The sequence below is a fragment of the Oncorhynchus nerka genome, unplaced genomic scaffold, assembly GCF_034236695.1.
Source record: "Oncorhynchus nerka isolate Pitt River unplaced genomic scaffold, Oner_Uvic_2.0 unplaced_scaffold_720, whole genome shotgun sequence".
NCBI classification, from domain to species: domain Eukaryota; kingdom Metazoa; phylum Chordata; class Actinopteri; order Salmoniformes; family Salmonidae; genus Oncorhynchus; species Oncorhynchus nerka.
Window position 1 is genome coordinate 249,898 of NW_027040464.1, and position 56,949 is coordinate 306,846.

Consider the following 56,949-nt stretch of genomic DNA (forward strand, 5'->3'; position numbering starts at 1 on the left):
TAAGAAGTTACGTATTGCTCATGTACACATTACCTCAACTAACCTGTACCCTTCACCCCTACCTACATGTACATATTACCTCAACTAACCTTTGTACCCTTCACCCCTACCTACATGTACCCCTTCAACCTCTCTACACATGTACCCTTCACCCCTACCTACCTGAACACATTACTCAACTAACCTGTACCTTCACCCCTACCTACATGTACCTCTTCAATTTCACCACATGCACACCTTCACCCCTACCTACATGTACCCTTCAATTCTCTACCTACATGTACCCTACCCTACCTACATGCAACACATTACCTTCAACTAACCTGAACCCTTCACTCTACTCTACATGTACACATTACTCAACTAACCTGTACTCCTTCACCCCTACCTACATGTACACATTAATTTCAACTAACCTGTACCCTTCACCCATACCACATTACATGTACCCTTCACCCCTACATGAACATATTACCTCAACTAATGTACCCTTCACCCCTACCTACATGTACCCTTCACCCTACATACATGTACCCTTCACTCCCTACCTATGTACCACTTCAATTTAACCTGTACATGTCTTCATCCCTACCTACATGTACACATTACCTCAATTAACCTGTACCCTTCTACCTACATGTACCCTTCACCTTTACCTACATGTAATTTCTTCACTCCCTACCTACATGTACACATTACCTCAACTAACCTACCCTTCACCCCTACCTACATGTACCCTTTCACATGTACCCTTCACCCCTACCTAACATGTACCCTTCACCCCTACCTACATGTACACATTACTCCCTACACATGTACCTCTTCATTCCTACCCATGTACACATTATTCAACTAACCTCTGAAACCCTTCAATTCCTACCTACATGTAATACTTCACCTACTACCCTTCAATTCCCAACTACCTGTCATGTACTTCAATTTCAACTAACCTGTACCCTTCACCCCTACCTACATGTACCCTTCAATTCCCTACCTACCTACATGTACCTGTACCTTCACTCCTACCTACATGTACACATTACCTCAACTAACCTGTACCCTTCACTTTACCTACATGTAATTTCCCTACCTACATGTACACATTACTCACTAACTTGAACCCACCCTACCTACATGTAACTCCACTCTTCACCCTACCTACATGTACCCTTCAATTTCTACCATGTACTTACCTACATTACCTTCAACTAACCTGTAACGTTTTCAATTCCTTCATACCTACATGTACACATTACCTCAACTAACCTGTACCCTTCACCCTACCTACATGTACACATTACCTCGACTAACCTTCTACCTACATGTACACATTACCTCAACTAACCTTACCTACATGTACACATTACCTCAACTAACATGTACCCTTCACCCCTACCTACATGTACCTTACCTCAACTAACCTGTACCCTTCACCCCTACCTACCTGTACACATTACTCAACTAACCTGTACCCTTCACTCCCTACCTACATGTACACCTTCACATGTACACATTACCTCAACTAACCTGTACCTTCACCCCTACCTACATGTACCCTTACCACTCCCTACCCTACATGTACACATTACCTCAACTAACCTGTACCTTCACCCCTACCTACATGTACCCTTCACTCCCATTACTCAACTAACATGTACCCTTCACCCCTACCTACATGAACCCTTCACCCAACTACCTACATGGGATACACATTACCTCAACTAACCTGTACCTTCTTACCTATCCTTCACCCTCTACCTACATATACCCTTCACCCTACCTACATGTCCATTACCTCAACTAACCTGTACTCTTCACCCCTACATACATGTACTTCACCTACCTACATGTACACATTACCTCAACTAACCTGTACCCTTCACTCCCTACCTACATGTACACATTACCTCAACTAACCTGTACCCTTCACCTACCTACATGTACACATTACTCAACTCAACCTGTACCCTTCACCTCTACCTACATAAAACCCTTCACCCTACATACATGTACACATTACCTCAACTAACCTGTACCTTCACCCCTACCTACATGTACACATTACTAACCAATGTAACCTTGTACTACCTTCACCCCTACTTACATGTACACCTTACCAACTAACCTGTACCTTTCACCACCTACCTACATGTACTTCACCTACTACATGTCACATTCAACTAACCTGTACCCTTCACCCCTACCTACATGTACCCTTCACCCCTACCTACATGTACACATTCACCTCAACTAACCTACATACACACATTACCTCACCTAACATGTACCCTTCACCCCTACCTACATGTCCACATTACCTAACTAACCTGTACCCTTCACTCCTACCTACATGTACACATTACCTCAACTAACCTGTACCCTTCACCCTACCTACATCAAATCAAATCAAATTTATTTATATAGCCCTTCTACATCACTGATATCTCAAAGTGCTGTACAGAAACACCTAGACTCCCTAACATGTACCCTTCACTCCCTACCTACATGTACCCTTCACCTACCTACATGTACACATTACCTCAACTAACCTGTACCCTTCACCCCTACCTACATGTACCCTTCACCCTACCTACATGAACACATTACCTCAACTAACCTGTACCCTTCACCCCTACCTACATGTACACATTACCTCAACTAACCTGTACCCTTCACTCCTACCTACATGTACACATTACCTCAACTAACCTGTACCCTACCTACATGTACCCTTCACCCCTACCTACCTACATGTACACATTACCTCAACTAACCTGTACCTTCACCCCTACCTACATGTACCTTCATCCTACCTACATGTACACATTAACTCAACTAACCTGTCTTCACCTTTACCTACATGTACACATTACCTCAACTAACCTGTACCCTTCACTCCCTACCTACATGTACACATTACCTCAACTAATGTACCCTTCACTCCCTACCTACATGTACACATTACCTCAACTAACCTGTACCCTTCACTCCCTACCTACATGTACACATTACCTCAACTAACCTGTACCTTCACTCCTACCTACATGTACACATTACCTCAACTAACCTGTACCCTTCACCCTACCTACATGTACATATTACCTCAACTAACCTGTACCTTTCACTCCCTACCTACATGTACTTCAACTAACCTACATGTACCCTTCAATACCTCTACCTACATGTACCCTTCACCCTTACATGTACCCTTCAATTCTACCTACATGTACACATTACCTCAACTAACCTGTACCTTCACCCTACCTACATGTACCCTTCACCACTACCTACATGTACCCTTCACCCTACCTACATGTACCCTTCACCCCTACCTACATGTACTTCACCCCTACCTACATGTACCCTTCACCCCTACCTACATGTACACATTACCTCAACTAACCTGAACCCTTCACCCCTACCTACATGTACACTTCACCCCTACCTACATGCACACATTACCTCAACTAACCTGTACCCTTCACCCCTACCTACATGTACACATTACTCGACTAACCTGTACCCTTCACTCCCTACCTACATGTACACATTACCTCAACTAACCTGTACCCTTCACCCCTACCTACATGTACACATTACTCGACTAACCTGTACCCTTCATCCCTACCTACATGTACACATTACCTCAACTAACCTGTACCCTTTCACCCCTACCTACATGTACCCTTCACCCCTACCTACATGTACACATTACCTCGACTAACCTGTACCCTTCACCCTACCTACATGTACACATTACCTCAACTAACCTGTACCCTTCACCCCTACCTACATGTACCCTTCACCCCTACATACATGTACCCTTCACCCCTACCTACATGTACCCTTCACCCCTACCTACATGTACACATTACCTCGACTAACCTGTACCCTTCATCCCTACCTACATGTACACATTACCTCAACTAACCTGTACCCTTCACCCCTACCTACATGTACACATTACCCTCACTAACTGTACCTTCATCCCTACATACATGTACACATTACCTCAACAACCTGTACCCTTCACTCCCTACCTACATGTACACATTACCTCAACTAACCTGTACCTTCACCCTACATACATGTACACATTACTCAACTAACCTGTACCCTTCCCCTACCTACATGTACACATTACCTCAACTAACCTGTACCTTCACCCCTACCTACATGTACCCTTCACCCCTACATACATGTACACATTACCTCAACTAACCTGTACCCTTCACCCCTACCTACATGTACCCTTCATTTCTAAATACATGTACACATTACCTCAACTAACCTGTACCCTTACCCCCTACCTACATGAACCCTTCACCCTACCTACATATACACATTACCTCAACTAACCTGTACCCTTCACCCCTACCTACATGTACCCTTCACCCCTACCTACATGAACCCTTCACCCCTACCTACATATACACATTACCTCAACTAACCTGTACCCTTCAATTTCCCTACCTACATGTACCTTCACCCCTACCTACATGTACCTCTTCATCCCTACCTACATGTCCACATAACCTCAACTAACCTGAACTCTTCACCCCTACATACATGTACCCTTCACCCCTACCTACATGTACACATTACCTCAACTAACCTGTACCCTTCACCCCTACCTACATGTACACATTACCTCAACTAACCTGTACCCTTCACCCCTACCTACATGTACACATTACCTCAACTAACCTGTACCCTTCACCCCTACCTACATGTACCCTTCACCCCTACATACATGTACACATTACCTCAACTAACCTGTACCCTTCACCCCTACCTACATGTACACATTACCTCAACTAACCTGTACCCTTCACCCCTACCTACATGTACCCTTCACCCCTACCTACATGTACACATTACCTCAACTAACCTGTACCCTTCACCCCTACCTACATGTACCCTTCACCCCTACCTACATGTACACATTACCTCAACTAACCTGTACCCTTCACCCCTACCTACATGAACCCTTCACCCCTACCTACATATACACATTACCTCAACTAACCTGTACCCTTCACCCCTACCTACATGTACCCTTCACCCCTACCTACATGAACCCTTCACCCCTACCTACATACACACATTACCTCAACTAACCTGTACCCTTCACCCCTACCTACATGTCCACATTACCTCAACTAACCTGTACCCTTCACCCCTACCTACATGTACACATTACCTCAACTAACCTGTACCCTTCACCCCTACCTACATCAAATCAAATCAAATTTATTTATATAGCCCTTCGTACATCAGCTGATATCTCAAAGTGCTGTACAGAAACCCAGCCTAAAACCCCAAACAGCAAACAATGCAGGTGTAAAAGCACGGTGGCTAGGAAAAACTCCCTAGACTCCCTCCCTACATGTACCCTTCACCCCTACCTACATGTACCCTTCACCCCTACCTACATGTACACATTACCTCAACTAACCTGTACCCTTCACCCCTACCTACATGTACCCTTCACCCCTACCTACATGTACACATTACCTCAACTAACCTGTACCCTTCACCCCTACCTACATGTACACATTACCTCAACCAACCTGTACCCTTCACCCCTACCTACATGTACACATTACCTCAACTAACCTGTACTCTTCACCCCTACCTACATGTACCCTTCACCCCTACCTACATGTACACATTACCTCAACTAACCTGTACCCTTCACCCCTACCTACATGTACCCTTCACCCCTACCTACATGTACACATTACCTCAACTAACCTGTACCCTTCACCCCTACCTACATGTACACATTACCTCGACTAACCTGTACCCTTCACCCCTACCTACATGTACACATTACCTCAACTAACCTGTACCCTTCACCCTACCTACATGTACACATTACCTCAACTAACCTGTACCCTTCACCCCTACCTACATGTACACATTACCTCAACTAACCTGTACCCTTCACCCCTACCTACATGTACACATTACCTCAACTAACCTGTACCCTTCACCCCTACCTACATGTACACATTACCTCAACTAACCTGTACCCTTCACCCCTACCTACATGTACCCTTCACCCCTACCTACATGTACCCTTCACCCCTACCTACATGTACCCTTCACCCCTACCTACATGTACCCTTCACCCCTACCTACATGTACACATTACCTCAACTAACCTGTACCCTTCACCCCTACCTACATGTACCCTTCACCCCTACCTACATGTACCCTTCACCCCCCTACATGTACCCTTACCCTACCTACATGTACCCTTCACCCCTACCTACATGTACCCTTCACCCCTACCTACATGTACACATTACCTCAACTAACCTGAACCCTTCACCCCTACCTACATGTACACTTCACCCCTACCTACATGTACACATTACCTCAACTAACCTGTACCCTTCACCCCTACCTACATGTACACATTACCTCAACTAACCTGTACCCTTCACCCCTACCTACATGTACACATTACCTCAACTAACCTGTACCCTTCACCCCTACCTACATGTACCCTTCACCCCTACATACATGTACACATTACCTCAACTAACCTGTACCCTTCACCCCTACCTACATGTACACATTACCTCAACTAACCTGTACCCTTCACCCCTACCTACATGTACCCTTCACCCCTACCTACATGTACACATTACCTCAACTAACCTGTACCCTTCACCCCTACCTACATGTACCCTTCACCCCTACCTACATGTACACATTACCTCAACTAACCTGTACCCTTCACCCCTACCTACATGAACCCTTCACCCCTACCTACATATACACATTACCTCAACTAACCTGTACCCTTCACCCCTACCTACATGTACCCTTCACCCCTACCTACATGAACCCTTCACCCATACCTACATATACACATTACCTCAACTAACCTGTACCCTTCACCCCTACCTACATGTACACATTACCTCAACTAACCTGTACCTTCTAACATGTAACATTACCTCAACTAACCTGTACCCTTCACCCCTACCTACATCAAATCAAATCAAATTTATTTATATAGCCCTTCGTACATCAGCTGATATCTCAAAGTGCTGTACAGAAACCCAGCCTAAACCCCAAACAGCAAACAATGCAGGTGTAAAAGCACGGTGGCTAGGAAAAACTCCCTAGACTCCCTCCCTACATGTACCCTTCACCCCTACCTACATGTACCCTTCACCCCTACCTACATGTACACATTACCTCAACTAACCTGTACCCTTCACCCCTACCTACATGTACCCTTCACCCCTACCTACATGTACACATTACCTCAACTAACCTGTACCCTTCACCCCTACCTACATGTACACATTACCTCAACTAACCTGTACCCTTCACCCCTACCTACATGTACACATTACCTCAACTAACCTGTACTCTTCACCCCTACCTACATGTACCCTTCACCCCTACCTACATGTACACATTACCTCAACTAACCTGTACCCTTCACCCCTACCTACATGTACACATTACCTCAACTAACCTGTACCCTTCACCCCTACCTACATGTACACATTACCTCAACTAACCTGTACCCTTCACCCCTACCTACATGTACACATTACCTCAACTAACCTGTACCCTTCAATTTCTACCTACATGTACCTCAACTAACCTGTACCCTTCACCCCTACCTACATGTACACATTACCTCAACTAACCTGTACCCTTCACCCCTACCTACATGTACACATTACCTCAACTAACCTGTACCCTTCACTCCCTACCTACATGTACACATTACCTCAACTAACCTGTACCCTTACCCCTACCTACATGTACCCTTCACCCCTACCTACATGTACCCTTCACCCCTACCTACATGTACCCTTCACCCCTAACATGTACCCTTCACCCCTACCTACATGTACACATTACCTCAACTAACCTGTACCCTTCACCCCTACCTACATGTACCCTTCACCACTACCTACATGTACCCTTCACCCCTACCACATTACCTCACCCCTACCTACATGTACCCTTACCCCTACCTACATGTACCCTTCACCCCTACCTACATGTACACATTACCTCAACTAACCTGAACCCTTCACCCCTACCTACATGTACACTTCACTTCTACCTACATGCACACATTACCTCAACTAACCTGTACCCTTCACCCCTACCTACATGTACACATTACCCTCGACTAACCTGTACCCCTTCACCCCTACCTACATGTACACCCTCAACTAACCTGTACCCTTCTAATTCCCTACCTACATGTACACATTACCTCGACTAACCTGTACCCTTCACCCCTACCTACATGTACACATTACCTCAACTAACCTGTACCCTTCATCCCTACCTACATGTACACATTACTCGACTAACCTGTACCCTTCACTCCCTACCTACATGTACACATTACCTCAACTAACCTGTACCCTTCACCCCTACCTACATGTACCCTTCACCCCTACCTACATGTACACCTCGACTAACCTGTACCCTTCACTCCCTACCTACATGTACACATTACCTCAACTAACCTGTACCCTTCACCCCTACCTACATGTACCCTTCACCCCTACATACATGTACCCTTCACCCTACCTACATGTACCCTTCACTCCCTACCTACATGTACACATTACCTCAACTAACCTGTACCCTTCATCCCTACCTACATGTACACATTACCTCAACTAACCTGTACCCTTCACCCCTACCTACATGTACACATTACCTCAACTAACCTGTACCCTTCACCCCTACATACATGTACACATTACCTCAACTAACCTGTACCCTTCACTCCCTACCTACATGTACACATTACCTCAACTAACCTGTACCCTTCACCCCTACCTACATGTACCCTTCACCCCTACATACATGTACACATTACCTCAACTAACCTGTACCTTCACCCCTACCTACATGTACCCTTCACCCTAAATACATGTACACATTACCTCAACTAACCTGTACCCTTCACCCCTACCTACATATACACATTACCTCAACTAACCTGTACCCTTACCCTACCTACATGTACCCTTCACCCCTACCTACATGAACCCTTCACCCCTACCTACATATACACATTACCCTCAACTAACCTGTACCCTTCACCCCTACCTACATGTACCCTTCACCCCTACATACATGTACACATTACCTCAACTAACCTGTACCCTTCACCCCTACCTACATGTACCCTTCACCCCTAAATACATGTACACATTACCTCAACTAACCTGTACCCTTCACCCCTACCTACATATACACATTACCTCAACTAACCTGTACCTTCACCCCTACCTACATGTACCCTTCACCCCTACCTACATGAACCCTTCACCCTACCTACATATACACATTACCTCAACTAACCTGTACCCTTCACCCCTACCTACATGTACCCTTCACCCCTACCTACATGTACCCTTCACCCCTACCTACATGTACACATTACCTCAACTAACCTGAACCCTTCACCCCTACCTACATGTACACTTCACCCCTACCTACATGCACACATTACCTCAACTAACCTGTACCCTTCACCCCTACCTACATGTACACATTACCTCGACTAACCTGTACCCTTCACCCCTACCTACATGTACACATTACCTCAACTAACCTGTACCCTTCACCCCTACCTACATGTACACATTACCTCGACTAACCTGTACCCTTCACCCCTACCTACATGTACACATTACCTCAACTAACCTGTACCCTTCACCCCTACCTACATGTACCCTTCACCCCTACCTACATGTACACATTAATCGACTAACCTGTACCCTTCACCCTACCTACATGTACACATTACCTCAACTAACCTGTACCCTTCACCCCTACCTACATGTACCCTTCAATTCCTACATACATGTACCCTTCACCCCTACCTACATGTACCCTTCACCCTACCTACATGTACACATTACCTCGACTAACCTGTACCCTTCATCCCTACCTACATGTACACATTACCTCAACTAACCTGTACCCTTCACCCCTACCTACATGTACACATTACCTCGACTAACCTGTACCCTTCATCCCTACATACATGTACACATTACCTCAACTAACCTGTACCCTTCACCCCTACCTACATGTACACATTACCTCAACTAACCTGTACCCTTCACCCCTACATACATGTACACATTACCTCAACTAACCTGTACCCTTCACCTACCTACATGTACACATTACCTCAACTAACCTGTACCCTTCACCCCTACATACATGTACACATTACCTCAACTAACCTGTACCCTTCACCCCTACCTACATGTACACATTACCTCAACTAACCTGTACCCTTCACCCCTACCTACATGTACCCTTCACCCCTACATACATGTACACATTACCTCAACTAACCTGTACCCTTCACCCCTACCTACATGTACCCTTCACCCCTAAATACATGTACACATTACCTCAACTAACCTGTACCCTTCACCCCTACCTACATATACACATTACCTCAACTAACCTGTACCCTTCACCCCTACCTACATGTACCCTTCACCCCTACCTACATGAACCCTTCACCCCTACCTACATATACACATTACCTCAACTAACCTGTACCCTTCACCCCTACCTACATGTACCCTTCACCCCTACCTACATGTACCCTTCACCCCTACCTACATGTACACATTACCTCAACTAACCTGAACCCTTCACCCCTACCTACATGTACACTTCACCCCTACCTACATGCACACATTACCTCAACTAACCTGTACCCTTCACCCCTACCTACATGTACACATTACCTCGACTAACCTGTACCCTTCACCCCTACCTACATGTACACATTACCTCAACTAACCTGTACCCTTCACCCCTACCTACATGTACACATTACCTCGACTAACCTGTACCCTTCACCCCTACCTACATGTACACATTACCTCAACTAACCTGTACCCTTCACCCCTACCTACATGTACCCTTCACCCCTACCTACATGTACACATTACCTCGACTAACCTGTACCCTTCACCCCTACCTACATGTACACATTACCTCAACTAACCTGTACCCTTCACCCCTACCTACATGTACCCTTCACCCCTACATACATGTACCCTTCACCCCTACCTACATGTACCCTTCACCCCTACCTACATGTACACATTACCTCGACTAACCTGTACCCTTCATCCCTACCTACATGTACACATTACCTCAACTAACCTGTACCCTTCACCCCTACCTACATGTACACATTACCTCGACTAACCTGTACCCTTCATCCCTACATACATGTACACATTACCTCAACTAACCTGTACCCTTCACCCCTACCTACATGTACACATTACCTCAACTAACCTGTACCCTTCACCCCTACATACATGTACACATTACCTCAACTAACCTGTACCCTTCACCCCTACCTACATGTACACATTACCTCAACTAACCTGTACCCTTCACCCCTACCTACATGTACCCTTCACCCCTACATACATGTACACATTACCTCAACTAACCTGTACCCTTCACCCCTACCTACATGTACCCTTCACCCCTAAATACATGTACACATTACCTCAACTAACCTGTACCCTTCACCCCTACCTACATATACACATTACCTCAACTAACCTGTACCCTTCACCCCTACCTACATGTACCCTTCACCCCTACCTACATGAACCCTTCACCCCTACCTACATATACACATTACCTCAACTAACCTGTACCCTTCACCCCTACCTACATGTACCCTTCACCCCTACCTACATGTACCCTTCACCCCTACCTACATGTCCACATAACCTCAACTAACCTGAACTCTTCACCCTACATACATGTACCCTTCACCCCTACCTACATGTACACATTACCTCAACTAACCTGTACCCTTCACCCCTACCTACATGTACACATTACCTCAACTAACCTGTACCCTTCACCCCTACCTACATGTACACATTACCTCAACTAACCTGTACCCTTCACCCCTACCTACATGTACCCTTCACCCCTACATACATGTACACATTACCTCAACTAACCTGTACCCTTCACCCCTACCTACATGTACACATTATCTCAACTAACCTGTACCCTTCACCCCTACCTACATGTACCCTTCACCCCTACCTACATGTACACATTACCTCAACTAACCTGTACCCTTCACCCCTACCTACATGAACCCTTCACCCCTACCTACATATACACATTACCTCAACTAACCTGTACCCTTCACCCCTACCTACATGTACCCTTCACCCCTACCTACATGAACCCTTCACCCCTACCTACATACACACATTACCTCAACTAACCTGTACCCTTCACCCCTACCTACATGTACCCTTCACCCCTACCTACATGTCCACATTACCTCAACTAACCTGTACCCTTCACCCCTACCTACATGTACACATTACCTCAACTAACCTGTACCCTTCACCCCTACCTACATCAAATCAAATCAAATTTATTTATATAGCCCTTCGTACATCAGCTGATATCTCAAAGTGCTGTACAGAAACCCAGCCTAAAACCCCAAACAGCAAACAATGCAGGTGTAAAAGCACGGTGGCTAGGAAAAACTCCCTAGAAAGGCCAAAACCTAGGAAGAAACCTAGAGAGGAACCAGGCTATGTGGGGTGGCCAGTCCTCTTCTGGCTGTGTCGGGTAGAGATTATAACAGAACATGACCAAGATGTTCAACTAACCTGTACCCTTCACCCCTACCTACATGTACACATTACCTCAACTAACCTGTACTCTTCACCCCTACCTACATGTACACATTACCTCAACTAACCTGTACCCTTCACCCCTACCTACATGTACCCTTCACCCCTACCTACATGTACACATTACCTCAACTAACCTGTACCCTTCACCCCTACCTACATGTACACATTACCTCGACTAACCTGTACCCTTCACCCCTACCGACATGTACACATTACCTCAACTAACCTGTACCCTTCACCCCTACCGACATGTACACATTACCTCAACTAACCTGTACCCTTCACCCCTACCTACATGTACACATTACCTCAACTAACCTGTACCCTTCATTCCTACCTACATGTACCCATTACCTCAACTAACCTGTACCCTTCACCCCTACCTACATGTACACATTACCTCAACTAACCTGTACTATTCACCCCTACCTACATGTACCCTTCACCCTACCTACATGTACCCTTCACCCCTACCTACATGTACCCTTCACCCCTACCTACATGTACACATTACCTCAAGTAACCTGTACCCTTCACCCCTACCTACATGTACACATTACCTCAACTAACCTGTACCCTTCACCCCTACCTACATGTACACATTACCTCAACTAACCTGTACCCTTCACCCCTACCTACATGTACACATTACCTCAACTAACCTGTACCCTTCACCCCTACCTACATGTACCCTTCACCCCTACCTACATGTACCCTTCACCCCTACCTACATGTACACATTACCTCAACTAACATGTACCCTTCACCCCTACCTACATGTACCCTTCACCCCTACCTACATGTACCCTTCACCCCTACCTACATGTACCCTTCACCCCTACCTACATGTACCCTTCACCCCTACCTACATGTACCCTTCACCCCTACCTACATGTACACATTACCTCAACTAACCTGTACCCTTCACCCCTACCTACATGTACCCTTCACCCCTACCTACATGTACCCTTCACCCCTACCTACATGTACCCTTCACCCCTACCTACATGTACACATTACCTCAACTAACCTGTACCCTTCACCCCTACCTACATGTACACATTACCTCAACTAACCTGTACCCTTCACCCCTACCTACATGTACACATTACCTCAACTAACCTGTACCCTTCACCCCTACCTACATGTACACATTACCTCAACTAACCTGTACCCTTCACCCCTACCTACATGTACCCTTCACCCCTACCTACATGTACCCTTCACCCCTACCTACATGTACACATTACCTCAACTAACCTGTACCCTTCACCCCTACCTACATGTACCCTTCACCCCTACCTACATGTACCCTTCACCCCTACCTACATGTACCCTTCACCCCTACCTACATGTACCCTTCACCCCTACCTACATGTACCCTTCACCCCTACCTACATGTACCCTTCACCCCTACCTACATGTACACATTACCTCAACTAACCTGAACCCTTCACCCCTACCTACATGTACACTTCACCCCTACCTACATGCACACATTACCTCAACTAACCTGTACCCTTCACCCCTACCTACATGTACACATTACCTCGACTAACCTGTACCCTTCACCCCTACCTACATGTACACATTACCTCAACTAACCTGTACCCTTCACCCCTACCTACATGTACACATTACCTCGACTAACCTGTACCCTTCACCCCTACCTACATGTACACATTACCTCAACTAACCTGTACCCTTCACCCCTACCTACATGTACCCTTCACCCCTACATACATGTACCCTTCACCCCTACCTACATGTACCCTTCACCCCTACCTACATGTACACATTACCTCGACTAACCTGTACCCTTCATCCCTACCTACATGTACACATTACCTCAACTAACCTGTACCCTTCACCCCTACCTACATGTACACATTACCTCGACTAACCTGTACCCTTCATCCCTACATACATGTACACATTACCTCAACTAACCTGTACCCTTCACCCCTACCTACATGTACACATTACCTCAACTAACCTGTACCCTTCACCCCTACATACATGTACACATTACCTCAACTAACCTGTACCCTTCACCCCTACCTACATGTACACATTACCTCAACTAACCTGTACCCTTCACCCCTACCTACATGTACCCTTCACCCCTACCTACATGTACACATTACCTCAACTAACCTGTACCCTTCACCCCTACATACATGTACACATTACCTCAACTAACCTGTACCCTTCACCCCTACCTACATGTACACATTACCTCAACTAACCTGTACCCTTCACCCCTACCTACATGTACCCTTCACCCCTACCTACATGAACCCTTCACCCCTACCTACATATACACATTACCTCAACTAACCTGTACCCTTCACCCCTACCTACATGTACCCTTCACCCCTACCTACATGTACCCTTCACCCCTACCTACATGTCCACATAACCTCAACTAACCTGAACTCTTCACCCCTACATACATGTACCCTTCACCCCTACCTACATGTACACATTACCTCAACTAACCTGTACCCTTCACCCCTACCTACATGTACACATTACCTCAACTAACCTGTACCCTTCACCCCTACCTACATGTACACATTACCTCAACTAACCTGTACCCTTCACCCCTACCTACATGTACCCTTCACCCCTACATACATGTACACATTACCTCAACTAACCTGTACCCTTCACCCCTACCTACATGTACACATTATCTCAACTAACCTGTACCCTTCACCCCTACCTACATGTACCCTTCACCCCTACCTACATGTACACATTACCTCAACTAACCTGTACCCTTCACCCCTACCTACATGAACCCTTCACCCCTACCTACATATACACATTACCTCAACTAACCTGTACCCTTCACCCCTACCTACATGTACCCTTCACCCCTACCTACATGAACCCTTCACCCCTACCTACATACACACATTACCTCAACTAACCTGTACCCTTCACCCCTACCTACATGTACCCTTCACCCCTACCTACATGTCCACATTACCTCAACTAACCTGTACCCTTCACCCCTACCTACATGTACACATTACCTCAACTAACCTGTACCCTTCACCCCTACCTACATCAAATCAAATCAAATTTATTTATATAGCCCTTCGTACATCAGCTGATATCTCAAAGTGCTGTACAGAAACCCAGCCTAAAACCCCAAACAGCAAACAATGCAGGTGTAAAAGCACGGTGGCTAGGAAAAACCCCCTAGAAAGGCCAAAACCTAGGAAGAAACCTAGAGAGGAACCAGGCTATGTGGGGTGGCCAGTCCTCTTCTGGCTGTGTCGGGTAGAGATTATAACAGAACATGACCAAGATGTTCAACTAACCTGTACCCTTCACCCCTACCTACATGTACACATTACCTCAACTAACCTGTACTCTTCACCCCTACCTACATGTACACATTACCTCAACTAACCTGTACCCTTCACCCCTACCTACATGTACCCTTCACCCCTACCTACATGTACACATTACCTCAACTAACCTGTACCCTTCACCCCTACCTACATGTACACATTACCTCGACTAACCTGTACCCTTCACCCCTACCGACATGTACACATTACCTCAACTAACCTGTACCCTTCACCCCTACCGACATGTACACATTACCTCAACTAACCTGTACCCTTCACCCCTACCTACATGTACACATTACCTCAACTAACCTGTACCCTTCACCCCTACCTACATGTACCCATTACCTCAACTAACCTGTACCCTTCACCCCTACCTACATGTACACATTACCTCAACTAACCTGTACCCTTCACCCCTACCTACATGTACCCTTCACCCCTACCTACATGTACCCTTCACCCCTACCTACATGTACACATTACCTCAAGTAACCTGTACCCTTCACCCCTACCTACATGTACACATTACCTCAACTAACCTGTACCCTTCACCCCTACCTACATGTACACATTACCTCAACTAACCTGTACCCTTCACCCCTACCTACATGTACCCTTCACCCCTACCTACATGTACCCTTCACCCCTACCTACATGTACACATTACCTCAACTAACATGTACCCTTCACACCCTACCTACATGTACCCTTCACCCCTACCTACATGTACCCTTCACCCCTACCTACATGTACCCTTCACCCCTACCTACATGTACCCTTCACCCCTACCTACATGTACCCTTCACCCCTACCTACATGTACACATTACCTCAACTAACCTGTACCCTTCACCCCTACCTACATGTACCCTTCACCCCTACCTACATGTACCCTTCACCCCTACCTACATGTACCCTTCACCCCTACCTACATGTACACATTACCTCAACTAACCTGTACCCTTCACCCCTACCTACATGTACACATTACCTCAACTAACCTGTACCCTTCACCCCTACCTACATGTACCCTTCACCCCTACCTACATGTACCCTTCACCCCTACCTACATGTACACATTACCTCAACTAACATGTACCCTTCACCCCTACCTACATGTACCCTTCACCCCTACCTACATGTACCCTTCACCCCTACCTACATGTACCCTTCACCCCTACCTACATGTACCCTTCACCCCTACCTACATGTACCCTTCACCCCTACCTACATGTACACATTACCTGTATGTGTGATACGGTGTGTGTCCTGACCAGTGTGTGTGTGTGTCCTGACCAGTGTGTGTGTGATGCGGTGTGTGTCCTGACCAGTGTGTGTGTGTGTCCTGACCAGTGTGTGTGTGTCCTGACCAGTGTGTGTGTGATACGGTGTGTGTCCTGACCAGTGTATGTGTGTGTCCTGACCAGTGTGTGTGTGATACGGTGTGTGATACGGTGTGTGTCCTGACCAGTGTGTGTGTGATACGGTGTGTGTACTGACCAGTGTGTGTGTGTGTCCTGACCAGTGTGTGTGTGATATGGTGTGTGTACTGACCAGTGTGTGTGTGTGTCCTGACCAGTGTGTGTGTGATACGGTGTGTCCTGACCAGTGTGTGTGTGTCCTGACCAGTGTGTGTGTGTGTGTCCTGACCAGTGTGTGTGTGATGCGGTGTGTGTCCTGACCAGTGTGTGTGTGATACGGTGTGTGTACTGACCAGTGTGTGTGTGTGTGTGTGTGTGTGTCCTGACCAGTGTGTGTGTGTCCTGACCAGTGTGTGTGTGATGCGGTGTGTGTCCTGACCAGTGTGTGTGTGTGTACTGACCGGTGTGTGTGTGTGTCCTGACCAGTGTGTGTGTGATACGGTGTGTGTACTGACCAGTGTGTGTGTGTGTGTGTGTGTGTGTGTCCTGACCAGTGTGTGTGTGTACTGACCGGTGTATCTCTGCAGTGTATTTGGGGATGTTGAGCAACAGACTGCTTCTCTCCAACAGCACCAACACCAGCTGGGCCAGCAACCTCTCATCTGATACCTACACACACACACACACACACACACACATATCTAAGCTGTACTTATATACACAAAATACATGTTTTATCTCTGACTTATTCTGGTTGTAGCCTGTGTGTGTGTTACCGTGGTAACTGTGTTGAAGTAGACGTGCAGCAGCACTGGAACACTTTGAGCTGATTGGATGACTCTGGACCAATCAGCTGCCTCCATCAGCAGGTCATGGAGCACACTCAGTCTGTCCATGGTATCACCTGGGGAGAAATACAGTTATATTACAGTATTGGCAGTACAGTAGTGTTATTACAGTAGTGTTAGTAGTGTTATTACAGTAGTGTTAGTAGTGTTATTACAGTAGTGTTAGTAGTGTTATTACAGTAGTGTTATTACAGTAGTGTTAGTAGTGTTATTACAGTAGTGTTATTACAGTAGTGTTATTACAGTAGTGTTATTACAGTAGTGTTAGTAGTGTTATTACAGTAGTGTTATTACAGTAGTGTTAGTAGTGTTATTACAGTAGTGTTATTACAGTAGTGTTATTACAGTAGTGTTAGTAGTGTTATTACAGTAGTGTTATTACAGTAGTGTTAGTAGTGTTATTACAGTAGTGTTATTACAGTAGTGTTATTACAGTAGTGTTATTACAGTAGTGTTAGTAGTGTTATTACAGTAGTGTTATTACAGTAGTGTTAGTAGTGTTATTACAGTAGTGTTATTACAGTAGTGTTAGTAGTGTTATTACAGTAGTGTTATTACAGTAGTGTTATTACAGTAGTGTTAGTAGTGTTATTACAGTAGTGTTATTACAGTAGTGGCAGTACAGTATTGGCATTACAGTAGTGGCAGTACAGTATTGGCATTACAGTAGTGTTATTACAGTAGTGTTAGTAGTGTTATTACAGTAGTGGCAGTACAGTATTGGCATTACAGTATTGGCATTACAGTAGTGTTATTACAGTAGTGTTATTACAGTAGTGTTAGTAGTGGTATTACAGTAGTGATATTACAGTAGTGGCAGTACAGTAGTGTTATTACAGTAGTGGCATTACAGTAGTGGCATTACAGTAGTGGCATTACAGTATTACAGTAGTGTTATTACAGTATTACAGTAGTGTTATTACAGTATTACAGTAGTGTTATTACAGTAGTGGCATTACAGTAGTGGTATTACAGTATTGGCATTACAGTAGTGGCATTACAGTAGTGGCATTACAGTATTGGCATTACAGTAGTGTTATTACAGTAGTGGCATTACAGTATTGGCATTACAGTAGTGGCATTACAGTAGTGGCATTACAGTATTACAGTAGTGGCATTACAGTAGTGGCATTACAGTAGGTGTATTACAGTAGTGGCATTACAGTAGTGTTATTACAGTAGTGGCATTACAGTAGTGGCATTACAGTATTACAGTAGTGGCATTACAGTATTACATTAGTGGCATTACAGTGTGTGTGTGTGTGTGTGTTTTTCCAAGATGGCATAGCAGTTCAGACGTCTTTTGTCCTCGTCTTGTCGTGTCGTGTATATATATATATTTACAACTTTTTTTTCACATACATTTTATTTTTATTTTCCATCAACTCATCTTCAATACACTCTCCTGCAACCTGCCTCACCAATTGATATGTATAAATAAGTATTATTTACCTCAAATCTGCAATCAAATCTGCAATCCTCCAAGAAGCTAGCCAGGAGCTAGCCAGAAGCTAATCAGAAGCTAGTTAGCTTCTTTACTGGCAACTCGTTCGTATTCAGCTAACCACGGTTTGTGGTCATTAGCTATCCTTTAACTCGAAAATCTATCGCCAGTTTTGTACGGCGCAGCGCGGCTCGGAACGGAACATACCGGACCGATTTTTCTCTCCATGTCCCTGGATTTCAACTGCTCTCTGGACATTCACTCCCGGATCTCACAGCTAGCTGGCTGCTATCCGTGTGTCTATCTGCTTTCGCCGATTCCGGAGCAAACATCAATTACTCCGGAGCTAGCGAGCTCCGTCAACCACTCCTGAGCTCCGTCAATCACTCCTGGGCTGCAGTCACCTATCCGGACCCGTTTTACTGCCTACACGGAGCCCCTCCGGGCCTTCACAACTGGACTGCCGACGTTATCTACCCGAAGGAGATCCGGCTGGCTCCTCCGTCGCGACGTTACCTGAATGCCCATCTGCGGCCTGCTAACCGTTAGCTGTCTTACCGGATGCTCTCAGAATAGACAATCGGACAATTTATTTATTTTTATTATTAACATGTTTCTTCTTGGGCCTCTATAACTATATCTATTGTTTTTATTTTTTTGTTGTTGTGTGATTTGGACTAATCCCCTCTACAACACGGAACTCTACTAATCTACTGACGGAACGCAAGAGGTGGCTAACAAACAGACCTCCATCCTATGCTAGCTTGCTACCGATGTCCTGGCTAGCTGTCTAAATCGCCGTGACCCCCAAACCAACCTCTCCACTCCCTGGACCCTTTTTGATCACTCGACTAAGGATGCCTCTCCTTAATGTCAATATGTCTTGTCCATTGCTGTTCTGGTTAGTGTTTATTGGCTTATTTCACTGTAGAGCCTCTAGTCCTGCTCACTATACCTTATCCAACTTATTAGTTCCACCACCCACACATGCAATGACATCTCCTGGTTTCAATGATGTTTCTAGAGACAATATCTCTCTCTTCATCACTCAATACCTAGGTTTACCTCCACTGTACTCACATCCTACCATACCTTTGTCTGTACATTATACCTTGATGCTATTTTATCGCCCCCAGAAACCTCCTTTTACTCTCTGTTCCAGACGTTCTAGACGACCAATTCTTATTGCTTTTAGCCGTACCCTTATTCTTCTCCTCCTATGTTCCTCTGGCGATGTAGAGGTGAATCCAGGCCCTGCAGTGCCTAGCTCCACTCCTATTCCCCAGGCGCTCTCTTTTGATGACTTCTGTAACCGTAATAGCCTTGGTTTCATGCATGTTAACATTAGAAGCCTCCTCCCTAAGTTTGTTCTCACTTTTCACTGCTTTAGCACACTCTGCCAACCCGGATGTTCTAGCTGTGTCTGAATCCTGGCTTAGGAAGACCACCAAAAATTCAGAAATTTTAATTCCAAACTACAACATTTTCAGACAAGATAGAACTGCTAAAGGGGGCGGTGTTGCAATCTACTGCAAAGATAGCCTGCAGAGTTCTGTCCTACTATCCAGGTCTGTACCCAAACAATTTGAACTTCTACTTTTAAAAATCCACCTCTCTAAAAACAAGTCTCTCACCGTTGCCGCCTGCTATAGACCACCCTCTGCTCCCAGCTGTGCTCTGGACACCATATGTGAACTGATTGCCCCCCATCTGTCTTCAGAGCTCGTGCTGCTAGGCGACCTAAACTGGAACATGCTTAACACCCCAGCCATCCTACAATCTAAACTTGATGCCCTCAATCTCACACAAATTATCAATGAACCTACCAGGTACCCCCCCCAAAGCCTTAAACACGGGCACCCTCATAGATATCATCCTAACCAACTTCCCTCTAAATACACCTCTGCTGTCTTCAACCAAGATCTCAGCGATCACTGCCTCATTGCCTGCATCCGTAATGGGTCAGCGGTCAAACGACCTCCACTCATCACTGTAAAACGCTCCCTGAAACACTTCAGCGAGCAGGCCTTTCTAATCGACCTGGCCGGGGTGTCCTGGAAGGATATTGATCTCATCCCGTCAGTAGAGGATGCCTGGATATTTTTTAAAATGCCTTCCTAACAATGTTAAATAAACATGCCCCATTCAAGAAAATTAGAACCAGGAACAGATATAGCCCTTGGTTCTCCCCAGACCTGACTGCCCTTAACCAACACAAAAACATCCTATGGCGTTCTGCATTAGCATCGAACAGTCCCCGTGATATGCAGCTGTTCAGGGAAGCTAGAAACCGTTATACACAGGCAGTTAGAAAAGCCAAGGCTAGCTTCTTCAAGCAGAAATTTGCTTCCTGCAACACTAACTCTAAAAGTTCTGGGACACTGTAAAGTCCATGGAGAATAAGAACACCTCCTCCCAGCTGCCCACTGCACTGAAGATAGGAAACACTGTCACCACTGATAAATCCACCATAATTGAGAATTTCAATAAGCATTTTTCTACGGCTGGCCATGCTTTCCACCTGGCAACTCCTACCCCGGTCAACAGCACTGCACCCCCAACAGCAACTCGCCCAAGCCTTCCCCATTTCTCCTTCTCCCAAATCCATTCAGCTGAAGTTCTGAAAGAGCTGAAAAATCTGGACCCCTACAAATCAGCCGGGCTAGACAATCTGGACCCTTTCTTTCTAAAATTATCTGCCGAAATTGTTGCCACCCCTATTACTAGCCTGTTCAACCTCTCTTTCGTGTCATCTGAGATTCCCAAAGATTGGAAAGCAGCTGCGGTCATCCCCCTCTTCAAAGGGGGGACACTCTTGACCCAAACTGCTACAGACCTATATCTATCCTACCATGCCTTTCTAAGGTCTTGAAAGCCAAGTCAACAAACAGATTACCGACCATTTCGAATCTCACCATACCTTCTCTGCTATGCAATCTGGTTTCAGAGCTGGTCATGGGTGCACCTCAGCCACGCTCAAGGTCCTAAACGATATCTTAACCGCCATCGATAAGAAACATTACTGTGCAGCCGTATTCATTGATCTGGCCAAGGCTTTCGACTCTGTCAACCACCACATCCTCATCGGCAGACTCGACAGCCTTGGTTTCTCAAATGATTGCCTCGCCTGGTTCACCAACTACTTCTCTGATAGAGTTCAGTGTGTCAAATCGGAGGGTCTGCTGTCCGGACCTCTGGCAGTCTCTATGGGGGTGCCACAGGGTTCAATTCTTGGACCGACTCTCTTCTCTGTATACATCAATGAGGTCGCTCTTGCTGCTGGTGAGTCTCTGATCCACCTCTATGCAGACGACACCATTCTGTATACTTCCGGCCCTTCTTTGGACACTGTGTTAACAACCCTCCAGGCAAGCTTCAATGCCATACAACTCTCCTTCCGTGGCCTCCAATTGCTCTTAAATACAAGTAAAACTAAATGCATGCTCTTCAACCGATCGCTACCTGCACCTACCCGCCTGTCCAACATCACTACTCTGGACGGCTCTGACTTAGAATACGTGGACAACTACAAATACTTAGGTGTCTGGTTAGACTGTAAACTCTCCTTCCAGACCCATATCAAACATCTCCAATCCAAAGTTAAATCTAGAATTGGCTTCCTATTTCGCAACAAAGCATCCTTCACTCATGCTGCCAAACATACCCTTGTAAAATTGACCATCCTACCAATCCTCGACTTTGGCGATGTCATTTACAAAATAGCCTCCAATACCCTACTCAACAAATTGGATGCAGTCTATCACAGTGCTATCCGTTTTGTCACCAAAGCCCCATATACTACCCACCATTGCGACCTGTACGCTCTCGTTGGCTGGCCCTCGCTTCATACTCGTCGCCAAACCCACTGGCTCCATGTCATCTACAAGACCCTGCTAGGTAAAGTCCCCCTTATCTCAGCTCGCTGGTCACCATAGCATCTCCCACCTGTAGCACACGCTCCAGCAGGTATATCTCTCTAGTCACCCCCAAAACCAATTCTTTCTTTGGCCGCCTCTCCTTCCAGTTCTCTGCTGCCAATGACTGGAACGAACTACAAAAATCTCTTAAATTGGAAACACTTATCTCCCTCACTAGCTTTAAGCACCAACTGTCAGAGCATCTTACAGATTACTGCACCTGTACATAGCCCACCTATAATTTAGCCCAAACAACTACCTCTTTCCCAACTGTATTTAATTTATTTATTTATTTTGCTCCTTTGCACCCCATTATTTTTATTTCTACTTTGCACATTCTTCCATTGCAATACTACCATTCCAGTGTTTTACTTGCTATATTGTATTTACTTTGCCACCATGGCCTTTTTTGCCTTTACCTCCCTTCTCACCTCATTTGCTCACATTGTATATAGACTTGTTTATACTGTATTATTGACTGTATGTTTGTTTTACTCCATGTGTAACTCTGTGTCGTTGTATCTGTCGAACTGCTTTGCTTTATCTTGGCCAGGTCGCAATTGTAAATGAGAACTTGTTCTCAACTTGCTTACCTGGTTAAATAAAGGTGAAATAAAAAAATAAAAAAAACAGTAGTGGCATTACAGTAGGTGTATTACAGTAGGTGTATTATAGTATTACAGTAGGTGTATTACAGTAGTAGTAGTATTACAGTAGTAGTGGTATTACAGTAGTAGTGATATTACAGTAGTGGTATTACAGTAGTAGTAGTATTACAGTATTATAGTAGTGGTATTACAGTAGTAGTGGTATTACAGTAGTAATGGGATTACAGTATTATAGTAGTGGTATTACAGTAGTAGTGGCATTACAGTATTATAGTAGTGGTGGTATTACAGTATTATAGTAGTGGTATTACAGTAGTAGTAGTATTACAGTAGTAGTATTACAGTAGTAGTGATATTACAGTAGTAGTAGTATTACAGTATGACAGTAGTAGTAGTATTACAGTAGTAGTGATATTACAGTAGTAGTGATATTACAGTAGTAGTGGTGTTACAGTAGTAGTAGTATTACAGTAGTAGTAGTATGACAGTAGTAGTGGTATTACAATAGTGGTGTTACAGTAGTAGTAGTATGACAGTAGTAGTGGTATTACAGTAGTAGTGGTATTACAGTAGTAGTGGTATTACAGTAGTAGTGGTATTACAGTAGTAGTGGTATTACAGTAGTGGTGTTACAGTAGTAGTAGTATGACAGTAGTAGTGGTATTACAGTAGTAGTGGTATTACAGTAGTAGTAGTATTACAGTAGTAGTGGTATTACAGTAGTGGTATTACAGTAGTAGTAGTATTACAGTGGTAGTGGTATTACAGTAGTAGTGGTATTACAGTAGTGGTATTACAGTAGTAGTATTACAGTGGTAGTGGTATTACAGTAGTGGTATTACAGTAGTGGTATTACAGTAGTAGTGGTATTACAGTAGTGGTATTACAGTAGTGGTATTACAGTGGTAGTGGTATTACAGTAGTGGTATTACAGTAGTAGTGGTATTACAGTAGTGGTATTACAGTAGTGGTATTACAGTGGTAGTGGTATTACAGTAGTGGTATTACAGTAGTAGTGGTATTACAGTAGTGGTATTACAGTAGTAGTGGTATTACAGTAGTAGTGGTATTACAGTAGTAGTGGTATTACAGTAGTGGTATTACAGTAGTGGTATTACAGTAGTAGTGGTATTACAGTAGTAGTGGTATTACAGTAGTGGTATTACAGTAGTGGTATTACAGTGGTAGTGGTATTACAGTAGTGATATTACAGTAGTAGTGGTATTACAGTAGTGATATTACAGTAGTAGTGGTATTACAGTAGTGATATTACAGTAGTAGTGGTATGACAGTAGTAGTGGTATTACAGTAGTAGTGGTATTACAGTAGTAGTGGTATTACAGTGGTAGTGGTATGACAGTAGTAGTGGTATTACAGTAGTAGTGGTATTACAGTAGTAGTGGTATTACAGTAGTAGTGGTATTACAGTAGTAGGGGTATTACAGTGGTAGTCGTATTACAGTGGTAGTGGTATGACAGTAGTAGTGGTATTACAGTAGTAGTGGTATGACAGTAGTAGTGGTATTACAGTAGTAGTGGTATTACAGTAGTAGTGGTATGACAGTAGTGGTATTACAGTGGTAGTGGTATGACAGTAGTAGTGGTATTACAGTAGTAGTGGTATGACAGTAGTAGTGGTATTACAGTAGTAGTGGTATTACAGTAGTAGTGGCATTATAGTAGTGATATTACAGTAGTAGTGATATTACAGTGGTAGTGGTATTACAGTAGTGGTATTACAGCGGTAGTGGTATTACAGCAGTAGTGGTATTACAGTAGTAGTAGTATTACAGTAGTAGTAGTATTACAGTAGTAGTGATATTACAGTAGTAGTAGTATTACAGTAGTAGTAGTATTACAGTAGTAGTACTATTACAGTAGTGGTATTACAGTAGTGGTATTACAGTAGTAGTGATATTACAGTGGTAGTGGTATTACAGTAGTAGTAGTAGTATTACAGTAGTAGTAGTATTACAGTAGTGGTATTACAGTAGTAGTGATATTACAGTAGTAGTAGTATTACAGTAGTAGTGGTATTACAGTGGTAGTGGTATTACAGTAGTAGTAGTATTACAGTAGTAGTAGTATTACAGTAGTGGTATTACAGCAGTAGTGGTATTACAGCAGTAGTAGTATTACAGTAGTAGCGATATTACAGTGGTAGTGGTATTACAGTAGTAGTAGTATTACAGTAGTAGTGATATTACAGTAGTGGTGTTACAGTAGTAGTAGTATTACAGTAGTAGTAGTATTACAGTAGTAGTGATATTACAGTAGTGGTATTACAGTAGTAGTAGTATTACAGTAGTAGTAGTATTACAGTAGTAGTGGTATTACAGTAGTAGTGGTATTACAGTATTACAGTAGAAGTGGTATTACAGTATTACAGTAGTAGTGGTATTACAGTATTACAGTAGTGGTATTACAATATTATAGTAGTAGTGGTATTACAGTAGTAGTAGTATTATAGTAGTAGTGGTATTACAGTAGTAGTGGTATTACAGTATAAGTGGTATTAGAGTAGTAGTGATATTACAGTAGTGGTATTACAGTAGTATTAGTGTTACAGTAGTAGTGGTATTACAGCATTACAGTAGTAATATTACAGTAGTGGTATTACAGTAGTACAGTAGTAGTGGTATTACAGTAGTAGTGGTATTATAGAATTACAGGAGTAATATTACAGTAGTGGTATTATAATATTACAGTAGTGGTATTATAGTATTACAGTAGTGGTATTATAGTAGTAGTGATATTACAGTAGTAGTGGTATGACAGTAGTAGTGATATTACAGTAGTGGTATGACAGTAGTAGTGATATTACAGTAGTGGTATGACAGTAGTAGTGATATTACAGTAGTAGTATGACAGTAGTAGTGATATTACAGTAGTAGTGGTATGACAGTAGTAGTGGTATGACAGTAGTAGTGGTATGACAGTAGTAGTGATATTACAGTAGTAGTGGTATTACAGTAGTAGTGGCATTATAGTAGTGGTATGACAGTAGTAGTGATATTACAGTAGTAGTGGTATGACAGTAGTAGTGGTATGACAGTAGTAGTGGTATGACAGTAGTAGTGATATTACAGTAGTAGTGGTATGACAGTAGTAGTAGTATTACAGTAGTAGTGATATTACAGTAGTGGTATTACAGTAGTAGTAGTATTACAGTAGTAGTAGTATTACAGTAGTAGTGGTATTACAGTAGTAGTGGTATTACAGTATTACAGTAGAAGTGGTATTACAGTATTACAGTAGTAGTGGTATTACAGTATTACAGTAGAAGTGGTATTACAATATTATAGTAGTAGTGGTATTACAGTAGTAGTAGTGGTATTACAGTAGTATTGGTATTACAGTATTACAGTAGAAGTGGTATTAGAGTAGTAGTGATATTACAGTAGTGGAATTACAGTAGTATTAGTGTTACAGTAGTAGTGGTATTACAGCATTACAGTAGTAATATTACAGTAGTGGAATTATAGTAGTACAGTAGTAGTGGTATTACAGTAGTACAGTAGTGGAATTATAGTAGTACAGTAGTAGTGGTATTACAGTAGTACAGTAGTAGTGGTATTACAGTAGTAGTGGTATTATAGAATTACAGTAGTAATATTACAGTAGTGGTATTACAGTAGTACAGTAGTAGTGGTATTACAGTAGTACAGTAGTAGTGGTATTACAGTAGTAGTGGTATTATAGAATTACAGGAGTAATATTACAGTAGTGGTATTACAGTAGTACAGTAGTAGTGGTATTACAGTAGTACAGTAGTAGTGGTATTACAGTAGTAGTGGTATTATAGAATTACAGGAGTAATATTACAGTAGTGGTATTATAATATTACAGTAGTGGTATTATAGTATTACAGTAGTGGTATTATGGTAGTAGTGATATTACAGTAGTAGTGGTATGACAGTAGTAGTGATATTACAGTAGTGGTATGACAGTAGTAGTGATATTACAGTAGTGGTATGACAGTAGTAGTGATATTACAGTAGTAGTATGACAGTAGTAGTGATATTACAGTAGTAGTGGTATGACAGTAGTAGTGGTATGACAGTAGTAGTGATATTACAGTAGTAGTGGTATGACAGTAGTAGTGATATTACAGTAGTAGTGATATTACAGTAGTAGTGGTATTACAGTAGTAGTGGCATTATAGTAGTGGTATGACAGTAGTAGTGATATTACAGTAGTAGTGGTATGACAGTAGTAGTGGTATGACAGTAGTAGTGGTATGACAGTAGTAGTGGTATGACAGTAGTAGTGGTATTACAGTAGTAGTGGTATGACAGTAGTAGTGGTATGACAGTAGTAGTGATATTACAGTAGTAGTGGTATGACAGTAGTAGTGATATTACAGTAGCATTATAGTAGTGGTATTACAGTATTACAGTAGTAGTGGTATTATAGCATTACAGTAGTAATATTACAGTAGTTTGTGACATTACCAGACCCTGCCTCCCCTCTCAACAGGAACAGGAAGAGGCCTCTATGGGCGGGGCTTCGGAAAGCTTCCAGCGATGACAGACCACGCCCCCCTGGCTCAGACACAGGGAAGCATGCAGACCTGACAAGCACAGATCACCATGTTACATTTCTATTCTGCTCTGATGTTTCCCTGAAATGCTTCTAGGAACATTGTGTATGTTATTGATTGATTTGTTATTACACCATCTTACAGAGATACTTTACACACATCAACGTAGAATACACTATGTATGTATTGTGTATGTTATTGATTTGTTATTACACCATCTTACAGAGATACTTTACACACATCAACGTAGAATACACTACGTATTTATTGTGTATACAGTTGAACTCGGAAGTTTACATACACTTAGGTTGGATTTTCAAACTATAGTTTTGGCAAATCGGTTAGGACATCTACTTGGTGCATGACACAAGTCATTTTTCCAACAATTGTTTACAGACAGATTAATTCACTGTATCACAATTCTAGTGGGTCAGACGTTTACATACACTGAGTTGACTGTGCCTTTAAACAGCTTGGAAAATTTCAGAAAATTACATGGTTTTAGAAGCTTCTGATTGACTCAGATTGTGTCAATTAGCCTATGAATGTACTTTGGTGTGAAAAGAGTACAAAAGTATCTATATCTACAGTAAAACGAGTCCTATATCGACATAACCTGAAAGGCCTGCTCAGCAAGGAAGAAGCCACTGCTACAAAACGGCCATAAAAAAGCCAGACTACGGTTTGCAACTGCACATGGGGACAAAGATCGTACTTTTTGGAGAAATGTCCTCTGGTCTGATGAAACAAAAATAGAACTGTTTGGCCATAATGACCATCGTTATGTTTGGAGGAAAAAGGGGGATGCTTGCAAGCCGAAGAACACCATCCCAACCGTGAAGCACGGGGGTGGCAGCATCATGTTGAGGGGGTGCTTTGCTGCAGGAGGGACTGGTGCACTTCACAAAATAGATGGCATCATGAGGCAGGAAAATTATGTGGATGTATTGAAGCAACATCTCAAGACATCAGTCAGGTAGATAAAGCTTGATCGGAAATCGGTCTTCCAAATGGACATTGACCCCAAGCATACTTCCAAAGTTGTGGCAAAATGGCTTAAGGACAACAAAGTCAAGGTATTGGAGTGGCCATCACAAAGCCCTGACCTCAATCCCAGAGAAGATTTGTGGGCGAGCAAGGAGGCCTACAAACCTGACTCAGTTACACCAGCTCTGTCAGGAGGAATGGGCCAAAATTCACCAAACTTACTGTGGGACGTTTGTGGAAGGCTACCCGAAACGTTTGACCCAAGTTAAACAATTTAAAGGCATTGCTACCAAATACTAATTGAGTGAATGTAAACTTCTGACCCACTGGGAATGTGATGAAAGAAATTAAAGCTGAAATACATAATTGTCTCTACTATTATTCTGACATTTCACATTCTTAAAATAAAGTGGTGATCCTAACTGACCTAAGACAGGGAATGTTTACTAGGATTAAATGTCAGGAATTGTGAAAAACTAAGTTAAAATTTATTTGGCTAAGGTGTATGTAAACTTCAGAGTTCAACTGTATAAGCATTCTATCTCTACGTGTGTGTGTGTGTGTGTGTGTGTGTGTGTACCTGAGCTGCAGGGTGAGAGCAGCAGTGAGACAGGGCAAGTCCAGTAGAGAGTGCAGCAGCTCAACTGCAGTCCCAGCTGTGACCAGAGAGGGCAGCACATCCACATAGTCAGATACCAGGCCTGGACTGTCCCACGCTAGGAACTACAACACATCACATAGTCAGATACCAGGCCTGGACTGTCCCACGCTAGGAACTACAACACATCACATAGTCAGATACCAGGCCTGGACTGTCCCACGCTAGGAACTACAACACATCACATAGTCAGATACCAGGCCTGGACTGTCCCACGCTAGGAACTACAACACATCACATAGTCAGATACCAGGCCTGGACTGTCCCACGCTAGGAACTACAACACATCACATAGTCAGATACCAGGCCTGGACTGTCCCACGCTAGGAACTACAACACATCACATAGTCAGATACCAGGCCTGGACTGTCCCACGCTAGGAACTACAACACATCACATAGTCAGATACCAGGCCTGGACTGTCCCACGCTAGGAACTACAACACATAGTCAGATACCAGGCCTGGACTGTCCCACGCTAGGAACTACAACACATAGTCAGATACCAGGCCTGGACTGTCCCACGCTAGGAACTACAACACATCACATAGTCAGATACCAGGCCTGGACTGTCCCACGCTAGGAACTACATCACATAGTCAGATACCAGGCCTGGACTGTCCCACGCTAGAAACTACAACACATAGTCAGATCCCAGGCCTGGACTGTCCCACGCTAGGAACTACAACACATAGTCAGATACCAGGCCTGGACTGTCCCACGCTAGAAACTACAACACATAGTCAGATACCTGGCCTGGACTGTCCCACGCTAGGAACTACAACACATCACATAGTCAGATACCAGGCCTGGACTGTCCCACGCTAGGAACTACAACACATCACATAGTCAGATACCTGGCCTGGACTGTCCCACGCTAGGAACTACAACACATAGTCAGATACCAGGCCTGGACTGTCCCACGCTAGGAACTACAACACATAGTCAGATACCAGGCCTGGACTGTCCCACGCTAGGAACTACAACACATCACATAGTCAGATACCAGGCCTGGACTGTCCCACGCTAGGAACTACAACACATCACATAGTCAGATACCTGGCCTGGACTGTCCCACGCTAGGAACTACAACACATCACATAGTCAGATACCAGGCCTGGACTGTCCCACGCTAGGAACTACAACACATAGTCAGATACCAGGCCTGGACTGTCCCACGCTAGGAACTACAACACATAGTCAGATACCAGGCCTGGACTGTCCCACGCTAGGAACTACAACACATAGTCAGATACCTGGCCTGGACTGTCCCACGCTAGAACTACAACACATAGTCAGATACCAGGCCTGGACTGTCCCACGCTAGGAACTACAACACATAGTCAGATACCTGGCCTGGACTGTCCCACGCTAGGAACTACAACACATCACATAGTCAGATACCAGGCCTGGACTGTCCCACGCTAGGAACTACAACACATCACATAGTCATATACCAGGCCTGGACTGTCCCACGCTAGGAACTACATCACATCACATAGTCAGATACCAGGCCTGGACTGTCCCACGCTAGGAACTACATCACATCACATAGTCAGATACCAGGCCTGGACTGTCCCACGCTAGGAACTAATAACTACAAGAACCCGGCGTCAGATACCAGACTAGAACCCGGCGTGATGTGATGTGTGTTACCTTGAGCAGGCTAGGGAAGTAGTGTGTTACCTTGAGCAGGCTAGGGAAGTAGTGTGTTACCTTGAGCAGGCTAGGGAAGTAGTGGGTTACCTTGAGCAGGCTAGGGAAGTAGTGTGTTACCTTGAGCAGGCTAGGGAAGTAGTGTGTGTTACCTTGAGCAGGCTAGGGAAGTAGTGTGTTACCTTGAGCAGGCTAGGGAAGTAGTGGGTTACCTTGAGCAGGCTAGGGAAGTAGTGTGTTACCTTGAGCAGGCTAGGGAAGTAGTGTGTTACCTTGAGCAGGCTAGGGAAGTAGTGTGTGTTACCTTGAGCAGGCTAGGGAAGTAGTGAGTTACCTTGAGCAGGCTAGGGAAGTAGTGTGTTACCTTGAGCAGGCTAAGGAAGTAGTGTGTTACCTTGAGCAGGCTAGGGAAGTAGTGTGTTACCTTGAGCAGGCTAGGGAAATGGTGTGTGTAACCTTGAGCAGGCTAGGGAAGTAGTGTGTTACCTTGAGCAGGCTAGGGAAGTAGTGTGTTACCTTGAGCAGGCTAGGGAAAAGGTGTGTGTAACCTTGAGCAGGCTAGGGAAGTAGTGTGTTACCTTGAGCAGGCTAGGGAAGTAGTGTGTTACCTTGAGCAGGCTAGGGAAGTAGTGTGTTACCTTGAGCAGGCTAGGGAAGTAGTGTGTTACCTTGAGCAGGCTAGGGAAGTAGTGTGTTACCTTGAGCAGGCTAGGGAAGTAGTGTGTTACCTTGAGCAGGCTAGGGAAGTAGTGTGTTACCTTGAGCAGGCTAGGGAAGTAGTGTGTTACCTTGAGCAGGCTAGGGAAGTAGTGTGTGTTACCTTGAGCAGGCTAGGGAAGTAGTGTGTTACCTTGAGCAGGCTAGGGAAGTAGTGGGTTACCTTGAGCAGGCTAGGGAAGTAGTGTGTTACCTTGAGCAGGCTAGGGAAGTAGTGTGTTACCTTGAGCAGGCTAGGGAAGTAGTGTGTTACCTTGAGCAGGCTAGGGAAGTAGTGTGTGTTACCTTGAGCAGGCTAGGGAAGTAGTGTGTTACCTTGAGCAGGCTAGGGAAGTAGTGTGTTACCTTGAGCAGGCTAGGGAAGTAGTGTGTTACCTTGAGCAGGCTAGGGAAGTAGTGTGTGTTACCTTGAGCAGGCTAGGGAAGTAGTGTGGTACCTTGAGCAGGCTAGGGAAAAGGTGTGTGTAACCTTGAGCAGGCTAGGGAAGTAGTGTGTTACCTTGAGCAGGCTAGGGAAAAGGTGTGTGTAACCTTGAGCAGGCTAGGGAAGTAGTGTGTTACCTTGAGCAGGCTAGGGAAGTAGTGTGTTACCTTGAGCAGGCTAGGGAAATGGTGTGTGTAACCTTGAGCAGGCTAGGGAAGTAGTGTGTTACCTTGAGCAGGCTAGGGAAGTAGTGTGTTACCTTGAGCAGGCTAGGGAAAAGGTGTGTGTAACCTTGAGCAGGCTAGGGAAAAGGTGTGTGTAACCTTGAGCAGGCTAGGGAAGTAGTGTGTTACCTTGAGCAGGCTAGGGAAGTAGTGTGTTACCTTGAGCAGGCTAGGGAAGTAGTGTGTTACCTTGAGCAGGCTAGGGAAGTAGTGTGTTACCTTGAGCAGGCTAGGGAAGTAGTGTGTTACCTTGAGCAGGCTAGGGAAGTAGTGTGTTACCTTGAGCAGGCTAGGGAAGTAGTGTGTTACCTTGAGCAGGCTAGGGAAGTAGTGTGTTACCTTGAGCAGGCTAGGGAAGTAGTGTGTTACCTTGAGCAGGCTAGGGAAGTAGTGTGTTACCTTGAGCAGGCTAGGGAAGTAGTGTGTTACCTTGAGCAGGCTAGGGAAGTAGTGTGTTACCTTGAGCAGGCTAGGGAAGTAGTGTGTGTTACCTTGAGCAGGCTAGGGAAGTAGTGGGTTACCTTGAGCAGGCTAGGGAAGTAGTGTGTTACCTTGAGCAGGCTAGGGAAGTAGTGTGTTACCTTGAGCAGGCTAGGGAAGTAGTGTGTTACCTTGAGCAGGCTAGGGAAGTAGTGTGTTACCTTGAGCAGGCTAGGGAAGTAGTGTGTTACCTTGAGCAGGCTAGGGAAGTAGTGTGTTACCTTGAGCAGGCTAGGGAAGTAGTGTGTTACCTTGAGCAGGCTAGGGAAGTAGTGTGTTACCTTGAGCAGGCTAGGAAGTAGTGTGTTACCTTGAGCAGGCTAGGGAAGTAGTGTGTTACCTTGAGCAGGCTAGGGAAGTAGTGTGTTACCTTGAGCAGGCTAGGGAAGTAGTGTGTTACCTTGAGCAGGCTAGGGAAGTAGTGTGTTACCTTGAGCAGGCTAGGGAAGTAGTGTGTTACCTTGAGCAGGCTAGGGAAGTAGTGGGTTACCTTGAGCAGGCTAGGGAAGTAGTGGGTTACCTTGAGCAGGCTAGGGAAGTAGTGGGTTACCTTGAGCAGGCTAGGGAAGTAGTGTGTTACCTTGAGCAGGCTAGGGAAGTAGTGTGTGTACAGTGGTACAGAGGAGTGGAGCTGCAGCTGATTGGCTCTGATGAAGGACAGCGTCTCGTGGGCCAGATAGGGGTCGTTGAAACACTCTGCTGGGAGAACACCAAACACACACCTCCACACACACTCACTGTCCACCGCTGCAGTCTCCCCTACACACACACACACACACACAAACACAGTAAGTACACACGAGCTCTATCCTCCACACGTGCACACACACACACACTAGCTCTATCCTCCACATGTGCACACACACACCTCCTCACCGTGGTTCAGGTAGAACTGAGCGATGGGCAGGAGGACTCTGCTGCAGGACAGGTCAGAGTTCAGACGGCCGAACAGTGACTTAACACACGGGAACGCACGATACACACACCCTGCGTCCTCCACACACACACCGTCCAGGATACGCACGGCCTCCACCAAGCACTGACACACACACACACACACACACACACACACACACACACACACACACACACACACACACACACACACACACACACACGAGAGAGAGAGGACAGGGTTACTACAGCAGTATAACAGGTATAACAGGGTTACTACAGCAGTATGACAGGGTTACTACAGCAGTATGACAGGGTTACTACAGCAGTATGACAGGGTTACTACAGCAGTATGACATGGTTACTACAGCAGTATGACAGGGTTACTACAGCAGTATGACAGGGTTACTACAGCAGTATGACAGGGTTACTACAGCAGTATGACATGGTTACTACAGCAGTATGACAGGGTTACTACAGCAGTATAACAGGGTTACTACAGCAGTATAACAGGGTTACTACAGCAGTATGACAGGGTTACTACAGCAGTATGACAGGGTTACTACAGCAGTATGACAGGGTTAGTTACTACAGCAGTATGACAGGGTTACTACAGCAGTATGACAGGGTTACTACAGCAGTATGACAGGGTTACTACAGCAGTATGACAGGGTTACTACAGCAGTATGACAGGGTTACTACAGCAGTATGACAGGGTTACTACAGCAGTATAACAGGGTTACTACAGCAGTATGACAGGGTTACTACAGCAGTATGACAGGGTTACTACAGCAGTATAACAGGTATAACAGGGTTACTACAGCAGTATGACAGGGTTACTACAGCAGTATGACTGTGTGATTGTAGGGAACAGGGTCACTACAGCAATATAACAGGGTTACTACAGCAGTATGACAGGGTTACTACAGCAGTATGACAGGGTTACTACAGCAGTATGGCAGGGTTACTACAGCAGTATGACAGGGTTACTACAGCAGTATGACAGGGTTACTACAGCAGTATAACAGGGTTACTACAGCAGTATGACAGGGTTACTACAGCAGTATGACAGGGTTACTACAGCAGTATGACAGGGTTACTACAGCAGTATGACAGGGTTACTACAGCAGTATGATAGGGTTACTACAGCAGTATGACAGGGTTACTACAGCAGTATAACAGGGTTACTACAGCAGTATGACAGGGTTACTACAGCAGTATGACAGGGTTACTACAGCAGTATGACAGGGTTACTACAGCAGTATGACAGGGTTACTACAGCAGTATGACAGGGTTACTACAGCAGTATGACTGTGTGATTGTAGGGGACAGGGTTACTACAGCAGTATGACAGGGTTACTACAGCAGTATGACAGGGTTACTACAGCAGTATGATAGGGTTACTACAGCAGTATAACTGTGTGTGATTGTAGGGGACAGGGTTACTACAGCAGTATGACAGGGTTACTACAGCAGTATGACAGGGTTACTACAGCAGTATAACAGGGTTACTACAGCAGTATGACAGGGTTACTACAGCAGTATGACAGGGTTACTACAGCAGTATGATAGGGTTACTACAGCAGTATGACAGGGTTACTACAGCAGTATGACAGGGTGTGACAGGGTTACTACAGCAGTATGACAGGGTTACGACAGCAGTATAACAGGGTTACTACAGCAGTATGACAGGGTTACTACAGCAGTATGACAGGGTTACTACAGCAGTATGACAGGGTTACTACAGCAGTATGACAGGGTTACTACAGCAGTATGATAGGGTTACTACAGCAGTATAACTGTGTGTGATTGTAGGGGACAGGGTTACTACAGCAGTATAACAGGGTTACTACAGCAGTATGACAGGGTTACTACAGCAGTATGACAGGGTTACTACAGCAGTATGATAGGGTTACTACAGCAGTATAACTGTGTGTGATTGTAGGGGACAGGGTTACTACAGCAGTATAACTGGGTTACTACAGCAGTATAACTGTGTGTGATTGTAGGGGACAGGGTTACTACAGCAGTATAACTGTGTGTGATTGTAGGGGACAGGGTTACTACAGCAGTATGACAGGGTTACTACAGCAGTATGACAGGGTTACTACAGCAGTATGACAGGGTTACTACAGCAGTATGATAGGGTTACTACAGCAGTATAACTGTGTGTGATTGTAGGGGACAGGGTTACTACAGCAGTATGACAGGGTTACTACAGCAGTATGACAGGGTTACTACAGCAGTATGATAGGGTTACTACAGCAGTATAACTGTGTGTGATTGTAGGGGACAGGGTTACTACAGCAGTATGACAGGGTTACTACAGCAGTATGACAGGGTTACTACAGCAGTATGACAGGGTTACTACAGCAGTATGACAGGGTTACTACAGCAGTATGATAGGGTTACTACAGCAGTATGACAGGGTTACTACAGCAGTATGACAGGGTTACTACAGCAGTATGACAGGGTTACTACAGCAGTATGATAGGGTTACTACAGCAGTATAACTGTGTGTGATTGTAGGGGACAGGGTTACTACAGCAGTATGACAGGGTTACTACAGCAGTATAACTGTGTGTGATTGTAGGGGACAGGGTTACTACAGCAGTATGACAGGGTTACTACAGCAGTATGACAGGGTTAGTTACTACAGCAGTATAACTGTGTGTGATTGTAGGGGACAGGGTTACTACAGCAGTATGACAGGGTTACTACAGCAGTATAACTGTGTGTGATTGTAGGGGTTGTAGCTCACTGCTTTCTGTAGCTCTGTGTCTGTTCTCTTCAGCGCCTCTGAAACAGAAGAAAACAGTCTTTACTGTTCAACACTGGGTTAGGGGTTAACACAGGGTTAGGGGTTAACACTGGGTTAGGGGTTAACACTGGGTTAGGGGTTAACACTGGGTTAGGGGTTAACACAGGGTTAGGGGTTAACACTGGGTTAGGGGTTAACACTGGGTTAGGGGTTAACACTGGGTTAGGGGTTAACACTGGGTTAGGGGTTAACACTGGGTTAGGGGTTAACACAGGGTTAGGGGTTAACACAGGGTTAGGGGTTAACACAGGGTTAGGGGTTAACACAGGGTTAGGGGTTAACACAGGGTTAGGGGTTAACACTGGGTTAGGGGTTAACACTGGGTTAGGGGTTAACACTGGGTTAGGGGTTAACACTGGGTTAGGGGTTAACACTGGGTTAGGGGTTAACACAGGGTTAGGGGTTAACACTGGGTTAGGGGTTAACACAGGGTTAGGGGTTAACACTGGGTTAGGGGTTAACACAGGGTTAGGGGTTAACACAGGGTTAGGGGTTAACACTGGGTTAGGGGTTAACACTGGGTTAGGGGTTAACACAGGGTTAGGGGTTAACACAGGGTTAGGGGTTAACACTGGGTTAGGGGTTAACACTGGGTTAGGGGTTAACACAGGGTTAGGGGTTAACACTGGGTTAGGGGTTAACACAGGGTTAGGGGTTAACACTGGGTTAGGGGTTAACACTGGGTTAGGGGTTAACACTGGGTTAGGGGTTAACACAGGGTTAGGGGTTAACACAGGGTTAGGGGTTAACACAGGGTTAGGGGTTAACACAGGGTTAGGGGTTAACACAGGGTTAGGGGTTAACACAGGGTTAGGGTTAACACAGGGTTAGGGTTAACACAGGGTTAGGGTTAACACAGGGTTAGGGGTTAACACTGGGTTAGGGGTTAACACTGGGTTAGGGGTTAACCCTGGGTTAGGGGTTAACACTGGGTTAGGGTTAACACGGTTAGGGTTAACAGGGTTAGGGGTTAACACTGGGTTAGGGGTTAACACAGGGTTAGGGTTAACACGGGGTTAGGGTTAACACGGGGTTAGGGTTAACACGGGTTTAGGGTTAACACAGGGTTAGGGTTAACACAGGGTTAGGGTTAACACAGGGTTAGGGGTTAACACAGGGTTAGGGGTTAACACAGGGTTAGGGGTTAACACAGGGTTAGGGTTAACACAGGGTTAGGGTTAACACAGGGTTAGGGGTTAACACAGGGTTAGGGGTTAACACAGGGTTAGGGGTTAACACAGGGTTAGGGGTAACACAGGGTTAGGGTTAACACAGGGTTAGGGTTAACACAGGGTTAGGGGTTAACACAGGGTTAGGGTTAACACAGGGTTAGGGTTAACACAGGGTTAGGGTTAACACAGGGTTAGGGTTAACACAGGGTTAGGGTTAACACAGGGTTAGGGTTAACACAGGGTTAGGGGTTAACACTGGGTTAGGGGTTAACACAGGGTTAGGTGTTAACACAGGGTTAGGGGTTAACACAGGGTTAGGGGTTAACACAGGGTTAGGGGTTAACACAGGGTTAGGGGTTAACACAGGGTTAGGGGTTAACACAGGGTTAGGGGTTAACACAGGGTTAGGGTTAACACAGGGTTAGGGTTAACACTGGGACACTGGGATTTACAGATTCAACACAGGGACACTGGGATTTACAGATTCAACCCCCATGTAGGGGTTAGCGTCCATGCTGTAGTGTAGGGGTTAGGGTACATGCTGTAGTGTAGGGGTTAGGGTCCATACTGTAGTGTAGGGGTTAGCGTCCATACTGTAGTGTAGGGGTTAGGGTCCATGCTGTAGTGTAGGGGTTAGCGTCCATACTGTAGTGTAGGGGTTAGGGTCCATACTGTAGTATAGGGGTTAGGGTCCATACTGTAGTGTAGGGGTTAGCGTCCATACTGTAGTGTAGGGGTTAGGGTCCATGCTGTAGTGTAGGGGTTAGGGTCCACACTGTAGTGTAGGGGTTAGGGTCCACGCTGTAGTGTAGGGGTTATGGTCCACGCTGTAGTGTAGGGGTTAGGGTCCACGCTGTAGTGTAGGGGTTAGGGTCCACGCTGTAGTGTAGGGGTTAGGGTCCACGCTGTAGTGTAGGGGTTAGGGTCCACGCTGTAGTGTAGGGGTTAGGGTCCACGCTGTAGTGTAGGGGTTAGGGTCCACGCTGTAGTGTAGGGGTTAGGGTCCATGCTGTAGTGTAGGGGTTAGGGTCCATGCTGTAGTGTAGGGGTTAGGGTCCATGCTGTAGTGTAGGGGTTAGGGTCCATACTGTAGTGTAGGGGTTAGCGTCCATACTGTAGTGTAGGGGTTAGGGTCCATGCTGTAGTGTAGGGGTTAGGGTCCATACTGTAGTATAGGGGTTAGGGTCCATGCTGTAGTGTAGGGGTTAGGGTCCATGCTGTAGTGTAGGGGTTAGGGTCCATGCTGTAGTGTAGGGGTTAGGGTCCATGCTGTAGTGTAGGGGTTAGGGTCCATGCTGTAGTGTAGGGGTTAGGGTCCATACTGTAGTATAGGGGTTAGGGTCCATACTGTAGTGTAGGGGTTAGGGTCCATACTGTAGTGTAGGGGGGTTAGGGTCCATGCTGTAGTGTAGGGGTTAGGGTCCATGCTGTAGTGTAGGGGTTAGGGTCCATGCTGTAGTGTAGGGGTTAGGGTCCATGCTGTAGTGTAGGGGTTAGGGTCCATACTGTAGTGTAGGGGTTAGGGTCCATACTGTAGTGTAGGGGTTAGGGTCCATACTGTAGTGTAGGGGTTAGGGTCCATACTGTAGTGTAGGGGTTAGGGTCCATACTGTAGTGTAGGGGTTAGGGTCCATACTGTAGTGTAGGGGGTAGGGTCCATGCTGTAGTGTAGGGGTTAGGGTCCATGCTGTAGTGTAGGGGTTAGGGTCCATACTGTAGTATAGGGGTTAGGGTCCATACTGTAGTGTAGGGGTTAGGGTCCATACTGTAGTGTAGGGGTTAGGGTCCATACTGTAGTGTAGGGTTAGGGTCCATACTGTAGTATAGGGGTTAGGGTCCATGCTGTAGTGTAGGGGTTAGGGTCCATACTGTAGTATAGGGGTTAGGGTCCATACTGTAGTGTAGGGGTTAGGGTCCATACTGTAGTGTAGGGGTTAGGGTCCATACTGTAGTGTAGGGGTTAGGGTCCCTGCTGTAGTGTAGGGGTTAGGGTCCATGCTGTAGTGTAGGGGTTAGGGTCCATACTGTAGTATAGGGGTTAGGGTGTAGGGTACATACTGCGGCCACTCTGTTCTATGGGTGTAGGGTACATATTGCGGTCACTCTGTTCTATGAGGCAGTAGTGTAGGGGTTAGGGTGTAGGGTATATATTGGGGTCACTCTGTTCTTTGAGGCAGTAGTGTAGGGGTTAGGGTGTAGGGTACATACTGCGGCCACTCTGTTCTATGGGTGTAGGGTACATACTGCGGTCACTCTGTTCTATGAGGCAGTAGTGTAGGGGTTAGGGTCCATACAGTAGTGTAGGGGTAGGGTACATACTGCGGTCACTCTGTTCTATGAGGCAGTAGTGTAGGGGTTAGGGTGTAGGGTACATACTGCGGCCACTCTGTTCTATGGGTGTAGGGTACATACTGCGGTCACACTGTTCTATGAGGCCGTAGTGTAGGGGTTAGGGTGTAGGGTACATACTGCGGTCACTCTGTTCTATGAGGCAGTAGTGTAGGGGTTAGGGTGTAGGGTACATACTGCGGTCACTCTATTCTATGAGGCAGTAGTGTAGGGGTTAGGGTGTAGGGTACATACTGCGGCCACTCTGTTCTATGAGGCAGTAGTGTAGGGGTTAGGGTGTAGGGTACATACTGCGGCCACTCTGTTCTTTGAGGCAGTAGTGTAGGGGTTAGGGTGTAGGGTACATACTGCGGTCACTCTGTTCTTTGAGGCAGTAGTGTAGGGGTTAGGGTGTAGGGTACATACTGCGGTCACTCTGTTCTATGAGGCAGTAGTGTAGGGGTTAGGGTGTAGGGTACATACTGCGGTCACTCTGTTCTATGAGGCAGTAGTGTAAAGGGTTAGGGTGTAGGGTACATACTGCGGCCACTCTGTTCTTTGAGGCAGTAGTGTAGGGGTTAGGGTGTAGGGTACATACTGCGGTCACTCTGTTCTATGAGGCGTTGGCAGTACTGGAAACTCTTCTCTCTCAGACGTTCTTTAGGCGGAAGGAGTCTGCTGGAGGACGACGTGGCTGATACCATGGAAACCAATGAGCCGTCCACCTCCGACCTGTCATCTGGGGCCACAGAGAGGTCAAGGGTTAGAGGTCAGGGGTGGACTAACCAGTTAAAGCAACACACTGTAAAATGAGCTTAACACCAATGGAACAGATCCATGACATGTTTACATGTAGTAGTCAGCCAGTACAGTCAGCCAGTACAGTACAGTCAGTAGTCAGTCAGCCAGTACAGTCAGCCAGTAGTCAGCCAGTACAGTCAGTCAGTCAGTACAGTCAGCCAGTAGTCAGCCAGTACAGTCAGTCAGTACAGTCAGCCAGTACAGTCAGTCAGTACAGTACAGCCAGCCAGTACAGTCAGCCAGTACAGTCAGCCAGTACAGTCAGTCAGTACAGTACAGCCAGCCAGTAAGTACAGTCAGCCAGTACAGTCAGCCAGTACAGTCAGCCAGTACAGTCAGCCAGTACAGTCAGTACAGTCAGCCAGCCAGTACAGTCAGCCAGTACAGTCAGCCAGTACAGTCAGCCAGTACAGTCAGTCAGTACAGTCAGTCAGTACAGTCAGTCAGTCAGTACAGTCAGTCAGCCAGTACAGTCAGCCAGTACAGTCAGCCAGTACAGTCAGCCAGTACAGTCAGTCAGTCAGTACAGTCAGCCAGCCAGTACAGTCAGCCAGTACAGTCAGTCAGTACAGTCAGCCAGTACAGTCAGCCAGTACAGTCAGCCAGTACAGTCAGCCAGTACAGTCAGCCAGTCAGTACAGTCAGCCAGCCAGTACAGTCAGCCAGTACAGTCAGTCAGTCAGTACAGTCAGCCAGCCAGTACAGTCAGCCAGTACAGTCAGCCAGTACAGTCAGCCAGTACAGTCAGCCAGCCAGTACAGTCAGCCAGCCAGTACAGTCAGCCAGCCAGTACAGTCAGCCAGTAGTCAGCCAGTACAGTCAGCCAGTACAGTCAGCCAGTACAGTACAGTCAGCCAGTACAGTCAGCCAGCCAGTACAGTCAGCCAGCCAGTACAATCAGCCAGCCAGTACAGTCAGCCAGTACAGTACAGTCAGCCAGTACAGTCAGCCAGTACAGTCAGTCAGCCAGTACAGTCAGCCAGTACAGTCAGCCAGCCAGTACAGTCAGCCAGTACAGTCAGCCAGTACAGACAGTCAGTACAGTCAGCCAGTACAGTCAGTCAGCCAGTACAGTCAGCCAGCCAGTACAGTCAGCCAGTACAGTCAGCCAGTACAGTCAGTCAGTCAGTACAGTCAGCCAGCCAGTACAGTCAGCCAGTACAGTCAGCCAGTACAGTCGTCAGTCAGCCAGTACAGTCAGCCAGTACAGTCAGCCAGTACAGTCAGCCAGTACAGTCAGCCAGCCAGTACAGTCAGCCAGTACAGTCAGCCAGTACAGACAGTCAGTACAGTCAGCCAGTACAGACAGTCAGCCAGTACAGTCAGCCAGTACAGTCAGCCAGCCAGTACAGTCAGCCAGTACAGTCAGCCAGTACAGTCAGCCAGCACAGTCAGCCAGCAGTCAGCCAGTCAGTAGTCAGTCAGCCAGCAGTCAGCCAGTACAGTCAGCCAGTACAGTCAGCCAGCCAGTACAGTCAGCCAGTACAGTCAGCCAGTACAGTCAGCCAGCCAGTACAGTCAGCCAGTACAGTCAGCCAGCCAGTACAGTCAGCCAGTACAGTCAGCCAGCCAGTACAGTCAGCCAGTACAGTCAGCCAGCCAGTACAGTCAGCCAGCCAGTACAGTCAGCCAGTAGTCAGTCAGCCAGTACAGTCAGCCAGCCAGTACAGTCAGCCAGTACAGTCAGCCAGTCAGTACAGTCAGCCAGTACAGTCAGCCAGTACAGCCAGCCAGTACAGTCAGCCAGTACAGCCAGCCAGTACAGTCAGCCAGTACAGCCAGCCAGTACAGTCAGCCAGTACAGCCAGCCAGTAGTCAGCCAGCCAGTACAGTCAGCCAGCCAGTACAGTCAGCCAGTACAGTCAGCCAGCCAGTACAGTCAGCCAGTACAGTCAGCCAGCCAGTACAGTCAGCCAGCCAGTACAGTCAGCCAGTACAGTCAGCCAGCCAGTACAGTCAGCCAGCCAGTACAGTCAGCCAGTACAGTCAGCCAGTACAGTCAGCCAGCCAGTACAGTCAGCCAGTACAGCCAGCCAGTACAGTCAGCCAGTACAGCCAGCCAGTACAGCCAGCCAGTACAGTCAGCCAGTACAGCCAGCCAGTACAGTCAGCCAGTACAGCCAGCCAGTACAGTCAGCCAGTACAGCCAGCCAGTACAGTCAGCCAGTACAGCCAGCCAGTATAGTCAGCCAGTACAGCCAGCCAGTAGTCAGCCAGCCAGTACAGTCAGCCAGCCAGTACAGTCAGCCAGTAGTCAGCCAGTACAGTCAGCTAGTACAGCCAGCCAGTACAGTCAGCCAGTACAGTCAGCCAGTACAGTCAGTCAGTCAGTCAGCACACAGTCAGCCAGCCAGGAAACAGTCAGACAGCATGTGAGTCAGTCAGCTAGCCAGCCAGCTAATCAGTCAGCTAGACAGTCAGTACAGTCAGTCAGTCAGCCAGCACACAGTCAGCCAGCCAGCCAGGAAACAGTCAGCCAGCATGTGAGTCAGTCAGCTAGCCAGCCAGCTAATCAGTCTGCCAATCAGTCAGCTAGACAGTCAGTACAGTCAGTCAGTCAACCAGCACACAGTCAGCCAGCCAGCCAGGAAACAGTCAACCAGCATGTGAGTCAGTCAGCTAGCCAGCCAGCTAATCAGTCTGCCAATCAGTCAGCTAGCCAGCCAGCCAGTCAGCTAGCCAGCCAGCCAGTCAGCCAATCAGTCAGCTAGCCAGCCAGCCAATCAGTCAGCTAGACAGCCAGTACAGTCAGTCAGTCAGCTAGCCAATCAGTCAGCTAGACACCTTACCATGGAAGAAAGAGAGACTGAGCTGGCAGACCAGAGGTACAACCTAATATAACCCCCCCCACACACACACACACACACACCTGCGTCTGTGCTGTTGGTACAACCTAATATAACCCCCCATTCACATCTCAATGGAACCCCCCCCCCCCCCACACACACCTGCGTCTGTGCTGTTGGTACAACCTAATATAACCCCCCATTCACATCTCAATGGAACCTCCCCCACACACACCTGCGTCTGTGCTGTTGGTACAACCTAATATAACCCCCATTCACATCTCAATGGAACCTCCCCCCCACACACACCTGCGTCTGTGCTGTTGTTGCCATCCGTTACATTGTGGTATGTGATCAGCCAATGGCGTAGCAGAGAGAAACTGTAGAGGTTCATCCATTGGTCGTCTGAGAAGGCTTGGCTGACACACAGCACTGTGAAGAAATCACCACACACACAGCCGTCCAGCTCCACCACTGGCCCCGGCTACACACACACACACACACACACACACACACACACACACACACACAATTTAGAAAAGACATTCAGAACATCCAGATGTTTCATTACAGTTCTGCATGTAAACATATGCAGTGATTTGATTGGTTTATTAGAGGTCACCTGACGTATTCGAGGGCCAGTGAAAAACCCTCCTGACGAAGCCACACCTCCCTGCTGAACACTGGCGTAGCGCAGCCAATCGACAAGCCTCTTACTGAGCAGGGTCACATGATCTACACACACACACACACACACACACACACACACACACACACTTTAGTCAGTTAGCAGACGTTCTTATCCAGAGAGACTTAGTTACATTAACATGTTAAGACATCCACATATCACAGTAGTTAGTATATTCAGATAGCTAGGTGAGACAACCACATATCACAGTAGTTAGTATATTCAGATAGCTAGGTGGACAACCACATATCACAGTAGTTAGTATATTCAGATAGCTAGGTGGACAACCACATATCACAGTAGTTAGTATATTCAGATAGCTAGGTGGACAACCACATATCACAGTAGTTAGTATATTCAGATAGCTAGGTGGACAACCACATATCACAGTAGTTAGTATATTCAGATAGCTAGGTGGACAACCACATATCACAGTAGTTAGTATATTCAGATAGCTAGGTGGGACAACCACATATCACAGTATATTCAGATAGCTAGGTGGACAACCACATATCACAGTAGTTAGTATATTCAGATAGCTAGGTGGACAACCACATATCACAGTAGTTAGTATATTCAGATAGCTAGGTGGGACAACCACATATCACAGTATATTCAGATAGCTAGGTGGACAACCACATATCACAGTAGTTAGTATATTCAGATAGCTAGGTGAGACAACCACATATCACAGTAGTTAGTATATTCAGATAGCTAGGTGGACAACCACATATCACAGTAGTTAGTATATTCAGATAGCTAGGTGAGACAACCACATATCACAGTAGTTAGTATATTCAGATAGCTAGGTGGACAACCACATATCACAGTATATTCAGATAGCTAGGTGGACAACCACATATCACAGTAGTTATTATATTCAGATAGCTAGGTGAGACAACCACATATCACAGTATATTCAGATAGCTAGGTGGGACAACCACATATCACAGTAGTTAGTATATTCAGATAGCTAGGTGGACAACCACATATCACAGTAGTTATTATATTCAGATAGCTAGGTGAGACAACCACATATCACAGTATATTCAGATAGCTAGGTGGGACAACCACATATCACAGTATATTCAGATAGCTAGGTGGGACAACCACATATCACAGTATATTCAGATAGCTAGGTGAGACAACCACATATCACAGTAGTTAGTATATTCAGATAGCTAGGTGGGACAACCACATATCACAGTATATTCAGATAGCTGGGTGGACAACCACATATCACAGTAGTTAGTATATTCAGATAGCTAGGTGGGACAACCACATATCACAGTAGTTAGTATATTCAGATAGCTAGGTGAGACAACCACATATCACAGTAGTTAGTATATTCAGATAGCTAGGTGGACAACCACATATCACAGTAGTTAGTATATTCAGATAGCTAGGTGGACAACCACATATCACAGTAGTTAGTATATTCAGATAGCTAGGTGGACAACCACATATCACAGTATATTCAGATAGCTAGGTGGACAACCACATATCACAGTAGTTAGTATATTCAGATAGCTAGGTGGACAACCACATATCACAGTAGTTAGTATATTCAGATAGCTAGGTGGGACAACCACATATCACAGTATATTCAGATAGCTAGGTGAGACAACCACATATCACAGTAGTTAGTATATTCAGATAGCTAGGTGGACAACCACATATCACAGTAGTTAGTATATTCAGATAGCTAGGTGGGACAACCACATATCACAGTAGTTAGTATATTCAGATAGCTAGGTGGGACAACCACATATCACAGTAGTTAGTATATTCAGATAGCTAGGTGGGACAACCACATATCACAGTATATTCAGATAGCTAGGTGGACAACCACATATCACAGTAGTTAGTATATTCAGATAGCTAGGTGGGACAACCACATTACAGTAGTTAGTATATTCAGATAGCTAGGTGGACAACCACATATCACAGTATATTCAGATAGCTAGGTGGGACAACCACATATCACAGTAGTTAGTATATTCAGATAGCTAGGTGAGACAACCACATATCACAGTAGTTAGTATATTCAGATAGCTAGGTGGGACAACCACATATCACAGTATATTCAGATAGCTAGGTGGACAACCACATATCACAGTAGTTAGTATATTCAGATAGCTAGGTGGGACAACCACATATCACAGTAGTTAGTATATTCAGATAGCTAGGTGGACAACCACATATCACAGTATATTCAGATAGCTAGGTGGGACAACCACATATCACAGTAGTTAGTATATTCAGATAGCTAGGTGAGACAACCACATATCACAGTAGTTAGTATATTCAGATAGCTAGGTGGGACAACCACATATCACAGTAGTTAGTATATTCAGATAGCTAGGTGGGACAACCACATATCACAGTATATTCAGATAGCTAGGTGGACAACCACATATCACAGTAGTTAGTATATTCAGATAGCTAGGTGGGACAACCACATATCACAGTATATTCAGATAGCTAGGTGGACAACCACATATCACAGTAGTTAGTATATTCAGATAGCTAGGTGGGACAACCACATTACAGTAGTTAGTATATTCAGATAGCTAGGTGGACAACCACATATCACAGTATATTCAGATAGCTAGGTGGGACAACCACATATCACAGTAGTTAGTATATTCAGATAGCTAGGTGAGACAACCACATATCACAGTAGTTAGTATATTCAGATAGCTAGGTGGGACAACCACATATCACAGTATATTCAGATAGCTAGGTGGGACAACCACATATCACAGTATATTCAGATAGCTAGGTGGGACAACCACATATCACAGTAGTTAGTATATTCAGATAGCTAGGTGGGACAACCACATATCACAGTATATTCAGATAGCTAGGTGGACAACCACATATCACAGTAGTTAGTATATTCAGATAGCTAGGTGGGACAACCACATATCACAGTATATTCAGATAGCTAGGTGGACAACCACATATCACAGTAGTTAGTATATTCAGATAGCTAGGTGGACAACCACATATCACAGTAGTTAGTATATTCAGATAGCTAGGTGGGACAACCACATATCACAGTATATTCAGATAGCTAGGTGGGACAACCACATATCACAGTAGTTAGTATATTCAGATAGCTAGGTGAGACAACCACATATCACAGTAGTTAGTATATTCAGATAGCTAGGTGGGACAACCACATATCACAGTAGTTAGTATATTCAGATAGCTAGGTGGACAACCACATATCACAGTATATTCAGATAGCTAGGTGAGACAACCACATATCACAGTAGTTAGTATATTCAGATAGCTAGGTGGACAACCACATATCACAGTAGTTAGTATATTCAGATAGCTAGGTGGGACAACCACATATCACAGTATATTCAGATAGCTAGGTGGACAACCACATATCACAGTATATTCAGATAGCTAGGTGGGACAACCACATATCACAGTATATTCAGATAGCTAGGTGGACAACCACATATCACAGTAGTTAGTATATTCAGATAGCTAGGTGGACAACCACATATCACAGTATATTCAGATAGCTAGGTGGACAACCACATATCACAGTAGTTAGTATATTCAGATAGCTAGGTGGGACAACCACATATCACAGTAGTTAGTATATTCAGATAGCTAGGTGGACAACCACATATCACAGTATATTCAGATAGCTAGGTGAGACAACCACATATCACAGTAGTTAGTATATTCAGATAGCTAGGTGGACAACCACATATCACAGTAGTTAGTATATTCAGATAGCTAGGTGAGACAACCACATATCACAGTAGTTAGTATATTCAGATAGCTAGGTGGGACAACCACATATCACAGTAGTTAGTATATTCAGATAGCTAGGTGGGACAACCACATATCACAGTATATTCAGATAGCTAGGTGGACAACCACATATCACAGTATATTCAGATAGCTAGGTGGACAACCACATATCACAGTAGTTAGTATATTCAGATAGCTAGGTGGGACAACCACATATCACAGTAGTTAGTATATTCAGATAGCTAGGTGGACAACCACATATCACAGTAGTTAGTATATTCAGATAGCTAGGTGGGACAACCACATATCACAGTAGTTAGTATATTCAGATAGCTAGGTGGGACAACCACATTACAGTAGTTAGTATATTCATATAGCTAGGTGGGACAACCACATATCACAGTATATTCAGATAGCTAGGTGGGACAACCACATATCACAGTAGTTAGTATATTCAGATAGCTAGGTGGGACAACCACATATCACAGTATATTCAGATAGCTAGGTGAGACAACCACATATCACAGTAGTTAGTATATTCAGATAGCTAGGTGGGACAACCACATATCACAGTAGTTAGTATATTCAGATAGCTAGGTGGACAACCACATATCACAGTAGTTAGTATATTCAGATAGCTAGGTGGACAACCACATATCACAGTATATTCAGATAGCTAGGTGAGACAACCACATATCACAGTAGTTAGTATATTCAGATAGCTAGGTGGACAACCACATATCACAGTAGTTAGTATATTCAGATAGCTAGGTGGGACAACCACATATCACAGTAGTTAGTATATTCAGATAGCTAGGTGGACAACCACATATCACAGTAGTTAGTATATTCAGATAGCTAGGTGGGACAACCACATATCACAGTAGTTAGTATATTCAGATAGCTAGGTGGACAACCACATATCACAGTAGTTAGTATATTCAGATAGCTAGGTGGACAACCACATATCACAGTAGTTAGTATATTCAGATAGCTAGGTGGGACAACCACATATCACAGTAGTTAGTATATTCAGATAGCTAGGTGGACAACCACATATCACAGTAGTTAGTATATTCAGATAGCTAGGTGAGACAACCACATATCACAGTAGTTAGTATATTCAGATAGCTAGGTGGACAACCACATATCACAGTAGTTAGTATATTCAGATAGCTAGGTGGACAACCACATATCACAGTATATTCAGATAGCTAGGTGGACAACCACATATCACAGTATATTCAGATAGCTAGGTGGGACAACCACATATCACAGTAGTTAGTATATTCAGATAGCTAGGTGAGACAACCACATATCACAGTAGTTAGTATATTCAGATAGCTAGGTGGACAACCACATATCACAGTAGTTAGTATATTCAGATAGCTAGGTGGGACAACCACATATCACAGTAGTTAGTATATTCAGATAGCTAGGTGGACAACCACATATCACAGTTAGTATATTCAGTTAGTATATTCAGATAGCTAGGTGGACAACCACATATCACAGTATATTAGTATATTCAGATAGCTAGGTGGACAACCACATATCACAGTATATTCAGATAGCTAGGTGAGACAACCACATATCACAGTAGTTAGTATATTCAGATAGCTAGGTGAGACAACCACATATCACAGTAGTTAGTATATTCAGATAGCTAGGTGGACAACCACATATCACAGTAGTTAGTATATTCAGATAGCTAGGTGGACAACCACATATCACAGTAGTTAGTATATTCAGATAGCTAGGTGGACAACCACATATCACAGTAGTTAGTATATTCAGATAGCTAGGTGAGACAACCACATATCACAGTAGTTAGTATATTCAGATAGCTAGGTGGACAACCACATATCACAGTAGTTAGTATATTCAGATAGCTAGGTGGACAACCACATATTACAGTAGTTAGTATATTCAGATAGCTAGGTGGACAACCACATATCACAGTAGTTAGTATATTTATATTCAGATAGCTAGGTGGACAACCACATATCACAGTAGTTAGTATATTTATATTCAGATAGCTAGGTGGACAACCACATATCACAGTATATTCAGATAGCTAGGTGGACAACCACATATCACAGTATATTCAGATAGCTAGGTGGACAACCACATATCACAGTAGTTAGTATATTCAGATAGCTAGGTGGGACAACCACATATCACAGTAGTTAGTATATTCAGATAGCTAGGTGGACAACCACATATCACAGTAGTTAGTATATTCAGATAGCTAGGTGAGACAACCACATATCACAGTAGTTAGTATATTCAGATAGCTAGGTGGACAACCACATATCACAGTAGTTAGTATATTCAGATAGCTAGATGAGACAACCACATATCACAGTAGTTAGTATATTCAGATAGCTAGGTGGACAACCACATATCACAGTAGTTAGTATATTCAGATAGCTAGGTGGGACAACCACATATCACAGTATATTCAGATAGCTAGGTGAGACAACCACATATCACAGTATATTCAGATAGCTAGGTGGGACAACCACATATCACAGTATATTCAGATAGCTAGGTGGGACAACCACATATCACAGTATATTCAGATAGCTAGGTGGACAACCACATATCACAGTAGTTAGTATATTCAGATAGCTAGGTGGGACAACCACATATCACAGTAGTTAGTATATTCAGATAGCTAGGTGGGACAACCACATATCACAGTAGTTAGTATATTCAGATAGCTAGGTGGGACAACCACATATCACAGTAGTTAGTATATTCAGATAGCTAGGTGGACAACCACATATCACAGTAGTTAGTATATTCAGATAGCTAGGTGGACAACCACATATCACAGTATATTCAGATAGCTAGGTGGGACAACCACATATCACAGTAGTTAGTATATTCAGATAGCTAGGTGAGACAACCACATATCACAGTATATTCAGATAGCTAGGTGGACAACCACATATCACAGTAGTTAGTATATTCAGATAGCTAGGTGAGACAACCACATATCACAGTAGTTAGTATATTCAGATAGCTAGGTGGACAACCACATATCACAGTAGTTAGTATATTCAGATAGCTAGGTGGACAACCACATATCACAGTATATTCAGATAGCTAGGTGGACAACCACATATCACAGTAGTTAGTATATTCAGATAGCTAGGTGGACAACCACATATCACAGTAGTTAGTATATTCAGATAGCTAGGTGGACAACCACATATCACAGTAGTTAGTATATTCAGATAGCTAGGTGGACAACCACATATCACAGTAGTTAGTATATTCAGATAGCTAGGTGGACAACCACATATCACAGTAGTTAGTATATTCAGATAGCTAGGTGAGACAACCACATATCACAGTATATTCAGATAGCTAGGTGGGACAACCACATATCACAGTAGTTAGTATATTCAGATAGCTAGGTGGACAACCACATATCACAGTAGTTAGTATATTCAGATAGCTAGGTGGACAACCACATATCACAGTAGTTAGTATATTCAGATAGCTAGGTGGACAACCACATATCACAGTAGTTAGTATATTCAGATAGCTAGGTGGACAACCACATATCACAGTAGTTAGTATATTCAGATAGCTAGGTGGACAACCACATATCACAGTAGTTAGTATATTCAGATAGCTAGGTGAGACAACCACATATCACAGTAGTTAGTATATTCAGATAGCTAGGTGGGACAACCACATATCACAGTAGTTAGTATATTCAGATAGCTAGGTGGACAACCACATATCACAGTAGTTAGTATATTCAGATAGCTAGGTGGGACAACCACATATCACAGTAGTTAGTATATTCAGATAGCTAGGTGGACAACCACATATCACAGTAGTTAGTATATTCAGATAGCTAGGTGGGACAACCACATATCACAGTATATTCAGATAGCTAGGTGGACAACCACATATCACAGTAGTTAGTATATTCAGATAGCTAGGTGGACAACCACATATCACAGTAGTTAGTATATTCAGATAGCTAGGTGGGACAACCACATATCACAGTATATTCACAGTAGACAACCACATTCACAGTATATTCAGATAGCTAGGTGGACAACCACATATCACAGTAGTTAATATATTCAGATAGCTAGGTGGACAACCACATATCACAGTAGTTAATATATTCAGATAGCTAGGTGGACAACCACATATCACAGTAGTTAGTATATTCAGATAGCCAGGTGGGACAACCACATATCACAGTAGTTAGTATATTCAGATAGCTAGATGAGACAACCACATATCACAGTAGTTAGTATATTCAGATAGCTAGGTGGACAACCACATATCACAGTAGTTAGTATATTCAGATAGCTAGGTGGACAACCACATATCACAGTATATTCAGATAGCTAGGTGAGACAACCACATATTACAGTAGTTAGTATATTCAGATAGCTAGGTGGACAACCACATATCACAGTAGTTAGTATATTCAGATAGCTAGGTGGGACAACCACATATCACAGTATATTCAGATAGCTAGGTGAGACAACCACATATCACAGTATATTCAGATAGCTAGGTGGGACAACCACATATCACAGTATATTCAGATAGCTAGGTGGACAACCACATATCACAGTAGTTAGTATATTCAGATAGCTAGGTGAGACAACCACATATCACAGTAGTTAGTATATTCAGATAGCTAGGTGGACAACCACATATCACAGTAGTTAGTATATTCAGATAGCTAGGTGGGACAACCACATATCACAGTAGTTAGTATATTCAGATAGCTAGGTGGACAACCACATATCACAGTAGTTAGTATATTCAGATAGCTAGGTGGGACAACCACATATCACAGTAGTTAGTATATTCAGATAGCTAGGTGGACAACCACATATCACAGTAGTTAGTATATTCAGATAGCTAGGTGGACAACCACATATCACAGTAGTTAGTATATTCAGATAGCTAGGTGGGACAACCACATATCACAGTAGTTAGTATATTCAGATAGCTAGGTGGACAACCACATATCACAGTAGTTAGTATATTCAGATAGCTAGGTGAGACAACCACATATCACAGTAGTTAGTATATTCAGATAGCTAGGTGGACAACCACATATCACAGTAGTTAGTATATTCAGATAGCTAGGTGGACAACCACATATCACAGTATATTCAGATAGCTAGGTGGACAACCACATATCACAGTATATTCAGATAGCTAGGTGGGACAACCACATATTACAGTAGTTAGTATATTCAGATAGCTAGGTGAGACAACCACATATCACAGTAGTTAGTATATTCAGATAGCTAGGTGGACAACCACATATCACAGTAGTTAGTATATTCAGATAGCTAGGTGGGACAACCACATATCACAGTAGTTAGTATATTCAGATAGCTAGGTGGACAACCACATATCACAGTAGTTAGTATATTCAGATAGCTAGGTGGACAACCACATATCACAGTATATTCAGATAGCTAGGTGGACAACCACATATCACAGTATATTCAGATAGCTAGGTGGACAACCACATATCACAGTAGTTAGTATATTCAGATAGCTAGGTGAGACAACCACATATCACAGTAGTTAGTATATTCAGATAGCTAGGTGAGACAACCACATATCACAGTAGTTAGTATATTCAGATAGCTAGGTGGACAACCACATATCACAGTAGTTAGTATATTCAGATAGCTAGGTGGACAACCACATATCACTAGTGTATATTCAGAGCTAGGTGGACAACCACATATCACAGTAGTTAGTATATTCAGATAGCTAGGTGAGACAACCACATATCACAGTAGTTAGTATATTCAGATAGCTAGGTGGACAACCACATATCACAGTAGTTAGTATATTCAGATAGCTAGGTGGACAACCACATATTACAGTAGTTAGTATATTCAGATAGCTAGGTGGACAACCACATATTACAGTAGTTAGTATATTCAGATAGCTAGGTGGACAACCACATATCACAGTAGTTAGTATATTTATATTCAGATAGCTAGGTGGACAACCACATATCACAGTATATTCAGATAGCTAGGTGGACAACCACATATCACAGTATATTCAGATAGCTAGGTGGACAACCACATATCACAGTAGTTAGTATATTCAGATAGCTAGGTGGACAACCACATATCACAGTAGTTAGTATATTCAGATAGCTAGGTGGACAACCACATATCACAGTAGTTAGTATATTCAGATAGCTAGGTGGACAACCACATATCACAGTAGTTAGTATATTCAGATAGCTAGGTGGACAACCACATATCACAGTAGTTAGTATATTCAGATAGCTAGGTGAGACAACCACATATCACAGTAGTTAGTATATTCAGATAGCTAGGTGGGACAACCACATATCACAGTAGTTAGTATATTCAGATAGCTAGGTGGGACAACCACATATCACAGTAGTTAGTATATTCAGATAGCTAGGTGGGACAACCACATATCACAGTAGTTAGTATATTCAGATAGCTAGGTGGACAACCACATATCACAGTAGTTAGTATATTCAGATAGCTAGGTGGACAACCACATATCACAGTAGTTAGTATATTCAGATAGCTAGGTGAGACAACCACATATCACAGTAGTTAGTATATTCAGATAGCTAGGTGGACAACCACATATCACAGTAGTTAGTATATTCAGATAGCTAGGTGGGACAACCACAATCACAGTATACATATCACAGGTGAGACAACCACATATAGTATATTCAGATAGCTAGGTGGGACAACCACATATCACAGTATATTCAGATAGCTAGGTGGGACAACCACATATCACAGTATATTCAGATAGCTAGGTGGACAACCACATATCACAGTAGTTAGTATATTCAGATAGCTAGGTGGGACAACCACATATCACAGTAGTTAGTATATTCAGATAGCTAGGTGGACAACCACATATCACAGTAGTTAGTATATTCAGATAGCTAGGTGGACAACCACATATCACAGTAGTTAGTATATTCAGATAGCTAGGTGGACAACCACATATCACAGTATATTCAGATAGCTAGTGGACAACCACATATAGTATATTCAGATAGCTAGGTGGGACAACCACATATCACAGTAGTTAGTATATTCAGATAGCTAGGTGGACAACCACATATCACAGTAGTTAGTATATTCAGATAGCTAGGTGGACAACCACATATCACAGTAGTTAGTATATTCAGATAGCTAGGTGAGACAACCACATATCACAGTAGTTAGTATATTCAGATAGCTAGGTGAGACAACCACATATCACAGTAGTTAGTATATTCAGATAGCTAGGTGGACAACCACATATCACAGTAGTTAGTATATTCAGATAGCTAGGTGGGACAACCACATATCACAGTAGTTAGTATATTCAGATAGCTAGGTGGACAACCACATATCACAGTAGTTAGTATATTCAGATAGCTAGGTGGGACAACCACATATCACAGTAGTTAGTATATTCAGATAGCTAGGTGGGACAACCACATATCACAGTAGTTAGTATATTCAGATAGCTAGGTGGACAACCACATATCACAGTAGTTAGTATATTCAGATAGCTAGGTGGACAACCACATATCACAGTAGTTAGTATATTCAGATAGCTAGGTGAGACAACCACATATCACAGTATATTCAGATAGCTAGGTGGGACAACCACATATCACAGTAGTTAGTATATTC

At 44.3% G+C, this 56,949-nt stretch overlaps 1 protein-coding gene across 1 annotated transcript; it reads right to left on the minus strand.

Moving 5' to 3' along the window:
• Positions 1-18,278: 18,278 nt before the first annotated feature.
• On the minus strand, positions 18,279-45,247 carry LOC135571156 (AP-5 complex subunit zeta-1-like). The gene is made up of 8 exons (XM_065016949.1): positions 45,079-45,247; positions 41,781-41,921; positions 37,623-37,660; positions 34,844-35,006; positions 34,548-34,726; positions 30,390-30,465; positions 28,734-28,852; positions 18,279-18,366 (listed from the first exon to the last, which is right to left on the minus strand). Exons 1-7 carry the CDS (start codon positions 45,161-45,163, stop codon positions 28,752-28,754), a joined length of 783 nt encoding a protein of 260 aa, XP_064873021.1. The 5' UTR covers positions 45,164-45,247; the 3' UTR covers positions 18,279-18,366; positions 28,734-28,751.
• Between the last annotated feature and the right edge of the window lie 11,702 nt (positions 45,248-56,949).

Coding starts and splice junctions, on each gene's coding strand:
- LOC135571156 (XM_065016949.1), bottom strand. CDS start 45,163: ATGAACCTCTACAGTTTCTCTCTGCTACGCCATTGGCTGATCACATAC. Junction 34,727..34,843: donor TCAGTTCTACCTGAACCACG/GTGAGGAGGTGT, acceptor GTGTGTGTGTAG/GGGAGACTGCAGCGGTGGAC. Junction 28,853..30,389: donor GCTCTCACCCTGCAGCTCAG/GTACACACACAC, acceptor TGTGCTTGTCAG/GTCTGCATGCTTCCCTGTGT.